Source organism: Haliotis asinina, chromosome 16 (genome assembly GCF_037392515.1).
Source record: "Haliotis asinina isolate JCU_RB_2024 chromosome 16, JCU_Hal_asi_v2, whole genome shotgun sequence".
Taxonomy (NCBI): Eukaryota; Metazoa; Mollusca; class Gastropoda; order Lepetellida; family Haliotidae; genus Haliotis; species Haliotis asinina.
Genome location: NC_090295.1, coordinates 29,124,032 through 29,196,120, shown reverse-complemented (window position 1 = coordinate 29,196,120; position 72,089 = coordinate 29,124,032).

Below are 72,089 nucleotides of genomic sequence, written 5' to 3'. Positions count from 1 at the left end.
ACCAATGCATGGTGCACCGCCACCGGCATACATGAGTACACCACAACATCCACCAATGCATGGTGCACCGCCACCGGCATACATGAGTACACCACAACATCCACCAATTCATGAGTCACCGCCAACGGCATACATGAGTACACGACAACATCCACCATTGCATGGCGCACCGTCAGCTTTATACAAGAGACACAAGCATTACATCCAACAATGCATAGGACACCGGCAATGACATACATGAGTACACCACAACATCCACAATGCATGGGGCACCGCCACCGGCATACATGAGTACACGACAACATCAACCAATGCTTATGCCAACGCCAGCCTCATACAAGAGACATAACCATCACATCCACCAGTGAATGGGACACCGGCACTGACATACATGAGTACAACACAACATCCACCAATGCATGGGGCACCGCCACCGGCATACATGAGTACACGAACACATCAACCAATGCTTGTGCCAACGACAGCCTCATACAAGAGACATAACCATCACATCCACCAGTGAATGGGACACCGGCACTGACATCCATGAGTACACCGCAACATCCACCAATGCATGGGGCACCGCCACTGGTACACATGAGTACACCACAACATACACCAATGCATGGGGCAACGCCAGCCTCATACAAGAGACATAACCATCACATCCACCAGTGCATGGGACACCGGCACTGACATACATGAGTACAGCATAACATCCACCAATGCATGGTGCACCACCACCGGCATACATGAGTACACCACAACATCCACCAATGCTTGGTGCACCGACACCGGCATACATGAGTACACCACAACATCAACCAATGCTTGTGCCAACGCCAGGGTCATACAAGAGACATTAACCATCACAAGCACTAATGAATGGTACCTAACAACTGATATACATGATTACACTACAACATCAACCAATGCATGGTGCACCGCCACCGGCATACATGAGTACACTAAAACATCCACCAATTCATGAGGCACCGCCACCGGCATACATGAGTACACCACAACATCCACCAATGCATGGTGCACCGCCACCGGCATACATGAGTACACCACAACATACACCAATGCATGAGGCAACGGCAGCGTCATACAAGAGACATAACCATCACATCCACCAGTGCATGGGACACCGGCACTGACATACATGAGTACAGCATAACATCCACCAATGCATGGTGCACCACCACCGGCATACATGAGTACACCACAACATCCACCAATGCTTGGTGCACCGACACCGGCATACATGAGTACACCGCAACATCCACCAATGCATGGGGCACCGCCACTGGTATACATGAGTACACCACAACATACACCAATGCATGAGGCAACGCCAGCCTCATACAAGAGACATAACCATCACATCCACCAGTGCATGGGACACCGGCACTGACATACATGAGTACAACACAACATCCACCAATGCATGGGGCACCGCCACCGGCATACATGAGTACACGAACACATCAACCAATGCTTGTGCCAACGCCAGCCTCATACAAGAGACATAACCATCACATCCACCAGTGAATGGGACACCGGCACTGACATCCATGAGTACACCGCAACATCCACCAATCCATGGGGCACCGCCACTGGTATACATGAGTACACCACAACATACACCAATGCATGGGGCAACGCCAGCCTCATACAAGAGACATAACCATCACATCCACCAGTGCATGGGACACCGGCACTGACATACATGAGTACAGCATAACATCCACCAATGCATGGTGCACCACCACCGGCATACATGAGTACACCACAACATCCACCAATGCTTGGTGCACCGACACCGGCATACATGAGTACACCGCAACATTCACCAATGCATGGTGCACTGCCACCGGCATACATGAGTACACCACAACATCCACCAATTCATGAGGCACCGCCAACGGCATACATGAGTACACGACAACATCCACCATTGCATGGCGCACCGTCAGCTTTATACAAGAGACACAAGCATTACATCCAACAATGCATGGGACACCGGCACTGACATACATGAGTACACCACAACATCCACCAATGCATGGGGCACCGTCACCGGCATACATGAGTACACGAACACATCAACCAATGCTTGTGCCAACGCCAGCCTCATACAAGAGACATAACCATCACATCCACCAGTGAATGGGACACCGGCACTGACATCCATGAGTACACCGCAACATCCACCAATGCATGGGGCACCGCCACTGGTACACATGAGTACACCACAACATACACCAATGCATGGGGCAACGCCAGCCTCATACAAGAGACATAACCATCACATCCACCAGTGCATGGGACACCGGCACTGACATACATGAGTACAACACAACATCCACCAATGCACGGGGCACCGCCACCGGCATACATGAGTACACGAACACATCAACCAATGCTTGTGCCAACGCCAGCCTCATACAAGAGACATAACCATCACATCCACCAGTGCATGGGACACCGGCACTGACATACATGAGTACAGCATAACATCCACCAATGCATGGTGCACCACCACCGGCATACATGAGTACACCACAACATCCACCAATGCTTGGTGCACCGACACCGGCATACATGAGTACACCGCAACATCCACCAATGCATGGGGCACCGCCACTGGTATACATGAGTACACCACAACATACACCAATGCATGAGGCAACGCCAGCCTCATACAAGAGACATAACCATCACATCCACCAGTGCATGGGACACCGGCACTGACATACATGAGTACAACACAACATCCACCAATGCATGGGGCACCGCCACCGGCATACATGAGTACACGAACACATCAACCAATGCTTGTGCCAACGCCAGCCTCATACAAGAGACATAACCATCACATCCACCAGTGAATGGGACACCGGCACTGACATCCATGAGTACACCGCAACATCCACCAATCCATGGGGCACCGCCACTGGTATACATGAGTACACCACAACATACACCAATGCATGGGGCAACGCCAGCCTCATACAAGAGACATAACCATCACATCCACCAGTGCATGGGACACCGGCACTGACATACATGAGTACAGCATAACATCCACCAATGCATGGTGCACCACCACCGGCATACATGAGTACACCACAACATCCACCAATGCTTGGTGCACCGACACCGGCATACATGAGTACACCGCAACATTCACCAATGCATGGTGCACTGCCACCGGCATACATGAGTACACCACAACATCCACCAATTCATGAGGCACCGCCAACGGCATACATGAGTACACGACAACATCCACCATTGCATGGCGCACCGTCAGCTTTATACAAGAGACACAAGCATTACATCCAACAATGCATGGGACACCGGCACTGACATACATGAGTACACCACAACATCCACCAATGCATGGGGCACCGCCACCGGCATACATGAGTACACGAACACATCAACCAATGCTTGTGCCAACGCCAGCCTCATACAAGAGACATAACCATCACATCCACCAGTGAATGGGACACCGGCACTGACATCCATGAGTACACCGCAACATCCACCAATGCATGGGGCACCGCCACTGGTACACATGAGTACACCACAACATACACCAATGCATGGGGCAACGCCAGCCTCATACAAGAGACATAACCATCACATCCACCAGTGCATGGGACACCGGCACTGACATACATGAGTACAACACAACATCCACCAATGCATGGGGCACCACCACCGGCATACATGAGTACACGAACACATCAACCAATGCTTGTGCCAACGCCAGCCTCATACAAGAGACATAACCATCACATCCACCAGTGAATGGGACACCGGCACTGACATCCATGAGTACACCGCAACATCCACCAATGCATGGGGCACCGCCACTGGTATACATGAGTACACCACAACATACACCAATGCATGGGGCAACGCCAGCCTCATACAAGACACATAACCATCACATCCACCAGTGCATGGGACACCGGCACTGACATACATGAGTACAACACAACATCCACCAATGCATGGGGCACCGCCACCGGCATACATGAGTACACGAACACATCAACCAATGCTTATGCCAACGCCAGCCTCATACAAGAGACATAACCATCACATCCACCAGTGCATGGGACACCGGCACTGACATACATGAGTACAACACAACATCCACCAATGCATGGGGCACCGCCACCGGCATACATGAGTACACGAACACATCAACCAATGCTTGTGCCAACGCCAGCCTCATACAAGAGACATAACCATCACATCCACCAGTGAATGGGACACCGGCACTGACATCCATGAGTACACCGCAACATCCACCAATGCATGGGGCACCGCCACTGGTACACATGAGTACACCACAACATACACCAATGCATGGGGCAACGCCAGCCTCATACAAGAGACATAACCATCACATCCACCAGTGCATGGGACACCGGCACTGACATACATGAGTACAACACAACATCCACCAATGCATGGGGCACCGCCACCGGCATACATGAGTACACGAACACATCAACCAATGCTTGTGCCAACGCCAGCCTCATACAAGAGACATAACCATCACATCCACCAGTGAATGGGACACCGGCACTGACATCCATGAGTACACCGCAACATCCACCAATGCATGGGGCACCGCCACTGGTATACATGAGTACACCACAACATACACCAATGCATGGGGCAACGCCAGCCTCATACAAGACACATAACCATCACATCCACCAGTGCATGGGACACCGGCACTGACATACATGAGTACAGCATAACATCCACCAATGCATGGTGCACCACCACCGGCATACATGAGTACACCACAACATCCACCAATGCTTGGTGCACCGACACCGGCATACATGAGTACACCGCAACATCCACCAATGCATGGGGCACCGCCACCGGCATACATGAGTACACCACAACATCAACCAATGCTTGTGCCAACGCCAGGGTCATACAAGAGACATTAACCATCACAAGCACTAATGAATGGTACCTAACAACTGATATACATGATTACACTACAACATCAACCAATGCATGGTGCACCGCCACCGGCATACATGAGTACACCACAACATCCACCAATGCATGGCACACTGCCACCGGCATACATGAGTACACCACAACATCCACCAATGCATGGTGCACCACCACCGGCATACATGAGTACACCATAACATCCACCAATGCATTTTGCACCGCCACCGGCTTACAAGAGTACACTGCAACATCCACCAATGGATGGCGCACCGTCAGGCTCATACAAGAGACATAACCATTACATCCAACAATGCATAGGACACCGGCACTGACATACATGAGTACACCACAACATCCACCAATGCATGGTGCACCGCCACCGGCATACATGAGTACACTAAAACATCCACCAATTCATGAGGCACCGCCACCGGCATACATGAGTACACGAACACATCAACCAATGCTTGTGCCAACGCCAGCCTCATACAAGAGACATAACCATCACATCCACCAGTGAATGGGACACCGGCACTGACATCCATGAGTACACCGCAACATCCACCAATGCATGGGGCACCGCCACCGGCATACATGAGTACACGAACACATCAACCAATGCTTGTGCCAACGCCAGCCTCATACAAGAGACATAACCATCACATCCACCAGTGAATGGGACACCGGCACTGACATCCATGAGTACACCGCAACATCCACCAATGCATGGGGCACCGCCACTGGTATACATGAGTACACCACAACATACACCAATGCATGGGGCAACGCCAGCCTCATACAAGAGACATAACCATCACATCCACCAGTGCATGGGACACCGGCACTGACATACATGAGTACAACACAACATCCACCAATGCATGGGGCACCGCCACCGGCATACATGAGTACACCACAACATCCACCAATTCATGAGGCACCGACACTGACATACATGAGTACACCACAACATCCACCAATGCATGGTGCACCGCCACCGGCATACATGAGTACACCACAACATCCACCAATGCATGGTGCACCGCCACCGGCATACATGAGTACACCACAACATCCACCAATTCATGAGTCACTGCCAACGGCATACATGAGTACACGACAACATCCACCATTGCATGGCGCACCGTCAGCTTTATACAAGAGACACAAGCATTACATCCAACAATGCATAGGACACCGGCAATGACATACATGAGTACACCACAACATCCACAATGCATGGGGCACCGCCACCGGCATACATGAGTACACGACAACATCAACCAATGCATTTGGCAACGCCAGCCTCATACAAGAGACATAACCATCACATCCACCAGTGCATGGGACACCGGCATTGACATACATGAGTACAGCATAACATCCACCAATGCATGGTGCACCACCACAGGCATAAATGAGTACACCACAACATCCACCAATGCTTGGTGCACCGACACCGGCATACATGAGTACACCGGAACATCCACCAATGCATGGGGCACCGCCACCGGCATACATGAGTACACCACAACATCAACCAATGCTTGTGCCAACGCCAGGGTCATACAAGAGACATAACCATCACAAGCACCAATGAATGGTACCTAACAACTGATATACATGATTACACTACAACATCAACCAATGCTTGGTGCACCGACACCGGCATACATGAGTACACCACAACATCCACCAATGCTTGGTGCACCGACACCGGCATATATGAGTACACCGGAACATCCACCAATGCATGGGGCACCGCCACCGGCATACATGAGTACACCACAACATCAACCAATGCTTGTGCCAACGCCAGGGTCATACAAGAGACATAACCATCACAAGCACCAATGAATGGTACCTAACAACTGATATACATGAGTACACCAGAACATCCACCAATGCTTGGTGCACCGACACCGGCATACATGAGTACACCACAACATCCACCAATGCTTGGTGCACCGACACCGGCATACATGAGTACACCGCAACATTCACCAATGCATGGTGCACTGCCACCGGCATACATGAGTACACCACAACATCCACCAATTCATGAGGCACCGCCAACGGCATACATGAGTACACGACAACATCCACCATTGCATGGCGCACCGTCAGCTTTATACAAGAGACACAAGCATTACATCCAACAATGCATGGGACACCGGCACTGACATACATGAGTACACCACAACATCCACCAATGCATGGGGCACCGCCACCGGCATACATGAGTACACGAACACATCAACCAATGCTTGTGCCAACGCCAGCCTCATACAAGAGACATAACCATCACATCCACCAGTGAATGGGACACCGGCACTGACATCCATGAGTACACCGCAACATCCACCAATGCATGGGGCACCGTCACTGGTACACATGAGTACACCACAACATACACCAATGCATGGGGCAACGCCAGCCACATACAAGAGACATAACCATCACATCCACCAGTGCATGGGACACCGGCACTGACATACATGAGTACAACACAACATCCACCAATGCATGGGGCACCGCCACCGGCATACATGAGTACACGAACACATCAACCAATGCTTGTGCCAACGCCAGCCTCATACAAGAGACATAACCATCACATCCACCAGTGAATGGGACACCGGCACTGACATCCATGAGTACACCGCAACATCCACCAATGCATGGGGCACCGCCACTGGTATACATGAGTACACCACAACATACACCAATGCATGGGGCAACGCCAGCCTCATACAAGACACATAACCATCACATCCACCAGTGCATGGGACACCGGCACTGACATACATGAGTACAACACAACATCCACCAATGCATGGGGCACCGCCACCGGCATACATGAGTACACGAACACATCAACCAATGCTTATGCCAACGCCAGCCTCATACAAGAGACATAACCATCACATCCACCAGTGCATGGGACACCGGCACTGACATACATGAGTACAACACAACATCCACCAATGCATGGGGCACCGCCACCGGCATACATGAGTACACGAACACATCAACCAATGCTTGTGCCAACGCCAGCCTCATACAAGAGACATAACCATCACATCCACCAGTGAATGGGACACCGGCACTGACATCCATGAGTACACCGCAACATCCACCAATGCATGGGGCACCGCCACTGGTACACATGAGTACACCACAACATACACCAATGCATGGGGCAACGCCAGCCTCATACAAGAGACATAACCATCACATCCACCAGTGCATGGGACACCGGCACTGACATACATGAGTACAACACAACATCCACCAATGCATGGGGCACCGCCACCGGCATACATGAGTACACGAACACATCAACCAATGCTTGTGCCAACGCCAGCCTCATACAAGAGACATAACCATCACATCCACCAGTGAATGGGACACCGGCACTGACATCCATGAGTACACCGCAACATCCACCAATGCATGGGGCACCGCCACTGGTATACATGAGTACACCACAACATACACCAATGCATGGGGCAACGCCAGCCTCATACAAGACACATAACCATCACATCCACCAGTGCATGGGACACCGGCACTGACATACATGAGTACAGCATAACATCCACCAATCCATGGTGCACCACCACCGGCATACATGAGTACACCACAACATCCACCAATGCTTGGTGCACCGACACCGGCATACATGAGTACACCGCAACATCCACCAATGCATGGGGCACCGCCACCGGCATACATGAGTACACCACAACATCAACCAATGCTTGTGCCAACGCCAGGGTCATACAAGAGACATTAACCATCACAAGCACTAATGAATGGTACCTAACAACTGATATACATGATTACACTACAACATCAACCAATGCATGGTGCACCGCCACCGGCATACATGAGTACACCACAACATCCACCAATGCATGGCACACTGCCACCGGCATACATGAGTACACCACAACATCCACCAATGCATGGTGCACCACCACCGGCATACATGAGTACACCATAACATCCACCAATGCATTTTGCACCGCCACCGGCTTACAAGAGTACACTGCAACATCCACCAATGGATGGCGCACCGTCAGGCTCATACAAGAGACATAACCATTACATCCAACAATGCATAGGACACCGGCACTGACATACATGAGTACACCACAACATCCACCAATGCATGGTGCACCGCCACCGGCATACATGAGTACACTAAAACATCCACCAATTCATGAGGCACCGCCACCGGCATACATGAGTACACCACAACATCCACCAATGCATGGTGCACCGCCACCGGCATACATGAGTACACCACAACATCCACCAATTCATGAGGCACCGCCAACGCCATACATGAGTACACCACAACATCCACCATTGCATGGCGCACCATCAGCTTTATACAAGAGACACAAGCATTACATCCAACAATGCATAGGACACCGGCACTGACATCCATGAGTACACCACAACATCCACCAATGCATGGGGCACCGCCACCGGCATACATGAGTACACGACAACATCAACCAATGCTTATGTCAACGCCAGCCTCATACAAGAGACGTAACCATCACATCCACCAGTGCATGGGACACCGGCACTGACATACATGAGTACACCACAACATCCACCAATGCTTGGTGCACCGACACCGGCATACATGAGTACACCACAACATCCACCAATTCATGAGGCACCGGCACTGACATACATGAGTACACCACAACATCCACCAATGCATGGTGCACCGCCACCGGCATATATGAGTACACCACAACATCCACCAATGCATGGTGCACCGCCACCGGCATACATGAGTACACCACAACATCCACCAATTCATGAGTCACTGCCAACGGCATACATGAGTACACGACAACATCCACCATTGCATGGCGCACCGTCAGCTTTATACAAGAGACACAAGCATCACATCCAACAATGCATAGGACACCGGCAATGACATACATGAGTACACCACAACATCCACAATGCATGGGGCACCGCCACCGGCATACATGAGTACACGACAACATCAACCAATGCTTATGCCAACGCCAGCCTCATACAAGAGACATAATCATCACATCCATCAGTGCATGGGACACCGGCACTGACATACATGAGTACAACACAACATCCACCAATGCATGGGGCACCGCCACCGGCATACATGAGTACACGAACACATCAACCAATGCTTGTGCCAACGCCAGCCTCATACAAGAGACATAACCATCACATCCACCAGTGAATGGGACACCGGCACTGACATCCATGAGTACACCGCAACATCCACCAATGCATGGGGCACCGCCACTGGTACACATGAGTACACCACAACATACACCAATGCATGGGGCAACGCCAGCCTCATACAAGAGACATAACCATCACATCCACCAGTGCATGGGACACCGGCACTGACATACATGAGTACAGCATAACATCCACCAATGCATGGTGCACCACCACCGGCATACATGAGTACACCACAACATCCACCAATGCTTGGTGCACCGACACCGGCATACATGAGTACACGACAACATACACCAATGCTTATGCCAACGCCAGCCTCATACAAGAGACATAACCATCACATCCACCAGTGCATGGGACACCGGCACTGACATACATGAGTACAACACAACATCCACCAATGCATGGGGCACCGCCACCGGCATACATGAGTACACGAACACATCAACCAATGCTTGTGCCAACGCCAGCCTCATACAAGAGACATAACCATCACATCCACCAGTGAATGGGACACCGGCACTGACATCCATGAGTACACCGCAACATCCACCAATGCATGGGGCACCGCCACTGGTACACATGAGTACACCACAACATACACCAATGCATGGGGCAACGCCAGCCTCATACAAGAGACATAACCATCACATCCACCAGTGCATGGGACACCGGCACTGACATACATGAGTACACTAAAACATCCACCAATTCATAGGGCACCGCCACCGGCATACATGAGTACACCACAACATCCACCAATGCATGGTGCACCGCCACCGGCATACATGAGTACACCACAACATACACCAATGCATGAGGCAACGCCAGCGTCATACAAGAGACATAACCATCACATCCACCAGTGCATGGGACACCGGCACTGACATACATGAGTACAGCATAACATCCACCAATGCATGGTGCACCACCACCGGCATACATGAGTACACCACAACATCCACCAATGCTTGGTGCACCGACACCGGCATACATGAGTACACCGCAACATCCACCAATGCATGGGGCACCGCCACTGGTATACATGAGTACACCACAACATACACCAATGCATGAGGCAACGCCAGCCTCATACAAGAGACATAACCATCACATCCACCAGTGCATGGGACACCGGCACTGACATACATGAGTACACCGCAACATCCACCAATGCATGGGGCACCGCCACCGGCATACATGAGTACACGAACACATCAACCAATGCTTGTGCCAACGCCAGCCTCATACAAGAGACATAACCATCACATCGACCAGTAAATGGGACACCGGCACTGACATCCATGAGTACACCGCAACATCCACCAATGCATGGGGCACCGCCACTGGTACACATGAGTACACCACAACATACACCAATGCATGGGGCAACGCCAGCCTCATACAAGAGACATAACCATCACATCCACCAGTGCATGGGACACCGGCACTGACATACATGAGTACAACACAACATCCACCAATGCATGGGGCACCGCCACCGGCATACATGAGTACACGAACACATCAACCAATGCTTGTGCCAACGCCAGCCTCATACAAGAGACATAACCATCACATCCACCAGTGAATGGGACACCGGCACTGACATCCATGAGTACACCGCAACATCCACCAATGCATGGGGCACCGCCACTGGTATACATGAGTACACCACAACATACACCAATGCATGGGGCAACGCCAGCCTCATACAAGACACATAACCATCACATCCACCAGTGCATGGGACACCGGCACTGACATACATGAGTACAACACAACATCCACCAATGCATGGGGCACCGCCACCGGCATACATGAGTACACGAACACATCAACCAATGCTTATGCCAACGCCAGCCTCATACAAGAGACATAACCATCACATCCACCAGTGCATGGGACACCGGCACTGACATACATGAGTACAACACAACATCCACCAATGCATGGGGCACCGCCACCGGCATACATGAGTACACGAACACATCAACCAATGCTTGTGCCAACGCCAGCCTCATACAAGAGACATAACCATCACATCCACCAGTGAATGGGACACCGGCACTGACATCCATGAGTACACCGCAACATCCACCAATGCATGGGGCACCGCCACTGGTACACATGAGTACACCACAACATACACCAATGCATGGGGCAACGCCAGCCTCATACAAGAGACATAACCATCACATCCACCAGTGCATGGGACACCGGCACTGACATACATGAGTACAACACAACATCCACCAATGCATGGGGCACCGCCACCGGCATACATGAGTACACGAACACATCAACCAATGCTTGTGCCAACGCCAGCCTCATACAAGAGACATAACCATCACATCCACCAGTGAATGGGACACCGGCACTGACATCCATGAGTACACCGCAACATCCACCAATGCATGGGGCACCGCCACTGGTATACATGAGTACACCACAACATACACCAATGCATGGGGCAACGCCAGCCTCATACAAGACACATAACCATCACATCCACCAGTGCATGGGACACCGGCACTGACATACATGAGTACACCACAACATCCACCAATGCATGGTGCACCGCCACCGGCATACATGAGTACACCACAACATCCACCAATGCATGGTGCACCGCCACCGGCATACATGAGTACACCACAACATCCACCAATTCATGAGTCACTGCCAACGGCATACATGAGTACACGACAACATCCACCATTGCATGGCGCACCGTCAGCTTTATACAAGAGACACAAGCATCACATCCAACAATGCATAGGACACCGGCAATGACATACATGAGTACACCACAACATCCACAATGCATGGGGCACCGCCACCGGCATACATGAGTACACGACAACATCAACCAATGCTTATGCCAACGCCAGCCTCATACAAGAGACATAATCATCACATCCATCAGTGCATGGGACACCGGCACTGACATACATGAGTACAACACAACATCCACCAATGCATGGGGCACCGCCACCGGCATACATGAGTACACGAACACATCAACCAATGCTTGTGCCAACGCCAGCCTCATACAAGAGACATAACCATCACATCCACCAGTGAATGGGACACCGGCACTGACATCCATGAGTACACCGCAACATCCACCAATGCATGGGGCACCGCCACTGGTACACATGAGTACACCACAACATACACCAATGCATGGGGCAACGCCAGCCTCATACAAGAGACATAACCATCACATCCACCAGTGCATGGGACACCGGCACTGACATACATGAGTACAGCATAACATCCACCAATGCATGGTGCACCACCACCGGCATACATGAGTACACCACAACATCCACCAATGCTTGGTGCACCGACACCGGCATACATGAGTACACGACAACATACACCAATGCTTATGCCAACGCCAGCCTCATACAAGAGACATAACCATCACATCCACCAGTGCATGGGACACCGGCACTGACATACATGAGTACAACACAACATCCACCAATGCATGGGGCACCGCCACCGGCATACATGAGTACACGAACACATCAACCAATGCTTGTGCCAACGCCAGCCTCATACAAGAGACATAACCATCACATCCACCAGTGAATGGGACACCGGCACTGACATCCATGAGTACACCGCAACATCCACCAATGCATGGGGCACCGCCACTGGTACACATGAGTACACCACAACATACACCAATGCATGGGGCAACGCCAGCCTCATACAAGAGACATAACCATCACATCCACCAGTGCATGGGACACCGGCACTGACATACATGAGTACACTAAAACATCCACCAATTCATAGGGCACCGCCACCGGCATACATGAGTACACCACAACATCCACCAATGCATGGTGCACCGCCACCGGCATACATGAGTACACCACAACATACACCAATGCATGAGGCAACGCCAGCGTCATACAAGAGACATAACCATCACATCCACCAGTGCATGGGACACCGGCACTGACATACATGAGTACAGCATAACATCCACCAATGCATGGGGCACCACCACCGGCATACATGAGTACACCACAACATCCACCAATGCTTGGTGCACCGACACCGGCATACATGAGTACACCGCAACATCCACCAATGCATGGGGCACCGCCACTGGTATACATGAGTACACCACAACATACACCAATGCATGGGGCAACGCCAGCATAATACAAGACACATAACCATCACATCCACCAGTGCATGGGACACCGGCACTGACATACATGAGTACAACACAACATCCACCAATGCATGGGGCACCGCCACCGGCATACATGAGTACACGAACACATCAACCAATGCTTATGCCAACGCCAGCCTCATACAAGAGACATAACCATCACATCCACCAGTGCATGGGACACCGGCACTGACATACATGAGTACAACACAACATCCACCAATGCATGGGGCACCGCCACCGGCATACATGAGTACACGAACACATCAACCAATGCTTGTGCCAACGCCAGCCTCATACAAGAGACATAACCATCACATCCACCAGTGAATGGGACACCGGCACTGACATCCATGAGTACACCGCAACATCCACCAATGCATGGGGCACCGCCACTGGTATACATGAGTACACCACAACATACACCAATGCATGGGGCAACGCCAGCCTCATACAAGACACATAACCATCACATCCACCAGTGCATGGGACACCGGCACTGACATACATGAGTACAACACAACATCCACCAATGCATGGGGCACCGCCACCGGCATACATGAGTACACGAACACATCAACCAATGCTTATGCCAACGCCAGCCTCATACAAGAGACATAACCATCACATCCACCAGTGCATGGGACACCGGCACTGACATACATGAGTACAACACAACATCCACCAATGCATGGGGCACCGCCACCGGCATACATGAGTACACGAACACATCAACCAATGCTTGTGCCAACGCCAGCCTCATACAAGAGACATAACCATCACATCCACCAGTGAATGGGACACCGGCACTGACATCCATGAGTACACCGCAACATCCACCAATGCATGGGGCACCGCCACTGGTACACATGAGTACACCACAACATACACCAATGCATGGGGCAACGCCAGCCTCATACAAGAGACATAACCATCACATCCACCAGTGCATGGGACACCGGCACTGACATACATGAGTACAACACAACATCCACCAATGCATGGGGCACCGCCACCGGCATACATGAGTACACGAACACATCAACCAATGCTTGTGCCAACGCCAGCCTCATACAAGAGACATAACCATCACATCCACCAGTGAATGGGACACCGGCACTGACATCCATGAGTACACCGCAACATCCACCAATGCATGGGGCACCGCCACTGGTATACATGAGTACACCACAACATACACCAATGCATGGGGCAACGCCAGCCTCATACAAGACACATAACCATCACATCCACCAGTGCATGGGACACCGGCACTGACATACATGAGTACAGCATAACATCCACCAATGCATGGTGCACCACCACCGGCATACATGAGTACACCACAACATCCACCAATGCTTGGTGCACCGACACCGGCATACATGAGTACACGACAACATACACCAATGCTTATGCCAACGCCAGCCTCATACAAGAGACATAACCATCACATCCATCAGTGCATGGGACACCGGCACTGACATACATGAGTACAACACAACATCCACCAATGCATGGGGCACCGCCACCGGCATACATGAGTACACGAACACATCAACCAATGCTTGTGCCAACGCCAGCCTCATACAAGAGACATAACCATCACATCCACCAGTGAATGGGACACCGGCACTGACATCCATGAGTACACCGCAACATCCACCAATGCATGGGGCACCGCCACTGGTACACATGAGTACACCACAACATACACCAATGCATGGGGCAACGCCAGCCTCATACAAGAGACACAACCATCACATCCACCAGTGCATGGGACACCGGCACTGACATACATGAGTACACTAAAACATCCACCAATTCATAGGGCACCGCCACCGGCATACATGAGAACACCACAACATCCACCAATGCATGGTGCACCGCCACCGGCATACATGAGTACACCACAACATACACCAATGCATGAGGCAACGCCAGCGTCATACAAGAGACATAACCATCACATCCACCAGTGCATGGGACACCGGCACTGACATACATGAGTACAGCATAACATCCACCAATGCATGGTGCACCACCACCGGCATACATGAGTACACCACAACATCCACCAATGCTTGGTGCACCGACACCGGCATACATGAGTACACCGCAACATCCACCAATGCATGGGGCACCGCCACTGGTATACATGAGTACACCACAACATACACCAATGCATGAGGCAACGCCAGCCTCATACAAGAGACATAACCATCACATCCACCAGTGCATGGGACACCGGCACTGACATACATGAGTACACCGCACCATCCACCAATGCATGGGGCACCGCCACCGGCATACATGAGTACACGAACACATCAACCAATGCTTGTGCCAACGCCAGCCTCATACAAGAGACATAACCATCACATCGACCAGTGAATGGGACACCGGCACTGACATCCATGAGTACACCGCAACATCCACCAATGCATGGGGCACCGCCACTGGTATACATGAGTACACCACAACATACACCAATGCATGGGGCAACGCCAGCCTCATTCAAGAGACATAACCATCACATCCACCAGTGCATGGGACACCGGCACTGACATACATGAGTACAACACAACATCCACCAATGCATGGGGCACCGCCACCGGCATACATCAGTACACGAACACATCAACCAATGCTTGTGCCAACGCCAGCCTCATACAAGAGACATAACCATCACATCCACCAGTGAATGGGACACCGGCACTGACATCCATGAGTACACCGCAACATTCACCAATGCATGGGGCACCGCCACTGGTATACATGAGTACACCACAACATACACCAATGCATGGGGCAACGCCAGCCTCATACAAGACACATAACCATCACATCCACCAGTGCATGGGACACCGGCACTGACATACATGAGTACAACACAACATCCACCAATGCATGGGGCACCGCCACCGGCATACATGAGTACACGAACACATCAACCAATGCTTATGCCAACGCCAGCCTCATACAAGAGACATAACCATCACATCCACCAGTGCATGGGACACCGGCACTGACATACATGAGTACAACACAACATCCACCAATGCATGGGGCACCGCCACCGGCATACATGAGTACACGAACACATCAACCAATGCTTGTGCCAACGCCAGCCTCATACAAGAGACATAACCATCACATCCACCAGTGAATGGGACACCGGCACTGACATCCATGAGTACACCGCAACATCCACCAATGCATGGGGCACCGCCACTGGTACACATGAGTACACCACAACATACACCAATGCATGGGGCAACGCCAGCCTCATACAAGAGACATAACCATCACATCCACCAGTGCATGGGACACCGGCACTGACATACATGAGTACAACACAACATCCACCAATGCATGGGGCACCGCCACCGGCATACATGAGTACACGAACACATCAACCAATGCTTGTGCCAACGCCAGCCTCATACAAGAGACATAACCATCACATCCACCAGTGAATGGGACACCGGCACTGACATCCATGAGTACACCGCAACATCCACCAATGCATGGGGCACCGCCACTGGTATACATGAGTACACCACAACATACACCAATGCATGGGGCAACGCCAGCCTCATACAAGACACATAACCAACACATCCACCAGTGCATGGGACACCGGCACTGACATACATGAGTACACCACAACATCCACCAATGCATGGTGCACCGCCACCGGCATACATGAGTACACCACAACATCCACCAATGCATGGTGCACCGCCACCGGCATACATGAGTACACCACAACATCCACCAATTCATGAGTCACTGCCAACGGCATACATGAGTACACGACAACATCCACCATTGCATGGCGCACCGTCAGCTTTATACAAGAGACACAAGCATCACATCCAACAATGCATAGGACACCGGCAATGACATACATGAGTACACCACAACATCCACAATGCATGGGGCACCGCCACCGGCATACATGAGTACACGACAACATCAACCAATGCTTATGCCAACGCCAGCCTCATACAAGAGACATAATCATCACATCCATCAGTGCATGGGACACCGGCACTGACATACATGAGTACAACACAACATCCACCAATGCATGGGGCACCGCCACCGGCATACATGAGTACACGAACACATCAACCAATGCTTGTGCCAACGCCAGCCTCATACAAGAGACATAACCATCACATCCACCAGTGAATGGGACACCGGCACTGACATCCATGAGTACACCGCAACATCCACCAATGCATGGGGCACCGCCACTGGTACACATGAGTACACCACAACATACACCAATGCATGGGGCAACGCCAGCCTCATACAAGAGACATAACCATCACATCCACCAGTGCATGGGACACCGGCACTGACATACATGAGTACAGCATAACATCCACCAATGCATGGTGCACCACCACCGGCATACATGAGTACACCACAACATCCACCAATGCTTGGTGCACCGACACCGGCATACATGAGTACACGACAACATACACCAATGCTTATGCCAACGCCAGCCTCATACAAGAGACATAACCATCACATCCACCAGTGCATGGGACACCGGCACTGACATACATGAGTACAACACAACATCCACCAATGCATGGGGCACCGCCACCGGCATACATGAGTACACGAACACATCAACCAATGCTTGTGCCAACGCCAGCCTCATACAAGAGACATAACCATCACATCCACCAGTGAATGGGACACCGGCACTGACATCCATGAGTACACCGCAACATCCACCAATGCATGGGGCACCGCCACTGGTACACATGAGTACACCACAACATACACCAATGCATGGGGCAACGCCAGCCTCATACAAGAGACATAACCATCACATCCACCAGTGCATGGGACACCGGCACTGACATACATGAGTACACTAAAACATCCACCAATTCATAGGGCACCGCCACCGGCATACATGAGTACACCACAACATCCACCAATGCATGGTGCACCGCCACCGGCATACATGAGTACACCACAACATACACCAATGCATGAGGCAACGCCACCGGCATACATGAGTACACCACAACATCCACCAATGCATGGGGCACCGCCACTGGTACACATGAGTACACCACAACATACACCAATGCATGGGGCAACGCCAGCCTCATACAAGAGACATAACCATCACATCCACCAGTGCATGGGACACCGGCACTGACATACATGAGTACAACACAACATCCACCAATGCATGGGGCACCGCCACCGGCATACATGAGTACACGAACACATCAACCAATGCTTGTGCCAACGCCAGCCTCATACAAGAGACATAACCATCACATCCACCAGTGAATGGGACACCGGCACTGACATCCATGAGTACACCGCAACATCCACCAATGCATGGGGCACCGCCACTGGTATACATGAGTACACCACAACATACACCAATGCATGGGGCAACGCCAGCCTCATACAAGACACATAACCATCACATCCACCAGTGCATGGGACACCGGCACTGACATACATGAGTACACCACAACATCCACCAATGCATGGTGCACCGCCACCGGCATACATGAGTACACCACAACATCCACCAATGCATGGTGCACCGCCACCGGCATACATGAGTACACCACAACATCCACCAATTCATGAGTCACTGCCAACGGCATACATGAGTACACGACAACATCCACCATTGCATGGCGCACCGTCAGCTTTATACAAGAGACACAAGCATCACATCCAACAATGCATAGGACACCGGCAATGACATACATGAGTACACCACAACATCCACAATGCATGGGGCACCGCCACCGGCATACATGAGTACACGACAACATCAACCAATGCTTATGCCAACGCCAGCCTCATACAAGAGACATAATCATCACATCCATCAGTGCATGGGACACCGGCACTGACATACATGAGTACAACACAACATCCACCAATGCATGGGGCACCGCCACCGGCATACATGAGTACACGAACACATCAACCAATGCTTGTGCCAACGCCAGCCTCATACAAGAGACATAACCATCACATCCACCAGTGAATGGGACACCGGCACTGACATCCATGAGTACACCGCAACATCCACCAATGCATGGGGCACCGCCACTGGTACACATGAGTACACCACAACATACACCAATGCATGGGGCAACGCCAGCCTCATACAAGAGACATAACCATCACATCCACCAGTGCATGGGACACCGGCACTGACATACATGAGTACAGCATAACATCCACCAATGCATGGTGCACCACCACCGGCATACATGAGTACACCACAACATCCACCAATGCTTGGTGCACCGACACCGGCATACATGAGTACACGACAACATACACCAATGCTTATGCCAACGCCAGCCTCATACAAGAGACATAACCATCACATCCACCAGTGCATGGGACACCGGCACTGACATACATGAGTACAACACAACATCCACCAATGCATGGGGCACCGCCACCGGCATACATGAGTACACGAACACATCAACCAATGCTTGTGCCAACGCCAGCCTCATACAAGAGACATAACCATCACATCCACCAGTGAATGGGACACCGGCACTGACATCCATGAGTACACCGCAACATCCACCAATGCATGGGGCACCGCCACTGGTACACATGAGTACACCACAACATACACCAATGCATGGGGCAACGCCAGCCTCATACAAGAGACATAACCATCACATCCACCAGTGCATGGGACACCGGCACTGACATACATGAGTACACTAAAACATCCACCAATTCATAGGGCACCGCCACCGGCATACATGAGTACACCACAACATCCACCAATGCATGGTGCACCGCCACCGGCATACATGAGTACACCACAACATACACCAATGCATGAGGCAACGCCACCGGCATACATGAGTACACCACAACATCCACCAATTCATGAGTCACTGCCAACGGCATACATGAGTACACGACAACATCCACCATTGCATGGCGCACCGTCAGCTTTATACAAGAGACACAAGCATCACATCCAACAATGCATAGGACACCGGCAATGACATACATGAGTACACCACAACATCCACAATGCATGGGGCACCGCCACCGGCATACATGAGTACACGACAACATCAACCAATGCTTATGCCAACGCCAGCCTCATACAAGACACATAACCATCACATCCACCAGTGCATGGGACACCGGCACTGACATACATGAGTACACCACAACATCCACCAATGCATGGTGCACCGCCACCGGCATACATGAGTACACCACAACATCCACCAATGCATGGTGCACCGCCACCGGCATACATGAGTACACCACAACATCCACCAATTCATGAGTCACTGCCAACGGCATACATGAGTACACGACAACATCCACCATTGCATGGCGCACCGTCAGCTTTATACAAGAGACACAAGCATCACATCCAACAATGCATAGGACACCGGCAATGACATACATGAGTACACCACAACATCCACAATGCATGGGGCACCGCCACCGGCATACATGAGTACACGACAACATCAACCAATGCTTATGCCAACGCCAGCCTCATACAAGAGACATAATCATCACATCCATCAGTGCATGGGACACCGGCACTGACATACATGAGTACAACACAACATCCACCAATGCATGGGGCACCGCCACCGGCATACATGAGTACACGAACACATCAACCAATGCTTGTGCCAACGCCAGCCTCATACAAGAGACATAACCATCACATCCACCAGTGAATGGGACACCGGCACTGACATCCATGAGTACACCGCAACATCCACCAATGCATGGGGCACCGCCACTGGTACACATGAGTACACCACAACATACACCAATGCATGGGGCAACGCCAGCCTCATACAAGAGACATAACCATCACATCCACCAGTGCATGGGACACCGGCACTGACATACATGAGTACAGCATAACATCCACCAATGCATGGTGCACCACCACCGGCATACATGAGTACACCACAACATCCACCAATGCTTGGTGCACCGACACCGGCATACATGAGTACACGACAACATACACCAATGCTTATGCCAACGCCAGCCTCATACAAGAGACATAACCATCACATCCACCAGTGCATGGGACACCGGCACTGACATACATGAGTACAACACAACATCCACCAATGCATGGGGCACCGCCACCGGCATACATGAGTACACGAACACATCAACCAATGCTTGTGCCAACGCCAGCCTCATACAAGAGACATAACCATCACATCCACCAGTGAATGGGACACCGGCACTGACATCCATGAGTACACCGCAACATCCACCAATGCATGGGGCACCGCCACTGGTACACATGAGTACACCACAACATACACCAATGCATGGGGCAACGCCAGCCTCATACAAGAGACATAATCATCACATCCATCAGTGCATGGGACACCGGCACTGACATACATGAGTACACTAAAACATCCACCAATTCATAGGGCACCGCCACCGGCATACATGAGTACACCACAACATCCACCAATGCATGGTGCACCGCCACCGGCATACATGAGTACACCACAACATACACCAATGCATGAGGCAACGCCAGCGTCATACAAGAGACATAACCATCACATCCACCAGTGCATGGGACACCGGCACTGACATACATGAGTACAGCATAATATCCACCAATGCATGGTGCACCACCACCGGCATACATGAGTACACCACAACATCCACCAATGCTTGGTGCACCGACACCGGCATACATGAGTACACCGCAACATCCACCAATGCATGGGGCACCGCCACTGGTATACATGAGTACACCACAACATACACCAATGCATGAGGCAACGCCAGCCTCATACAAGAGACATAACCATCACATCCACCAGTGCATGGGACACCGGCACTGACATACATGAGTACACCGCAACATCCACCAATGCATGGGGCACCGCCACCGGCATACATGAGTACACGAACACATCAACCAATGCTTGTGCCAACGCCAGCCTCATACAAGAGACATAACCATCACATCGACCAGTGAATGGGACACCGACACTGACATCCATGAGTACACCGCAACATCCACCAATGCATGGGGCACCGCCACTGGTACACATGAGTACACCACAACATACACCAATGCATGGGGCAACGCCAGCCTCATACAAGAGACATAACCATCACATCCACCAGTGCATGGGACACCGGCACTGACATACATGAGTACAACACAACATCCACCAATGCATGGGGCACCGCCACCGGCATACATGAGTACACGAACACATCAACCAATGCTTGTGCCAACGCCAGCCTCATACAAGAGACATAACCATCACATCCACCAGTGAATGGGACACCGGCACTGACATCCATGAGTACACCGCAACATCCACCAATGCATGGGGCACCGCCACTGGTATACATGAGTACACCACAACATACACCAATGCATGGGGCAACGCCAGCCTCATACAAGACACATAACCATCACATCCACCAGTGCATGGGACACCGGCACTGACATACATGAGTACAACACAACATCCACCAATGCATGGGGCACCGCCACCGGCATACATGAGTACACGAACACATCAACCAATGCTTATGCCAACGCCAGCCTCATACAAGAGACATAACCATCACATCCACCAGTGCATGGGACACCGGCACTGACATACATGAGTACAACACAACATCCACCAATGCATGGGGCACCGCCACCGGCATACATGAGTACACGAACACATCAACCAATGCTTGTGCCAACGCCAGCCTCATACAAGAGACATAACCATCACATCCACCAGTGAATGGGACACCGGCACTGACATCCATGAGTACACCGCAACATCCACCAATGCATGGGGCACCGCCACTGGTACACATGAGTACACCACAACATACACCAATGCATGGGGCAACGCCAGCCTCATACAAGAGACATAACCATCACATCCACCAGTGCATGGGACACCGGCACTGACATACATGAGTACAACACAACATCCACCAATGCATGGGGCACCGCCACCGGCATACATGAGTACACGAACACATCAACCAATGCTTGTGCCAACGCCAGCCTCATACAAGAGACATAACCATCACATCCACCAGTGAATGGGACACCGGCACTGACATCCATGAGTACACCGCAACATCCACCAATGCATGGGGCACCGCCACTGGTACACATGAGTACACCACAACATACACCAATGCATGGGGCAACGCCAGCCTCATACAAGAGACATAACCATCACATCCACCAGTGCATGGGACACCGGCACTGACATACATGAGTACAACACAACATCCACCAATGCATGGTGCACCGCCACCGGCATACATGAGTACACCACAACATCCACCAATGCATGGTGCACCGCCACCGGCATACATGAGTACACCACAACATCCACCAATTCATGAGTCACTGCCAACGGCATACATGAGTACACGACAACATCCACCATTGCATGGCGCACCGTCAGCTTTATACAAGAGACACAAGCATCACATCCAACAATGCATAGGACACCGGCAATGACATACATGAGTACACCACAACATCCACAATGCATGGGGCACCGCCACCGGCATACATGAGTACACGACAACATCAACCAATGCTTATGCCAACGCCAGCCTCATACAAGAGACATAATCATCACATCCATCAGTGCATGGGACACCGGCACTGACATACATGAGTACAACACAACATCCACCAATGCATGGGGCACCGCCACCGGCATACATGAGTACACGAACACATCAACCAATGCTTGTGCCAACGCCAGCCTCATACAAGAGACATAACCATCACATCCACCAGTGAATGGGACACCGGCACTGACATCCATGAGTACACCGCAACATCCACCAATGCATGGGGCACCGCCACTGGTACACATGAGTACACCACAACATACACCAATGCATGGGGCAACGCCAGCCTCATACAAGAGACATAACCATCACATCCACCAGTGCATGGGACACCGGCACTGACATACATGAGTACAGCATAACATCCACCAATGCATGGTGCACCACCACCGGCATACATGAGTACACCACAACATCCACCAATGCTTGGTGCACCGACACCGGCATACATGAGTACACGACAACATACACCAATGCTTATGCCAACGCCAGCCTCATACAAGAGACATAACCATCACATCCACCAGTGCATGGGACACCGGCACTGACATACATGAGTACAACACAACATCCACCAATGCATGGGGCACCGCCACCGGCATACATGAGTACACGAACACATCAACCAATGCTTGTGCCAACGCCAGCCTCATACAAGAGACATAACCATCACATCCACCAGTGAATGGGACACCGGCACTGACATCCATGAGTACACCGCAACATCCACCAATGCATGGGGCACCGCCACTGGTACACATGAGTACACCACAACATACACCAATGCATGGGGCAACGCCAGCCTCATACAAGAGACATAACCATCACATCCACCAGTGCATGGGACACCGGCACTGACATACATGAGTACACTAAAACATCCACCAATTCATAGGGCACCGCCACCGGCATACATGAGTACACCACAACATCCACCAATGCATGGTGCACCGCCACCGGCATACATGAGTACACCACAACATACACCAATGCATGAGGCAACGCCACCGGCATACATGAGTACACCACAACATCCACCAATTCATGAGTCACTGCCAACGGCATACATGAGTACACGACAACATCCACCATTGCATGGCGCACCGTCAGCTTTATACAAGAGACACAAGCATCACATCCAACAATGCATAGGACACCGGCAATGACATACATGAGTACACCACAACATCCACAATGCATGGGGCACCGCCACCGGCATACATGAGTACACGACAACATCAACCAATGCTTGTGCCAACGCCAGCCTCATACAAGACACATAACCATCACATCCACCAGTGCATGGGACACCGGCACTGACATACATGAGTACACCACAACATCCACCAATGCATGGTGCACCGCCACCGGCATACATGAGTACACCACAACATCCACCAATGCATGGTGCACCGCCACCGGCATACATGAGTACACCACAACATCCACCAATTCATGAGTCACTGCCGACGGCATACATGAGTACACGACAACATCCACCATTGCATGGCGCACCGTCAGCTTTATACAAGAGACACAAGCATCACATCCAACAATGCATAGGACACCGGCAATGACATACATGAGTACACCACAACATCCACAATGCATGGGGCACCGCCACCGGCATACATGAGTACACGACAACATCAACCAATGCTTATGCCAACGCCAGCCTCATGCAAGAGACATAATCATCACATCCATCAGTGCATGGGACACCGGCACTGACATACATGAGTACAACACAACATCCACCAATGCATGGGGCACCGCCACCGGCATACATGAGTACACGAACACATCAACCAATGCTTGTGCCAACGCCAGCCTCATACAAGAGACATAACCATCACATCCACCAGTGAATGGGACACCGGCACTGACATCCATGAGTACACCGCAACATCCACCAATGCATGGGGCACCGCCACTGGTACACATGAGTACACCACAACATACACCAATGCATGGGGCAACGCCAGCCTCATACAAGAGACATAACCATCACATCCACCAGTGCATGGGACACCGGCACTGACATACATGAGTACACTAAAACATCCACCAATTCATAGGGCACCGCCACCGGCATACATGAGTACACCACAACATCCACCAATGCATGGTGCACCGCCACCGGCATACATGAGTACACCACAACATACACCAATGCATGAGGCAACGCCACCGGCATACATGAGTACACCACAACATCCACCAATTCATGAGTCACTGCCAACGGCATACATGAGTACACGACAACATCCACCATTGCATGGCGCACCGTCAGCTTTATACAAGAGACACAAGCATCACATCCAACAATGCATAGGACACCGGCAATGACATACATGAGTACACCACAACATCCACAATGCATGGGGCACCGCCACCGGCATACATGAGTACACGACAACATCAACCAATGCTTGTGCCAACGCCAGCCTCATACAAGACACATAACCATCACATCCACCAGTGCATGGGACACCGGCACTGACATACATGAGTACACCACAACATCCACCAATGCATGGTGCACCGCCACCGGCATACATGAGTACACCACAACATCCACCAATGCATGGTGCACCGCCACCGGCATACATGAGTACACCACAACATCCACCAATTCATGAGTCACTGCCGACGGCATACATGAGTACACGACAACATCCACCATTGCATGGCGCACCGTCAGCTTTATACAAGAGACACAAGCATCACATCCAACAATGCATAGGACACCGGCAATGACATACATGAGTACACCACAACATCCACAATGCATGGGGCACCGCCACCGGCATACATGAGTACACGACAACATCAACCAATGCTTATGCCAACGCCAGCCTCATGCAAGAGACATAATCATCACATCCATCAGTGCATGGGACACCGGCACTGACATACATGAGTACAACACAACATCCACCAATGCATGGGGCACCGCCACCGGCATACATGAGTACACGAACACATCAACCAATGCTTGTGCCAACGACAGCCTCATACAAGAGACATAACCATCACATCCACCAGTGAATGGGACACCGGCACTGACATCCATGAGTACACCGCAACATCCACCAATGCATGGGGCACCGCCACTGGTACACATGAGTACACCACAACATACACCAATGCATGGGGCAACGCCAGCCTCACACAAGAGACATAACCATCACATCCACCAGTGCATGGGACACCGGCACTGACATACATGAGTACACTAAAACATCCACCAATTCATAGGGCACCGCCACCGGCATACATGAGTACACCACAACATCCACCAATGCATGGTGCACCGCCACCGGCATACATGAGTACACCACAACATACACCAATGCATGAGGCAACGCCAGCGTCATACAAGAGACATAACCATCACATCCACCAGTGCATGGGACACCGGCACTGACATACATGAGTACAGCATAACATCCACCAATGCATGGTGCACCACCACCGGCATACATGAGTACACCACAACATCCACCAATGCTTGGTGCACCGACACCGGCATACATGAGTACACCGCAACATCCACCAATGCATGGGGCACCGCCACTGGTATACATGAGTACACCACAACATACACCAATGCATGAGGCAACGCCAGCCTCATACAAGAGACATAACCATCACATCCACCAGTGCATGGGACACCAGCACTGACATACATGAGTACACCGCAACATCCACCAATGCATGGGGCACCGCCACCGGCATACATGAGTACACGAACACATCAACCAATGCTTGTGCCAACGCCAGCCTCATACAAGAGACATAACCATCACATCGACCAGTGAATGGGACACCGGCACTGACATCCATGAGTACACCGCAACATCCACCAATGCATGGGGCACCGCCACTGGTACACATGAGTACACCACAACATACACCAATGCATGGGGCAACGCCAGCCTCATACAAGAGACATAACCATCACATCCACCAGTGCATGGGACACCGGCACTGACATACATGAGTACAACACAACATCCACCAATGCATGGGGCACCGCCACCGGCATACATGAGTACACGAACACATCAACCAATGCTTGTGCCAACGCCAGCCTCATACAAGAGACATAACCATCACATCCACCAGTGAATGGGACACCGGCACTGACATCCATGAGTACACCGCAACATCCACCAATGCATGGGGCACCGCCACTGGTACACATGAGTACACCACAGCATACACCAATGCATGGGGCAACGCCAGCCTCATACAAGAGACATAACCATCACATCCACCAGTGCATGGGACACCGGCACTGACATACATGAGTACAACACAACATCCACCAATGCATGGGGCACCGCCACCGGCATACATGAGTACACGAACACATCAACCAATGCTTGTGCCAACGCCAGCCTCATACAAGAGACATAACCATCACATCCACCAGTGAATGGGACACCGGCACTGACATCCATGAGTACACCGCAACATCCACCAATGCATGGGGCACCGCCACTGGTATACATGAGTACACCACAACATACACCAATGCATGGGGCAACGCCAGCCTCATACAAGACACATAACCATCACATCCACCAGTGCATGGGACACCGGCACTGACATACATGAGTACAGCATAACATCCACCAATGCATGGTGCACCACCACCGGCATACATGAGTACACCACAACATCCACCAATGCTTGGTGCACCGACACCGGCATACATGAGTACACCGCAACATCCACCAATGCATGGGGCACCGCCACCGGCATACATGAGTACACCACAACATCAACCAATGCTTGTGCCAACGCCAGGGTCATACAAGAGACATTAACCATCACAAGCACTAATGAATGGTACCTAACAACTGATATACATGATTACACTACAACATCAACCAATGCATGGTGCACCGCCACCGGCATACATGAGTACACCACAACATCCACCAATGCATGGCACACTGCCACCGGCATACATGAGTGCACCACAACATCCACCAATGCATGGTGCACCACCACCGGCATACATGAGTACACCATAACATCCACCAATGCATTTTGCACCGCCACCGGCTTACAAGAGTACACTGCAACATCCACCAATGGATGGCGCACCGTCAGGCTCATACAAGAGACATAACCATTACATCCAACAATGCATAGGACACCGGCACTGACATACATGAGTACACCACAACATCCACCAATGCATGGTGCACCGCCACCGGCATACATGAGTACACTACAACATCCACCAATTCATGAGGCACCGCCACCGGCATACATGAGTACACCACAACATCCACCAATGCATGGTGCACCGCCACCGGCATACATGAGTACACCACAACATCCACCAATTCATGAGGCACCGCCAACGGCATACATGAGTACACGACAACATCCACCATTGCATGGCGCACCGTCAGCTTTATACAAGAGACACAAGCATTACATCCAACAATGCATAGGACACCGGCAATGACATACATGAGTACACCACAACATCCACAATGCATGGGGCACCGCCACCGGCATACATGAGTACACGACAACATCAACCAATGCTTATGCCAACGCCAGCCTCATACAAGAGACATAACCATCACATCCACCAGTGCATGGGACACCGGCACTGACATACATGAGTACAACACAACATCCACCAATGCATGGGGCACCGCCACCGGCATACATGAGTACACGAACACATCAACCAATGCTTGTGCCAACGCCAGCCTCATACAAGAGACATAACCATCACATCGACCAGTGAATGGGACACCGGCACTGACATCCATGAGTACACCGCAACATCCACCAATGCATGGGGCACCGCCACTGGTACACATGAGTACACCACAACATACACCAATGCATGGGGCAACGCCAGCCTCATACAAGAGACATAACCATCACATCCACCAGTGCATGGGACACCGGCACTGACATACATGAGTACAACACAACATCCACCAATGCATGGGGCACCGCCACCGGCATACATGAGTACACGAACACATCAACCAATGCTTGTGCCAACGCCAGCCTCATACAAGAGACATAACCATCACATCCACCAGTGAATGGGACACCGGCACTGACATCCATGAGTACACCGCAACATCCACCAATGCATGGGGCACCGCCACTGGTATACATGAGTACACCACAACATACACCAATGCATGGGGCAACGCCAGCCTCATACAAGACACATAACCATCACATCCACCAGTGCATGGGACACCGGCACTGACATACATGAGTACAACACAACATCCACCAATGCATGGGGCACCGCCACCGGCATACATGAGTACACGAACACATCAACCAATGCTTATGCCAACGCCAGCCTCATACAAGAGACATAACCATCACATCCACCAGTGCATGGGACACCGGCACTGACATACATGAGTACAACACAACATCCACCAATGCATGGGGCACCGCCACCGGCATACATGAGTACACGAACACATCAACCAATGCTTGTGCCAACGCCAGCCTCATACAAGAGACATAACCATCACATCCACCAGTGAATGGGACACCGGCACTGACATCCATGAGTACACCGCAACATCCACCAATGCATGGGGCACCGCCACTGGTACACATGAGTACACCACAACATACACCAATGCATGGGGCAACGCCAGCCTCATACAAGAGACATAACCATCACATCCACCAGTGCATGGGACACCGGCACTGACATACATGAGTACAACACAACATCCACCAATGCATGGGGCACCGCCACCGGCATACATGAGTACACGAACACATCAACCAATGCTTGTGCCAACGCCAGCCTCATACAAGAGACATAACCATCACATCCACCAGTGAATGGGACACCGGCACTGACATCCATGAGTACACCGCAACATCCACCAATGCATGGGGCACCGCCACTGGTATACATGAGTACACCACAACATACACCAATGCATGGGGCAACGCCAGCCTCATACAAGACACATAACCATCACATCCACCAGTGCATGGGACACCGGCACTGACATACATGAGTACAGCATAACATCCACCAATGCATGGTGCACCACCACCGGCATACATGAGTACACCACAACATCCACCAATGCTTGGTGCACCGACACCGGCATACATGAGTACACCGCAACATCCACCAATGCATGGGGCACCGCCACCGGCATACATGAGTACACCACAACATCAACCAATGCTTGTGCCAACGCCAGGGTCATACAAGAGACATTAACCATCACAAGCACTAATGAATGGTACCTAACAACTGATATACATGATTGCACTACAACATCAACCAATGCATGGTGCACCGCCACCGGCATACATGAGTACACCACAACATCCACCAATGCATGGCACACTGCCACCGGCATACATGAGTGCACCACAACATCCACCAATGCATGGTGCACCACCACCGGCATACATGAGTACACCATAACATCCACCAATGCATTTTGCACCGCCACCGGCTTACAAGAGTACACTGCAACATCCACCAATGGATGGCGCACCGTCAGGCTCATACAAGAGACATAACCATTACATCCAACAATGCATAGGACACCGGCACTGACATACATGAGTACACCACAACATCCACCAATGCATGGTGCACCGCCACCGGCATACATGAGTACACTACAACATCCACCAATTCATGAGGCACCGCCACCGGCATACATGAGTACACCACAACATCCACCAATGCATGGTGCACCGCCACCGGCATACATGAGTACACCACAACATCCACCAATTCATGAGGCACCGCCAACGGCATACATGAGTACACGACAACATCCACCATTGCATGGCGCACCGTCAGCTTTATACAAGAGACACAAGCATTACATCCAACAATGCATAGGACACCGGCAATGACATACATGAGTACACCACAACATCCACAATGCATGGGGCACCGCCACCGGCATACATGAGTACACGACAACATCAACCAATGCTTATGCCAACGCCAGCCTCATACAAGAGACATAACCATCACATCCACCAGTGCATGGGACACCGGCACTGACATACATGAGTACAACACAACATCCACCAATGCATGGGGCACCGCCACCGGCATACATGAGTACACGACAACATCAACCAATGCTTATGCCAACGCCAGCCTCATACAAGAGACATAACCATCACATCCACCAGTGAATGGGACACCGGCACTGACATCCATGAGTACACCGCAACATCCACCAATGCATGGGGCACCGCCACTGGTACACATGAGTACACCACAACATACACCAATGCATGGGGCAACGCCAGCCTCATACAAGAGACATAACCATCACATCCACCAGTGCATGGGACACCGGCACTGACATACATGAGTACAACACAACATCCACCAATGCATGGGGCACCGCCACCGGCATACATGAGTAGACGAACACATCAACCAATGCTTGTGCCAACGCCAGCCTCATACAAGAGACATAACCATCACATCCACCAGTGAATGGGACACCGGCACTGACATACATGAGTACAGCATAACATCCACCAATGCATGGTGCACCACCACCGGCATACATGAGTACACCACAACATCCACCAATGCTTGGTGCACCGACACCGGCATACATGAGTACACCGCAACATCCACCAATGCATGGGGCACCGCCACCGGCATACATGAGTACACCACAACATCAACCAATGCTTGTGCCAACGCCAGGGTCATACAAGAGACATTAACCATCACAAGCACTAATGAATGGTACCTAACAACTGATATACATGATTACACTACAACATCAACCAATGCATGGTGCACCGCCACCGGCATACATGAGTACACCACAACATCCACCAATGCATGGCACACTGCCACCGGCATACATGAGTACACCACAACATCCACCAATGCATGGTGCACCACCACCGGCATACATGAGTACACCATAACATCCACCAATGCATTTTGCACCGCCACCGGCTTACAAGAGTACACTGCAACATCCACCAATGGATGGCGCACCGTCAGGCTCATACAAGAGACATAACCATTACATCCAACAATGCATAGGACACCGGCACTGACATACATGAGTACACCACAACATCCACCAATGCATGGTGCACCGCCACCGGCATACATGAGTACACTACAACATCCACCAATTCATGAGGCACCGCCACCGGCATACATGAGTACACCACAACATCCACCAATGCATGGTGCACCGCCACCGGCATACATGAGTACACCACAACATCCACCAATTCATGAGGCACCGCCAACGGCATACATGAGTACACGACAACATCCACCATTGCATGGCGCACCGTCAGCTTTATACAAGAGACACAAGCATTACATCCAACAATGCATAGGACACCGGCAATGACATACATGAGTACACCACAACATCCACAATGCATGGGGCACCGCCACCGGCATACATGAGTACACGACAACATCAACCAATGCTTATGCCAACGCCAGCCTCATACAAGAGACATAACCATCACATCCACCAGTGCATGGGACACCGGCACTGACATACATGAGTACAACACAACATCCACCAATGCATGGGGCACCGCCACCGGCATACATGAGTACACGAACACATCAACCAATGCTTGTGCCAACGCCAGCCTCATACAAGAGACATAACCATCACATCCACCAGTGAATGGGACACCGGCACTGACATCCATGAGTACACCGCAACATCCACCAATGCATGGGGCACCGCCACTGGTACACATGAGTACACCACAACATACACCAATGCATGGGGCAACGCCAGCCTCATACAAGAGACATAACCATCACATCCACCAGTGCATGGGACACCGGCACTGACATACATGAGTACAACACAACATCCACCAATGCATGGGGCACCGCCACCGGCATACATGAGTACACGAACACATCAACCAATGCTTGTGCCAACGCCAGCCTCATACAAGAGACATAACCATCACATCCACCAGTGAATGGGACACCGGCACTGACATACATGAGTACAGCATAACATCCACCAATGCATGGTGCACCACCACCGGCATACATGAGTACACCACAACATCCACCAATGCTTGGTGCACCGACACCGGCATACATGAGTACACCGCAACATCCACCAATGCATGGGGCACCGCCACCGGCATACATGAGTACACCACAACATCAACCAATGCTTGTGCCAACGCCAGGGTCATACAAGAGACATTAACCATCACAAGCACTAATGAATGGTACCTAACAACTGATATACATGATTACACTACAACATCAACCAATGCATGGTGCACCGCCACCGGCATACATGAGTACACCACAACATCCACCAATGCATGGCACACTGCCACCGGCATACATGAGTACACCACAACATCAACCAATGCATGGTGCACCACCACCGGCATACATGAGTACACCATAACATCCACCAATGCATTTTGCACCGCCACCGGCTTACAAGAGTACACTGCAACATCCACCAATGGATGGCGCACCGTCAGGCTCATACAAGAGATATAACCATTACATCCAACAATGCATAGGACACCGGCACTGACATACATGAGTACACCACAACATCCACCAATGCATGGTGCACCGCCACCGGCATACATGAGTACACTAAAACATCCACCAATTCATGAGGCACCGGCACCGGCATACATGAGTACACCACAACATCCACCAATGCATGGTGCACCGCCACCGGCATACATGAGTACACCACAACATCCACCAATTCATGAGGCACCGCCAACGGCATACATGAGTACACCACAACATCCACCATTGCATGGCGCACCATCAGCTTTATACAAGAGACACAAGCATTACATCCAACAATGCATAGGACACCGGCACTGACATACATGAGTACACCACAACATCCACCAATGCATGGGGCACCGCCACCGGCATACATGAGTACACGACAACATCAACCAATGCTAATGTCAACGCCAGCCTCATACAAGAGACATAACCATCACATCCACCAGTGCATGGGACACCGGCACTGACATACATGAGTACACCACAACATCCACCAATGCTTGGTGCACCGACACCGGCATACATGAGTACACCACAACATCCACCAATTCATGAGGCACCGGCACTGACATACATGAGTACACCACAACATCCACCAATGCATGGTGCACCGCCACCGGCATACATGAGTACACCACAACATCAACCAATGCTTATGCCAACGCCAGCCTCATACAAGAGACATAACCATCACATCCACCAGTGCATGGGACACCGGCACTGACATACATGAGTACAACACAACATCCACCAATGCATGGGGCACCGCCACCGGCATACATGAGTACACGAACACATCAACCAATGCTTGTGCCAACGCCAGCCTCATACAAGAGACATAACCATCACATCCACCAGTGAATGGGACACCGGCACTGACATCCATGAGTACACCGCAACATCCACCAATGCATGGGGCACCGCCACTGGTACACATGAGTACACCACAACATACACCAATGCATGGGGCAACGCCAGCCTCATACAAGAGACATAACCATCACATCCACCAGTGCATGGGACACCGGCACTGACATACATGAGTACAACACAACATCCACCAATGCATGGGGCACCGCCACCGGCATACATGAGTACACGAACACATCAACCAATGCTTGTGCCAACGCCAGCCTCATACAAGAGACATAACCATCACATCCACCAGTGAATGGGACACCGGCACTGACATCCATGAGTACACCGCAACATCCACCAATGCATGGGGCACCGCCACTGGTACACATGAGTACACCACAACATACACCAATGCATGGGGCAACGCCAGCCTCATACAAGAGACATAACCATCACATCCACCAGTGCATGGGACACCGGCACTGACATACATGAGTACAACACAACATCCACCAATGCATGGGGCACCGCCACCGGCATACATGAGTACACGAACACATCAACCAATGCTTGTGCCAACGCCAGCCTCATACAAGAGACATAACCATCACATCCACCAGTGAATGGGACACCGGCACTGACATACATGAGTACAGCATAACATCCACCAATGCATGGTGCACCACCACCGGCATACATGAGTACACCACAACATCCACCAATGCTTGGTGCACCGACACCGGCATACATGAGTACACCGCAACATCCACCAATGCATGGGGCACCGCCACCGGCATACATGAGTACACCACAACATCAACCAATGCTTGTGCCAACGCCAGGGTCATACAAGAGACATTAACCATCACAAGCACTAATGAATGGTACCTAACAACTGATATACATGATTACACTACAACATCAACCAATGCATGGTGCACCGCCACCGGCATACATGAGTACACCACAACATCCACCAATGCATGGCACACTGCCACCGGCATACATGAGTACACCACAACATCAACCAATGCATGGTGCACCACCACCGGCATACATGAGTACACCATAACATCCACCAATGCATTTTGCACCGCCACCGGCTTACAAGAGTACACTGCAACATCCACCAATGGATGGCGCACCGTCAGGCTCATACAAGAGATATAACCATTACATCCAACAATGCATAGGACACCGGCACTGACATACATGAGTACACCACAACATCCACCAATGCATGGTGCACCGCCACCGGCATACATGAGTACACTAAAACATCCACCAATTCATGAGGCACCGGCACCGGCATACATGAGTACACCACAACATCCACCAATGCATGGTGCACCGCCACCGGCATACATGAGTACACCACAACATCCACCAATTCATGAGGCACCGCCAACGGCATACATGAGTACACCACAACATCCACCATTGCATGGCGCACCATCAGCTTTATACAAGAGACACAAGCATTACATCCAACAATGCATAGGACACCGGCACTGACATACATGAGTACACCACAACATCCACCAATGCATGGGGCACCGCCACCGGCATACATGAGTACACGACAACATCAACCAATGCTAATGTCAACGCCAGCCTCATACAAGAGACATAACCATCACATCCACCAGTGCATGGGACACCGGCACTGACATACATGAGTACACCACAACATCCACCAATGCTTGGTGCACCGACACCGGCATACATGAGTACACCACAACATCCACCAATTCATGAGGCACCGGAACTGACATACATGAGTACACCACAACATCCACCAATGCATGGTGCACCGCCACCGGCATACATGAGTGCACCACAACATCAACCAATGCTTATGCCAACGCCAGCCTCATACAAGAGACATAACCATCACATCCACCAGTGCATGGGACACCGGCACTGACATACATGAGTACAACACAACATCCACCAATGCATGGGGCACCGCCACCGGCATACATGAGTACACGAACACATCAACCAATGCTTGTGCCAACGCCAGCCTCATACAAGAGACATAACCATCACATCCACCAGTGAATGGGACACCGGCACTGACATCCATGAGTACGCCGCAACATCCACCAATGCATGGGGCACCGCCACTGGTACACATGAGTACACCACAACATACACCAATGCATGGGGCAACGCCAGCCTCATACAAGAGACATAACCATCACATCCACCAGTGCATGGGACACCGGCACTGACATACATGAGTACAACACAACATCCACCAATGCATGGGGCACCGCCACCGGCATACATGAGTACACGAACACATCAACCAATGCTTGTGCCAACGCCAGCCTCATACAAGAGACATAACCATCACATCCACCAGTGAATGGGACACCGGCACTGACATACATGAGTACAGCATAACATCCACCAATGCATGGTGCACCACCACCGGCATACATGAGTACACCACAACATCCACCAATGCTTGGTGCACCGACACCGGCATACATGAGTACACCGCAACATCCACCAATGCATGGGGCACCGCCACCGGCATACATGAGTACACCACAACATCAACCAATGCTTGTGCCAACGCCAGGGTCATACAAGAGACATTAACCATCACAAGCACTAATGAATGGTACCTAACAACTGATATACATGAGTACACTAAAACATCCACCAATTCATGAGGCACCGGCACCGGCATACATGAGTACACCACAACATCCACCAATGCATGGTGCACCGCCACCGGCATACATGAGTACACCACAACATCCACCAATTCATGAGGCACCGCCAACGGCATACATGAGTACACCACAACATCCACCATTGCATGGCGCACCATCAGCTTTATACAAGAGACACAAGCATTACATCCAACAATGCATAGGACACCGGCACTGACATACATGAGTACACCACAACATCCACCAATGCATGGGGCACCGCCACCGGCATACATGAGTACACGACAACATCAACCAATGCTAATGTCAACGCCAGCCTCATACAAGAGACATAACCATCACATCCACCAGTGCATGGGACACCGGCACTGACATACATGAGTACACCACAACATCCACCAATGCTTGGTGCACCGACACCGGCATACATGAGTACACCACAACATCCACCAATTCATGAGGCACCGGCACTGACATACATGAGTACACCACAACATCCACCAATGCATGGTGCACCGCCACCGGCATACATGAGTACACCACAACATCAACCAATGCTTATGCCAACGCCAGCCTCATACAAGAGACATAACCATCACATCCACCAGTGCATGGGACACCGGCACTGACATACATGAGTACAACACAACATCCACCAATGCATGGGGCACCGCCACCGGCATACATGAGTACACGAACACATCAACCAATGCTTGTGCCAACGCCAGCCTCATACAAGAGACATAACCATCACATCCACCAGTGAATGGGACACCGGCACTGACATCCATGAGTACGCCGCAACATCCACCAATGCATGGGGCACCGCCACTGGTACACATGAGTACACCACAACATACACCAATGCATGGGGCAACGCCAGCCTCATACAAGAGACATAACCATCACATCCACCAGTGCATGGGACACCGGCACTGACATACATGAGTACAACACAACATCCACCAATGCATGGGGCACCGCCACCGGCATACATGAGTACACGAACACATCAACCAATGCTTGTGCCAACGCCAGCCTCATACAAGAGACATAACCATCACATCCACCAGTGAATGGGACACCGGCACTGACATACATGAGTACAGCATAACATCCACCAATGCATGGTGCACCACCACCGGCATACATGAGTACACCACAACATCCACCAATGCTTGGTGCACCGACACCGGCATACATGAGTACACCGCAACATCCACCAATGCATGGGGCACCGCCACCGGCATACATGAGTACACCACAACATCAACCAATGCTTGTGCCAACGCCAGGGTCATACAAGAGACATTAACCATCACAAGCACTAATGAATGGTACCTAACAACTGATATACATGAGTACACTAAAACATCCACCAATTCATGAGGCACCGGCACCGGCATACATGAGTACACCACAACATCCACCAATGCATGGTGCACCGCCACCGGCATACATGAGTACACCACAACATCCACCAATTCATGAGGCACCGCCAACGGCATACATGAGTACACCACAACATCCACCATTGCATGGCGCACCATCAGCTTTATACAAGAGACACAAGCATTACATCCAACAATGCATAGGACACCGGCACTGACATACATGAGCACACCACAACATCCACCAATGCATGGGGCACCGCCACCGGCATACATGAGTACACGACAACATCAACCAATGCTAATGTCAACGCCAGCCTCATACAAGAGACATAACCATCACATCCACCAGTGCATGGGACACCGGCACTGACATACATGAGTACACCACAACATCCACCAATGCTTGGTGCACCGACACCGGCATACATGAGTACACCACAACATCCACCAATTCATGAGGCACCGGCACTGACATACATGAGTACACCACAACATCCACCAATGCATGGTGCACCGCCACCGGCATACATGAGTACACCACAACATCAACCAATGCTTATGCCAACGCCAGCCTCATACAAGAGACATAACCATCACATCCACCAGTGCATGGGACACCGGCACTGACATACATGAGTACAACACAACATCCACCAATGCATGGGGCACCGCCACCGGCATACATGAGTACACGAACACATCAACCAATGCTTGTGCCAACGCCAGCCTCATACAAGAGACATAACCATCACATCCACCAGTGAATGGGACACCGGCACTGACATCCATGAGTACGCCGCAACATCCACCAATGCATGGGGCACCGCCACTGGTACACATGAGTACACCACAACATACACCAATGCATGGGGCAACGCCAGCCTCATACAAGAGACATAACCATCACATCCACCAGTGCATGGGACACCGGCACTGACATACATGAGTACAACACAACATCCACCAATGCATGGGGCACCGCCACCGGCATACATGAGTACACGAACACATCAACCAATGCTTGTGCCAACGCCAGCCTCATACAAGAGACATAACCATCACATCCACCAGTGAATGGGACACCGGCACTGACATACATGAGTACAGCATAACATCCACCAATGCATGGTGCACCACCACCGGCATACATGAGTACACCACAACATCCACCAATGCTTGGTGCACCGACACCGGCATACATGAGTACACCGCAACATCCACCAATGCATGGGGCACCGCCACCGGCATACATGAGTACACCACAACATCAACCAATGCTTGTGCCAACGCCAGGGTCATACAAGAGACATTAACCATCACAAGCACTAATGAATGGTACCTAACAACTGATATACATGAGTACACTAAAACATCCACCAATTCATGAGGCACCGGCACCGGCATACATGAGTACACCACAACATCCACCAATGCATGGTGCACCGCCACCGGCATACATGAGTACACCACAACATCCACCAATTCATGAGGCACCGCCAACGGCATACATGAGTACACCACAACATCCACCATTGCATGGCGCACCATCAGCTTTATACAAGAGACACAAGCATTACATCCAACAATGCATAGGACACCGGCACTGACATACATGAGTACACCACAACATCCACCAATGCATGGGGCACCGCCACCGGCATACATGAGTACACGACAACATCAACCAATGCTAATGTCAACGCCAGCCTCATACAAGAGACATAACCATCACATCCACCAGTGCATGGGACACCGGCACTGACATACATGAGTACACCACAACATCCACCAATGCTTGGTGCACCGACACCGGCATACATGAGTACACCACAACATCCACCAATTCATGAGGCACCGGCACTGACATACATGAGTTCACCACAACATCCACCAATGCATGGTGCACCGCCACCGGCATACATGAGTACACCACAACATCCACCAATGCATGGTGCACCGCCACCGGCATACATGAGTACACCACAACATCCACCAATTCATGAGTCACCGCCAACGGCATACATGAGTACACGACAACATCAACCATTGCATGGCGCACCGTCAGCTTTATACAAGAGACACAAGCATTACATCCAACAATGCATAGGACACCGGCAATGACATACATGAGTACACCACAACATCCACAATGCATGGGGCACCGCCACCGGCATACATGAGTACACGACAACATCAACCAATGCTTATGCCAACGCCAGCCTCATACAAGAGACATAACCATCACATCCACCAGTGAATGGGACACCGGCACTGACATACATGAGTACAACACAACATCCACCAATGCATGGGGCACCGCCACCGGCATACATAAGTACACGAACACATCAACCAATGCTTGTGCCAACGCCAGCCTCATACAAGAGACATAACCATCACATCCACCAGTGAATGGGACACCGGCACTGACATCCATGAGTACACCGCAACATCCACCAATGCATGGGGCACCGCCACTGGTACACATGAGTACACCACAACATACACCAATGCATGGGGCAACGCCAGCCTCATACAAGAGACATAACCATCACATCCACCAGTGCATGGGACACCGGCACTGACATACATGAGTACAGCATAACATCCACCAATGCATGGTGCACCACCACCGGCATACATGAGTACACCACAACATCCACCAATGCTTGGTGCACCGACACCGGCATACATGAGTACACCACAACATCAACCAATGCTTGTGCCAACGCCAGGGTCATACAAGAGACATTAACCATCACAAGCACTAATGAATGGTACCTAACAACTGATATACATGATTACACTACAACATCAACCAATGCATGGTGCACCGCCACCGGCATACATGAGTACACTAAAACATCCACAAATTCATGAGGCACCGCCACCGGCATACATGAGTACACCACAACATCCACCAATGCATGGTGCACCGCCACCGGCATACATGAGTACACCACAACATACACCAATGCATGAAGCAACGGCAGCGTCATACAAGAGACATAACCATCACATCCACCAGTGCATGGGACACCGGCACTGACATACATGAGTACAGCATAACATCCACCAATGCATGGTGCACCAGCACCGGCATACATGAGTACACCACAACATCCACCAATGCTTGGTGCACCGACACCGGCATACATGAGTACACCACAACATCCACCAATTCATGAGGCACCGCCAACGGCATACATGAGTACACGACAACATCCAGCATTGCATGGCGCACCGTCAGCTTTATACAAGACACACAAGCATTACATCCAACAATGCATGGGACACCGGCACTGACATACATGAGTACACCACAACATCCACCAATGCATGGGGCACCGTCACCGGCATACATGAGTACACGAACACATCAACCAATGCTTGTGCCAACGCCAGCCTCATACAAGAGACATAACCATCACATCCACCAGTGAATGGGACACCGGCACTGACATCCATGAGTACACCGCAACATCCACCAATGCATGGGGCACCGCCACTGGTACACATGAGTACACCACAACATACACCAATGCATGGGGCAACGCCAGCCTCATACAAGAGACATAACCATCACATCCACCAGTGCATGGGACACCGGCACTGACATACATGAGTACAACACAACATCCACCAATGCATGGGGCACCGCCACCGGCATACATGAGTACACCACAACATCCACCATTGCATGGCGCACCATCAGCTTTATACAAGAGACACAAGCATTACATCCAACAATGCATCGGACACCGGCACTGACATACATGAGTACACCACAACATCCACCAATGCATGGGGCACCGCCACCGGCATACATGAGTACACGACAACATCAACCAATGCTTATGTCAACGCCAGCCTCATACAAGAGACATAACCATCACATCCACCAGTGCATGGGACACCGGCACTGACATACATGAGTACACCACAACATCCACCAATGCTTGGTGCACCGACACCGGCATACATGAGTACACCACAACATCCACCAATTCATGAGGCACCGGCACTGACATACATGAGTACACCACAACATCCACCAATGCATGGTGCACCGCCACCGGCATACATGAGTACACCACAACATCCACCAATGCATGGTGCACCGCCACCGGCATACATGAGTACACCACAACATCCACCAATTCATGAGTCACTGCCAACGGCATACATGAGTACACGACAACATCCACCATTGCATGGCGCACCGTCAGCTTTATACAAGAGACACAAGCATTACATCCAACAATGCATAGGACACCGGCAATGACATACATGAGTACACCACAACATCCACAATGCATGGGGCACCGCCACCGGCATACATGAGTACACGACAACATCAACCAATGCATTTGGCAACGCCAGCCTCATACAAGAGACATAACCATCACATCCACCAGTGCATGGGACACCGGCATTGACATACATGAGTACAGCATAACATCCACCAATGCATGGTGCACCACCACCGGCATACATGAGTACACCACAACATCCACAAATGCTTGGTGCACCGACACCGGCATATATGAGTACACCGGAACATCCACCAATGCATGGGGCACCGCCACCGGCATACATGAGTACACCACAACATCAACCAATGCTTGTGCCAACGCCAGGGTCATACAAGAGACATAACCATCACAAGCACCAATGAATGGTACCTAACAACTGATATACATGATTACACTACAACATCAACCAATGCTTGGTGCACCGACACCGGCATACATGAGTACACCACAACATCCACCAATGCTTGGTGCACCGACACCGGCATATATGAGTACACCGGAACATCCACCAATGCATGGGGCACCGCCACCGGCATACATGAGTACACCACAACATCAACCAATGCTTGTGCCAACGCCAGGGTCATACAAGAGACATAACCATCACAAGCACCAATGAATGGTACCTAACAACTGATATACATGAGTACACCAGAACATCCACCAATGCTTGGTGCACCGACACCGGCATACATGAGTACACCACAACATCCACCAATGCTTGGTGCACCGACACCGGCATACATGAGTACACCGCAACATTCACCAATGCATGGTGCACTGCCACCGGCATACATGAGTACACCACAACATCCACCAATTCATGAGGCACCGCCAACGGCATACATGAGTACACGACAACATCCACCATTGCATGGCGCACCGTCAGCTTTATACAAGAGACACAAGCATTACATCCAACAATGCATGGGACACCGGCACTGACATACATGAGTACACCACAACATCCACCAATGCATGGGGCACCGCCACCGGCATACATGAGTACACGAACACATCAACCAATGCTTGTGCCAACGCCAGCCTCATACAAGAGACATAACCATCACATCCACCAGTGAATGGGACACCGGCACTGACATCCATGAGTACGCCGCAACATCCACCAATGCATGGGGCACCGCCACTGGTACACATGAGTACACCACAACATACACCAATGCATGGGGCAACGCCAGCCTCATACAAGAGACATAACCATCACATCCACCAGTGCATGGGACACCGGCACTGACATACATGAGTACAACACAACATCCACCAATGCATGGGGCACCGCCACCGGCATACATGAGTACACGAACACATCAACCAATGCTTGTGCCAACGCCAGCCTCATACAAGAGACATAACCATCACATCCACCAGTGAATGGGACACCGGCACTGACATACATGAGTACAGCATAACATCCACCAATGCATGGTGCACCACCACCGGCATACATGAGTACACCACAACATCCACCAATGCTTGGTGCACCGACACCGGCATACATGAGTACACCGCAACATCCACCAATGCATGGGGCACCGCCACCGGCATACATGAGTACACCACAACATCAACCAATGCTTGTGCCAACGCCAGGGTCATACAAGAGACATTAACCATCACAAGCACTAATGAATGGTACCTAACAACTGATATACATGAGTACACTAAAACATCCACCAAATCATGAGGCACCGGCACCGGCATACATGAGTACACCACAACATCCACCAATGCATGGTGCACCGCCACCGGCATACATGAGTACACCACAACATCCACCAATTCATGAGGCACCGCCAACGGCATACATGAGTACACCACAACATCCACCATTGCATGGCGCACCATCAGCTTTATACAAGAGACACAAGCATTACATCCAACAATGCATAGGACACCGGCACTGACATACATGAGTACACCACAACATCCACCAATGCATGGGGCACCGCCACCGGCATACATGAGTACACGACAACATCAACCAATGCTAATGTCAACGCCAGCCTCATACAAGAGACATAACCATCACATCCACCAGTGCATGGTGCACCGCCACCGGCATACATGAGTACACCACAACATCCACCAATGCATGGTGCACCGCCACCGGCATACATGAGTACACCACAACATCCACCAATTCATGAGTCACCGCCAACGGCATACATGAGTACACGACAACATCAACCATTGCATGGCGCACCGTCAGCTTTATACAAGAGACACAAGCATTACATCCAACAATGCATAGGACACCGGCAATGACATACATGAGTACACCACAACATCCACAATGCATGGGGCACCGCCACCGGCATACATGAGTACACGACAACATCAACCAATGCTTATGCCAACGCCAGCCTCATACAAGAGACATAACCATCACATCCACCAGTGAATGGGACACCGGCACTGACATACATGAGTACAACACAACATCCACCAATGCATGGGGCACCGCCACCGGCATACATGAGTACACGAACACATCAACCAATGCTTGTGCCAACGCCAGCCTCATACAAGAGACATAACCATCACATCCACCAGTGAATGGGACACCGGCACTGACATCCATGAGTACACCGCAACATCCACCAATGCATGGGGCACCGCCACTGGTACACATGAGTACACCACAACATACACCAATGCATGGGGCAACGCCAGCCTCATACAAGAGACATAACCATCACATCCACCAGTGCATGGGACACCGGCACTGACATACATGAGTACAGCATAACATCCACCAATGCATGGTGCACCACCACCGGCATACATGAGTACACCACAACATCCACCAATGCTTGGTGCACCGACACCGGCATACATGAGTACACCACAACATCAACCAATGCTTGTGCCAACGCCAGGGTCATACAAGAGACATTAACCATCACAAGCACTAATGAATGGTACCTAACAACTGATATACATGATTACACTACAACATCAACCAATGCATGGTGCACCGCCACCGGCATACATGAGTACACTAAAACATCCACCAATTCATGAGGCACCGCCACCGGCATACATGAGTACACCACAACATCCACCAATGCATGGTGCACCGCCACCGGCATACATGAGTACACCACAACATACACCAATGCATGAGGCAACGGCAGCGTCATACAAGAGACATAACCATCACATCCACCAGTGCATGGGACACCGGCACTGACATACATGAGTACAGCATAACATCCACCAATGCATGGTGCACCAGCACCGGCATACATGAGTACACCACAACATCCACCAATGCTTGGTGCACCGACACCGGCATACATGAGTACACCACAACATCCACCAATTCATGAGGCACCGCCAACGGCATACATGAGTACACGACAACATCCAGCATTGCATGGCGCACCGTCAGCTTTATACAAGACACACAAGCATTACATCCAACAATGCATGGGACACCGGCACTGACATACATGAGTACACCACAACATCCACCAATGCATGGGGCACCGTCACCGGCATACATGAGTACACGAACACATCAACCAATGCTTGTGCCAACGCCAGCCTCATACAAGAGACATAACCATCACATCCACCAGTGAATGGGACACCGGCACTGACATCCATGAGTACACCGCAACATCCACCAATGCATGGGGCACCGCCACTGGTACACATGAGTACACCACAACATACACCAATGCATGGGGCAACGCCAGCCTCATACAAGAGACATAACCATCACATCCACCAGTGCATGGGACACCGGCACTGACATACATGAGTACAACACAACATCCACCAATGCATGGGGCACCGCCACCGGCATACATGAGTACACCACAACATCCACCATTGCATGGCGCACCATCAGCTTTATACAAGAGACACAAGCATTACATCCAACAATGCATCGGACACCGGCACTGACATACATGAGTACACCACAACATCCACCAATGCATGGGGCACCGCCACCGGCATACATGAGTACACGACAACATCAACCAATGCTTATGTCAACGCCAGCCTCATACAAGAGACATAACCATCACATCCACCAGTGCATGGGACACCGGCACTGACATACATGAGTACACCACAACATCCACCAATGCTTGGTGCACCGACACCGGCATACATGAGTACACCACAACATCCACCAATTCATGAGGCACCGGCACTGACATACATGAGTACACCACAACATCCACCAATGCATGGTGCACCGCCACCGGCATACATGAGTACACCACAACATCCACCAATGCATGGTGCACCGCCACCGGCATACATGAGTACACCACAACATCCACCAATTCATGAGTCACTGCCAACGGCATACATGAGTACACGACAACATCCACCATTGCATGGCGCACCGTCAGCTTTATACAAGAGACACAAGCATTACATCCAACAATGCATAGGACACCGGCAATGACATACATGAGTACACCACAACATCCACAATGCATGGGGCACCGCCACCGGCATACATGAGTACACGACAACATCAACCAATGCATTTGGCAACGCCAGCCTCATACAAGAGACATAACCATCACATCCACCAGTGCATGGGACACCGGCATTGACATACATGAGTACAGCATAACATCCACCAATGCATGGTGCACCACCACCGGCATACATGAGTACACCACAACATCCACAAATGCTTGGTGCACCGACACCGGCATATATGAGTACACCGGAACATCCACCAATGCATGGGGCACCGCCACCGGCATACATGAGTACACCACAACATCAACCAATGCTTGTGCCAACGCCAGGGTCATACAAGAGACATAACCATCACAAGCACCAATGAATGGTACCTAACAACTGATATACATGATTACACTACAACATCAACCAATGCTTGGTGCACCGACACCGGCATACATGAGTACACCACAACATCCACCAATGCTTGGTGCACCGACACCGGCATATATGAGTACACCGGAACATCCACCAATGCATGGGGCACCGCCACCGGCATACATGAGTACACCACAACATCAACCAATGCTTGTGCCAACGCCAGGGTCATACAAGAGACATAACCATCACAAGCACCAATGAATGGTACCTAACAACTGATATACATGAGTACACCAGAACATCCACCAATGCTTGGTGCACCGACACCGGCATACATGAGTACACCACAACATCCACCAATGCTTGGTGCACCGACACCGGCATACATGAGTACACCGCAACATTCACCAATGCATGGTGCACTGCCACCGGCATACATGAGTACACCACAACATCCACCAATTCATGAGGCACCGCCAACGGCATACATGAGTACACGACAACATCCACCATTGCATGGCGCACCGTCAGCTTTATACAAGAGACACAAGCATTACATCCAACAATGCATGGGACACCGGCACTGACATACATGAGTACACCACAACATCCACCAATGCATGGGGCACCGCCACCGGCATACATGAGTACACGAACACATCAACCAATGCTTGTGCCAACGCCAGCCTCATACAAGAGACATAACCATCACATCCACCAGTGAATGGGACACCGGCACTGACATCCATGAGTACGCCGCAACATCCACCAATGCATGGGGCACCGCCACTGGTACACATGAGTACACCACAACATACACCAATGCATGGGGCAACGCCAGCCTCATACAAGAGACATAACCATCACATCCACCAGTGCATGGGACACCGGCACTGACATACATGAGTACAACACAACATCCACCAATGCATGGGGCACCGCCACCGGCATACATGAGTACACGAACACATCAACCAATGCTTGTGCCAACGCCAGCCTCATACAAGAGACATAACCATCACATCCACCAGTGAATGGGACACCGGCACTGACATACATGAGTACAGCATAACATCCACCAATGCATGGTGCACCACCACCGGCATACATGAGTACACCACAACATCCACCAATGCTTGGTGCACCGACACCGGCATACATGAGTACACCGCAACATCCACCAATGCATGGGGCACCGCCACCGGCATACATGAGTACACCACAACATCAACCAATGCTTGTGCCAACGCCAGGGTCATACAAGAGACATTAACCATCACAAGCACTAATGAATGGTACCTAACAACTGATATACATGAGTACACTAAAACATCCACCAATTCATGAGGCACCGGCACCGGCATACATGAGTACACCACAACATCCACCAATGCATGGTGCACCGCCACCGGCATACATGAGTACACCACAACATCCACCAATTCATGAGGCACCGCCAACGGCATACATGAGTACACCACAACATCCACCATTGCATGGCGCACCATCAGCTTTATACAAGAGACACAAGCATTACATCCAACAATGCATAGGACACCGGCACTGACATACATGAGTACACCACAACATCCACCAATGCATGGGGCACCGCCACCGGCATACATGAGTACACGACAACATCAACCAATGCTAATGTCAACGCCAGCCTCATACAAGACACATAACCATCACATCCACCAGTGCATGGGACACCGGCACTGACATACATGAGTACACCACAACATCCACCAATGCTTGGTGCACCGACACCGGCATACATGAGTACACCACAACATCCACCAATTCATGAGGCACCGGCACTGACATACATGAGTACACCACAACATCCACCAATGCATGGTGCACCGCCACCGGCATACATGAGTACACCACAACATCCACCAATGCATGGTGCACCGCCACCGGCATACATGAGTACACCACAACATCCACCAATTCATGAGTCACCGCCAACGGCATACATGAGTACACGACAACATCAACCATTGCATGGCGCACCGTCAGCTTTATACAAGAGACACAAGCATTACATCCAACAATGCATAGGACACCGGCAATGACATACATGAGTACACCACAACATCCACAATGCATGGGGCACCGCCACCGGCATACATGAGTACACGACAACATCAACCAATGCTTATGCCAACGCCAGCCTCATACAAGAGACATAACCATCACATCCACCAGTGAATGGGACACCGGCACTGACATACATGAGTACAACACAACATCCACCAATGCATGGGGCACCGCCACCGGCATACATGAGTACACGAACACATCAACCAATGCTTGTGCCAACGCCAGCCTCATACAAGAGACATAACCATCACATCCACCAGTGAATGGGACACCGGCACTGACATCCATGAGTACACCGCAACATCCACCAATGCATGGGGCACCGCCACTGGTACACATGAGTACACCACAACATACACCAATGCATGGGGCAACGCCAGCCTCATACAAGAGACATAACCATCACATCCACCAGTGCATGGGACACCGGCACTGACATACATGAGTACAGCATAACATCCACCAATGCATGGTGCACCACCACCGGCATACATGAGTACACCACAACATCCACCAATGCTTGGTGCACCGACACCGGCATACATGAGTACACCACAACATCAACCAATGCTTGTGCCAACGCCAGGGTCATACAAGAGACATTAACCATCACAAGCACTAATGAATGGTACCTAACAACTGATATACATGATTACACTACAACATCAACCAATGCATGGTGCACCGCCACCGGCATACATGAGTACACTAAAACATCCACCAATTCATGAGGCACCGCCACCGGCATACATGAGTACACCACAACATCCACCAATGCATGGTGCACCGCCACCGGCATACATGAGTACACCACAACATACACCAATGCATGAGGCAACGGCAGCGTCATACAAGAGACATAACCATCACATCCACCAGTGCATGGGACACCGGCACTGACATACATGAGTACACCGCAACATCCACCAATGCATGGGGCACCGCCACTGGTACACATGAGTACACCACAACATACACCAATGCATGGGGCAACGCCAGCCTCATACAAGAGACATAACCATCACATCCACCAGTGCATGGGACACCGGCACTGACATACATGAGTACAACACAACATCCACCAATGCATGGGGCACCGCCACCGGCATACATGAGTACACCACAACATCCACCATTGCATGGCGCACCATCAGCTTTATACAAGAGACACAAGCATTACATCCAACAATGCATCGGACACCGGCACTGACATACATGAGTACACCACAACATCCACCAATGCATGGGGCACCGCCACCGGCATACATGAGTACACGACAACATCAACCAATGCTTATGTCAACGCCAGCCTCATACAAGAGACATAACCATCACATCCACCAGTGCATGGGACACCGGCACTGACATACATGAGTACACCACAACATCCACCAATGCTTGGTGCACCGACACCGGCATACATGAGTACACCACAACATCCACCAATTCATGAGGCACCGGCACTGACATACATGAGTACACCACAACATCCACCAATGCATGGTGCACCGCCACCGGCATACATGAGTACACCACAACATCCACCAATGCATGGTGCACCGCCACCGGCATACATGAGTACACCACAACATCCACCAATTCATGAGTCACTGCCAACGGCATACATGAGTACACGACAACATCCACCATTGCATGGCGCACCGTCAGCTTTATACAAGAGACACAAGCATTACATCCAACAATGCATAGGACACCGGCAATGACATACATGAGTACACCACAACATCCACAATGCATGGGGCACCGCCACCGGCATACATGAGTACACGACAACATCAACCAATGCATTTGGCAACGCCAGCCTCATACAAGAGACATAACCATCACATCCACCAGTGCATGGGACACCGGCATTGACATACATGAGTACAGCATAACATCCACCAATGCATGGTGCACCACCACCGGCATACATGAGTACACCACAACATCCACAAATGCTTGGTGCACCGACACCGGCATATATGAGTACACCGGAACATCCACCAATGCATGGGGCACCGCCACCGGCATACATGAGTACACCACAACATCAACCAATGCTTGTGCCAACGCCAGGGTCATACAAGAGACATAACCATCACAAGCACCAATGAATGGTACCTAACAACTGATATACATGATTACACTACAACATCAACCAATGCTTGGTGCACCGACACCGGCATACATGAGTACACCACAACATCCACCAATGCTTGGTGCACCGACACCGGCATATATGAGTACACCGGAACATCCACCAATGCATGGGGCACCGCCACCGGCATACATGAGTACACCACAACATCAACCAATGCTTGTGCCAACGCCAGGGTCATACAAGAGACATAACCATCACAAGCACCAATGAATGGTACCTAACAACTGATATACATGAGTACACCAGAACATCCACCAATGCTTGGTGCACCGACACCGGCATACATGAGTACACCACAACATCCACCAATGCTTGGTGCACCGACACCGGCATACATGAGTACACCGCAACATTCACCAATGCATGGTGCACTGCCACCGGCATACATGAGTACACCACAACATCCACCAATTCATGAGGCACCGCCAACGGCATACATGAGTACACGACAACATCCACCATTGCATGGCGCACCGTCAGCTTTATACAAGAGACACAAGCATTACATCCAACAATGCATGGGACACCGGCACTGACATACATGAGTACACCACAACATCCACCAATGCATGGGGCACCGCCACCGGCATACATGAGTACACGAACACATCAACCAATGCTTGTGCCAACGCCAGCCTCATACAAGAGACATAACCATCACATCCACCAGTGAATGGGACACCGGCACTGACATCCATGAGTACGCCGCAACATCCACCAATGCATGGGGCACCGCCACTGGTACACATGAGTACACCACAACATACACCAATGCATGGGGCAACGCCAGCCTCATACAAGAGACATAACCATCACATCCACCAGTGCATGGGACACCGGCACTGACATACATGAGTACAACACAACATCCACCAATGCATGGGGCACCGCCACCGGCATACATGAGTACACGAACACATCAACCAATGCTTGTGCCAACGCCAGCCTCATACAAGAGACATAACCATCACATCCACCAGTGAATGGGACACCGGCACTGACATACATGAGTACAGCATAACATCCACCAATGCATGGTGCACCACCACCGGCATACATGAGTACACCACAACATCCACCAATGCTTGGTGCACCGACACCGGCATACATGAGTACACCGCAACATCCACCAATGCATGGGGCACCGCCACCGGCATACATGAGTACACCACAACATCAACCAATGCTTGTGCCAACGCCAGGGTCATACAAGAGACATTAACCATCACAAGCACTAATGAATGGTACCTAACAACTGATATACATGAGTACACTAAAACATCCACCAATTCATGAGGCACCGGCACCGGCATACATGAGTACACCACAACATCCACCAATGCATGGTGCACCGCCACCGGCATACATGAGTACACCACAACATCCACCAATTCATGAGGCACCGCCAACGGCATACATGAGTACACCACAACATCCACCATTGCATGGCGCACCATCAGCTTTATACAAGAGACACAAGCATTACATCCAACAATGCATAGGACACCGGCACTGACATACATGAGTACACCACAACATCCACCAATGCATGGGGCACCGCCACCGGCATACATGAGTACACGACAACATCAACCAATGCTAATGTCAACGCCAGCCTCATACAAGAGACATAACCATCACATCCACCAGTGCATGGGACACCGGCACTGACATACATGAGTACACCACAACATCCACCAATGCTTGGTGCACCGACACCGGCATACATGAGTACACCACAACATCCACCAATTCATGAGGCACCGGCACTGACATACATGAGTACACCACAACATCCACCAATGCATGGTGCACCGCCACCGGCATACATGAGTACACCACAACATCCACCAATGCATGGTGCACCGCCACCGGCATACATGAGTACACCACAACATCCACCAATTCATGAGTCACCGCCAACGGCATACATGAGTACACGACAACATCAACCATTGCATGGCGCACCGTCAGCTTTATACAAGAGACACAAGCATTACATCCAACAATGCATAGGACACCGGCAATGACATACATGAGTACACCACAACATCCACAATGCATGGGGCACCGCCACCGGCATACATGAGTACACGACAACATCAACCAATGCTTATGCCAACGCCAGCCTCATACAAGAGACATAACCATCACATCCACCAGTGAATGGGACACCGGCACTGACATACATGAGTACAACACAACATCCACCAATGCATGGGGCACCGCCACCGGCATACATGAGTACACGAACACATCAACCAATGCTTGTGCCAACGCCAGCCTCATACAAGAGACATAACCATCACATCCACCAGTGAATGGGACACCGGCACTGACATCCATGAGTACACCGCAACATCCACCAATGCATGGGGCACCGCCACTGGTACACATGAGTACACCACAACATACACCAATGCATGGGGCAACGCCAGCCTCATACAAGAGACATAACCATCACATCCACCAGTGCATGGGACACCGGCACTGACATACATGAGTACAGCATAACATCCACCAATGCATGGTGCACCACCACCGGCATACATGAGTACACCACAACATCCACCAATGCTTGGTGCACCGACACCGGCATACATGAGTACACCACAACATCAACCAATGCTTGTGCCAACGCCAGGGTCATACAAGAGACATTAACCATCACAAGCACTAATGAATGGTACCTAACAACTGATATACATGATTACACTACAACATCAACCAATGCATGGTGCACCGCCACCGGCATACATGAGTACACTAAAACATCCACCAATTCATGAGGCACCGCCACCGGCATACATGAGTACACCACAACATCCACCAATGCATGGTGCACCGCCACCGGCATACATGAGTACACCACAACATACACCAATGCATGAGGCAACGGCAGCGTCATACAAGAGACATAACCATCACATCCACCAGTGCATGGGACACCGGCACTGACATACATGAGTACAGCATAACATCCACCAATGCATGGTGCACCAGCACCGGCATACATGAGTACACCACAACATCCACCAATGCTTGGTGCACCGACACCGGCATACATGAGTACACCACAACATCCACCAATTCATGAGGCACCGCCAACGGCATACATGAGTACACGACAACATCCAGCATTGCATGGCGCACCGTCAGCTTTATACAAGAGACACAAGCATTACATCCAACAATGCATGGGACACCGGCACTGACATACATGAGTACACCACAACATCCACCAATGCATGGGGCACCGTCACCGGCATACATGAGTACACGAACACATCAACCAATGCTTGTGCCAACGCCAGCCTCATACAAGAGACATAACCATCACATCCACCAGTGAATGGGACACCGGCACTGACATCCATGAGTACACCGCAACATCCACCAATGCATGGGGCACCGCCACTGGTACACATGAGTACACCACAACATACACCAATGCATGGGGCAACGCCAGCCTCATACAAGAGACATAACCATCACATCCACCAGTGCATGGGACACCGGCACTGACATACATGACTACAACACAACATCCACCAATGCATGGTGCACCGCCACCGGCATACATGAGTACACCACAACATCCACCAATGCATGGTGCACCGCCACCGGCATACATGAGTACACCACAACATCCACCAATTCATGAGTCACTGCCAACGGCATACATGAGTACACGACAACATCCACCATTGCATGGCACACCGTCAGCTTTATACAAGAGACACAAGCATTACATCCAACAATGCATAGGACACCGGCAATGACATACATGAGTACACCACAACATCCACAATGCATGGGGCACCGCCACCGGCATACATGAGTACACGACAACATCAACCAATGCATTTGGCAACGCCAGCCTCATACAAGAGACATAACCATCACATCCACCAGTGCATGGGACACCGGCATTGACATACATGAGTACAGCATAACATCCACCAATGCATGGTGCACCACCACCGGCATACATGAGTACACCACAACATCCACCAATGCTTGGTGCACCGACACCGGCATATATGAGTACACCGGAACATCCACCAATGCATGGGGCACCGCCACCGGCATACATGAGTACACCACAACATCAACCAATGCTTGTGCCAACGCCAGGGTCATACAAGAGACATAACCATCACAAGCACCAATGAATGGTACCTAACAACTGATATACATGATTACACTACAACATCAACCAATGCTTGGTGCACCGACACCGGCATACATGAGTACACCACAACATCCACCAATGCTTGGTGCACCGACACCGGCATATATGAGTACACCGGAACATCCACCAATGCATGGGGCACCGCCACCGGCATACATGAGTACACCACAACATCAACCAATGCTTGTGCCAACGCCAGGGTCATACAAGAGACATAACCATCACAAGCACCAATGAATGGTACCTAACAACTGATATACATGAGTACACCAGAACATCCACCAATGCTTGGTGCACCGACACCGGCATACATGAGTACACCACAACATCCACCAATGCTTGGTGCACCGACACCGGCATACATGAGTACACCGCAACATTCACCAATGCATGGTGCACTGCCACCGGCATACATGAGTACACCACAACATCCACCAATTCATGAGGCACCGCCAACGGCATACATGAGTACACGACAACATCCACCATTGCATGGCGCACCGTCAGATTTATACAAGAGACACAAGCATTACATCCAACAATGCATGGGACACCGGCACTGACATACATGAGTACACCACAACATCCACCAATGCATGGGGCACCGCCACCGGCATACATGAGTACACGAACACATCAACCAATGCTTGTGCCAACGCCAGCCTCATACAAGAGACATAACCATCACATCCACCAGTGAATGGGACACCGGCACTGACATCCATGAGTACACCGCAACATCCACCAATGCATGGGGCACCGCCACTGGTACACATGAGTACACCACAACATACACCAATGCATGGGGCAACGCCAGCCACATACAAGAGACATAACCATCACATCCACCAGTGCATGGGACACCGGCACTGACATACATGAGTACAACACAACATCCACCAATGCATGGGGCACCGCCACCGGCATACATGAGTACACGAACACATGAACCAATGCTTGTGCCAACGCCAGCCTCATACAAGAGACATAACCATCACATCCACCAGTGAATGGGACACCGGCACTGACATCCATGAGTACACCGCAACATCCACCAATGCATGGGGCACCGCCACTGGTATACATGAGTACACCACAACATACACCAATGCATGGGGCAACGCCAGGATCATACAAGACACATAGCCATCACATCCACCAGTGCATGGGACACCGGCACTGACATACATGAGTACAACACAACATCCACCAATGCATGGGGCACCGCCACCGGCATACATGAGTACACGAACACATAAACCAATGCTTATGCCAATGCCAGCCTCATACAAGAGACATAACCATCACATCCACCAGTGAATGGGACACCGGCACTGACATCCATGAGTACACCGCAACATCCACCAATGCATGGGGCACCGCCACTGGTACACATGAGTACACCACAACATACACCAATGCATGGGGCAACGCCAGCCTCATACAAGAGACATAACCATCACATCCACCAGTGCATGGGACACCGGCACTGACATACATGAGTACAACACAACATCCACCAATGCATGGGGCACCGCCACCGGCATACATGAGTACACCACAACATCCACCATTGCATGGCGCACCATCAGCTTTATACAAGAGACACAAGCATTACATCCAACAATGCATCGGACACCGGCACTGACATACATGAGTACACCACAACATCCACCAATGCATGGGGCACCGCCACCGGCATACATGAGTACACGACAACATCAACCAATGCTTATGTCAACGCCAGCCTCATACAAGAGACATAACCATCACATCCACCAGTGCATGGGACACCGGCACTGACATACATGAGTACACCACAACATCCACCAATGCTTGGTGCACCGACACCGGCATACATGAGTACACCACAACATCCACCAATTCATGAGGCACCGGCACTGACATACATGAGTACACCACAACATCCACCAATGCATGGTGCACCGCCACCGGCATACATGAGTACACCACAACATCCACCAATGCATGGTGCACCGCCACCGGCATACATGAGTACACCACAACATCCACCAATTCATGAGTCACTGCCAACGGCATACATGAGTACACGACAACATCCACCATTGCATGGCGCACCGTCAGCTTTATACAAGAGACACAAGCATTACATCCAACAATGCATAGGACACCGGCAATGACATACATGAGTACACCACAACATCCACAATGCATGGGGCACCGCCACCGGCATACATGAGTACACGACAACATCAACCAATGCATTTGGCAACGCCAGCCTCATACAAGAGACATAACCATCACATCCACCAGTGCATGGGACACCGGCATTGACATACATGAGTACAGCATAACATCCACCAATGCATGGTGCACCACCACCGGCATACATGAGTACACCACAACATCCACAAATGCTTGGTGCACCGACACCGGCATATATGAGTACACCGGAACATCCACCAATGCATGGGGCACCGCCACCGGCATACATGAGTACACCACAACATCAACCAATGCTTGTGCCAACGCCAGGGTCATACAAGAGACATAACCATCACAAGCACCAATGAATGGTACCTAACAACTGATATACATGATTACACTACAACATCAACCAATGCTTGGTGCAACGACACCGGCATACATGAGTACACCACAACATCCACCAATGCTTGGTGCACCGACACCGGCATATATGAGTACACCGGAACATCCACCAATGCATGGGGCACCGCCACCGGCATACATGAGTACACCACAACATCAACCAATGCTTGTGCCAACGCCAGGGTCATACAAGAGACATAACCATCACAAGCACCAATGAATGGTACCTAACAACTGATATACATGAGTACACCAGAACATCCACCAATGCTTGGTGCACCGACACCGGCATACATGAGTACACCACAACATCCACCAATGCTTGGTGCACCGACACCGGCATACATGAGTACACCGCAACATTCACCAATGCATGGTGCACTGCCACCGGCATACATGAGTACACCACAACATCCACCAATTCATGAGGCACCGCCAACGGCATACATGAGTACACGACAACATCCACCATTGCATGGCGCACCGTCAGCTTTATACAAGAGACACAAGCATTACATCCAACAATGCATGGGACACCGGCACTGACATACATGAGTACACCACAACATCCACCAATGCATGGGGCACCGCCACCGGCATACATGAGTACACGAACACATCAACCAATGCTTGTGCCAACGCCAGCCTCATACAAGAGACATAACCATCACATCCACCAGTGAATGGGACACCGGCACTGACATCCATGAGTACGCCGCAACATCCACCAATGCATGGGGCACCGCCACTGGTACACATGAGTACACCACAACATACACCAATGCATGGGGCAACGCCAGCCTCATACAAGAGACATAACCATCACATCCACCAGTGCATGGGACACCGGCACTGACATACATGAGTACAACACAACATCCACCAATGCATGGGGCACCGCCACCGGCATACATGAGTACACGAACACATCAACCAATGCTTGTGCCAACGCCAGCCTCATACAAGAGACATAACCATCACATCCACCAGTGAATGGGACACCGGCACTGACATACATGAGTACAGCATAACATCCACCAATGCATGGTGCACCACCACCGGCATACATGAGTACACCACAACATCCACCAATGCTTGGTGCACCGACACCGGCATACATGAGTACACCGCAACATCCACCAATGCATGGGGCACCGCCACCGGCATACATGAGTACACCACAACATCAACCAATGCTTGTGCCAACGCCAGGGTCATACAAGAGACATTAACCATCACAAGCACTAATGAATGGTACCTAACAACTGATATACATGAGTACACTAAAACATCCACCAATTCATGAGGCACCGGCACCGGCATACATGAGTACACCACAACATCCACCAATGCATGGTGCACCGCCACCGGCATACATGAGTACACCACAACATCCACCAATTCATGAGGCACCGCCAACGGCATACATGAGTACACCACAACATCCACCATTGCATGGCGCACCATCAGCTTTATACAAGAGACACAAGCATTACATCCAACAATGCATAGGACACCGGCACTGACATACATGAGTACACCACAACATCCACCAATGCATGGGGCACCGCCACCGGCATACATGAGTACACGACAACATCAACCAATGCTAATGTCAACGCCAGCCTCATACAAGAGACATAACCATCACATCCACCAGTGCATGGTGCACCGCCACCGGCATACATGAGTACACCACAACATCCACCAATGCATGGTGCACCGCCACCGGCATACATGAGTACACCACAACATCCACCAATTCATGAGTCACCGCCAACGGCATACATGAGTACACGACAACATCAACCATTGCATGGCGCACCGTCAGCTTTATACAAGAGACACAAGCATTACATCCAACAATGCATAGGACACCGGCAATGACATACATGAGTACACCACAACATCCACAATGCATGGGGCACCGCCACCGGCATACATGAGTACACGACAACATCAACCAATGCTTATGCCAACGCCAGCCTCATACAAGAGACATAACCATCACATCCACCAGTGAATGGGACACCGGCACTGACATACATGAGTACAACACAACATCCACCAATGCATGGGGCACCGCCACCGGCATACATGAGTACACGAACACATCAACCAATGCTTGTGCCAACGCCAGCCTCATACAAGAGACATAACCATCACATCCACCAGTGAATGGGACACCGGCACTGACATCCATGAGTACACCGCAACATCCACCAATGCATGGGGCACCGCCACTGGTACACATGAGTACACCACAACATACACCAATGCATGGGGCAACGCCAGCCTCATACAAGAGACATAACCATCACATCCACCAGTGCATGGGACACCGGCACTGACATACATGAGTACAGCATAACATCCACCAATGCATGGTGCACCACCACCGGCATACATGAGTACACCACAACATCCACCAATGCTTGGTGCACCGACACCGGCATACATGAGTACACCACAACATCAACCAATGCTTGTGCCAACGCCAGGGTCATACAAGAGACATTAACCATCACAAGCACTAATGAATGGTACCTAACAACTGATATACATGATTACACTACAACATCAACCAATGCATGGTGCACCGCCACCGGCATACATGAGTACACTAAAACATCCACCAATTCATGAGGCACCGCCACCGGCATACATGAGTACACCACAACATCCACCAATGCATGGTGCACCGCCACCGGCATACATGAGTACACCACAACATACACCAATGCATGAGGCAACGGCAGCGTCATACAAGAGACATAACCATCACATCCACCAGTGCATGGGACACCGGCACTGACATACATGAGTACAGCATAACATCCACCAATGCATGGTGCACCAGCACCGGCATACATGAGTACACCACAACATCCACCAATGCTTGGTGCACCGACACCGGCATACATGAGTACACCACAACATCCACCAATTCATGAGGCACCGCCAACGGCATACATGAGTACACGACAACATCCAGCATTGCATGGCGCACCGTCAGCTTTATACAAGACACACAAGCATTACATCCAACAATGCATGGGACACCGGCACTGACATACATGAGTACACCACAACATCCACCAATGCATGGGGCACCGTCACCGGCATACATGAGTACACGAACACATCAACCAATGCTTGTGCCAACGCCAGCCTCATACAAGAGACATAACCATCACATCCACCAGTGAATGGGACACCGGCACTGACATCCATGAGTACACCGCAACATCCACCAATGCATGGGGCACCGCCACTGGTACACATGAGTACACCACAACATACACCAATGCATGGGGCAACGCCAGCCTCATACAAGAGACATAACCATCACATCCACCAGTGCATGGGACACCGGCACTGACATACATGAGTACAACACAACATCCACCAATGCATGGGGCACCGCCACCGGCATACATGAGTACACCACAACATCCACCATTGCATGGCGCACCATCAGCTTTATACAAGAGACACAAGCATTACATCCAACAATGCATCGGACACCGGCACTGACATACATGAGTACACCACAACATCCACCAATGCATGGGGCACCGCCACCGGCATACATGAGTACACGACAACATCAACCAATGCTTATGTCAACGCCAGCCTCATACAAGAGACATAACCATCACATCCACCAGTGCATGGGACACCGGCACTGACATACATGAGTACACCACAACATCCACCAATGCTTGGTGCACCGACACCGGCATACATGAGTACACCACAACATCCACCAATTCATGAGGCACCGGCACTGACATACATGAGTACACCACAACATCCACCAATGCATGGTGCACCGCCACCGGCATACATGAGTACACCACAACATCCACCAATGCATGGTGCACCGCCACCGGCATACATGAGTACACCACAACATCCACCAATTCATGAGTCACTGCCAACGGCATACATGAGTACACGACAACATCCACCATTGCATGGCGCACCGTCAGCTTTATACAAGAGACACAAGCATTACATCCAACAATGCATAGGACACCGGCAATGACATACATGAGTACACCACAACATCCACAATGCATGGGGCACCGCCACCGGCATACATGAGTACACGACAACATCAACCAATGCATTTGGCAACGCCAGCCTCATACAAGAGACATAACCATCACATCCACCAGTGCATGGGACACCGGCATTGACATACATGAGTACAGCATAACATCCACCAATGCATGGTGCACCACCACCGGCATACATGAGTACACCACAACATCCACAAATGCTTGGTGCACCGACACCGGCATATATGAGTACACCGGAACATCCACCAATGCATGGGGCACCGCCACCGGCATACATGAGTACACCACAACATCAACCAATGCTTGTGCCAACGCCAGGGTCATACAAGAGACATAACCATCACAAGCACCAATGAATGGTACCTAACAACTGATATACATGATTACACTACAACATCAACCAATGCTTGGTGCACCGACACCGGCATACATGAGTACACCACAACATCCACCAATGCTTGGTGCACCGACACCGGCATATATGAGTACACCGGAACATCCACCAATGCATGGGGCACCGCCACCGGCATACATGAGTACACCACAACATCAACCAATGCTTGTGCCAACGCCAGGGTCATACAAGAGACATAACCATCACAAGCACCAATGAATGGTACCTAACAACTGATATACATGAGTACACCAGAACATCCACCAATGCTTGGTGCACCGACACCGGCATACATGAGTACACCACAACATCCACCAATGCTTGGTGCACCGACACCGGCATACATGAGTACACCGCAACATTCACCAATGCATGGTGCACTGCCACCGGCATACATGAGTACACCACAACATCCACCAATTCATGAGGCACCGCCAACGGCATACATGAGTACACGACAACATCCACCATTGCATGGCGCACCGTCAGCTTTATACAAGAGACACAAGCATTACATCCAACAATGCATGGGACACCGGCACTGACATACATGAGTACACCACAACATCCACCAATGCATGGGGCACCGCCACCGGCATACATGAGTACACGAACACATCAACCAATGCTTGTGCCAACGCCAGCCTCATACAAGAGACATAACCATCACATCCACCAGTGAATGGGACACCGGCACTGACATCCATGAGTACGCCGCAACATCCACCAATGCATGGGGCACCGCCACTGGTACACATGAGTACACCACAACATACACCAATGCATGGGGCAACGCCAGCCTCATACAAGAGACATAACCATCACATCCACCAGTGCATGGGACACCGGCACTGACATACATGAGTACAACACAACATCCACCAATGCATGGGGCACCGCCACCGGCATACATGAGTACACGAACACATCAACCAATGCTTGTGCCAACGCCAGCCTCATACAAGAGACATAACCATCACATCCACCAGTGAATGGGACACCGGCACTGACATACATGAGTACAGCATAACATCCACCAATGCATGGTGCACCACCACCGGCATACATGAGTACACCACAACATCCACCAATGCTTGGTGCACCGACACCGGCATACATGAGTACACCGCAACATCCACCAATGCATGGGGCACCGCCACCGGCATACATGAGTACACCACAACATCAACCAATGCTTGTGCCAACGCCAGGGTCATACAAGAGACATTAACCATCACAAGCACTAATGAATGGTACCTAACAACTGATATACATGAGTACACTAAAACATCCACCAATTCATGAGGCACCGGCACCGGCATACATGAGTACACCACAACATCCACCAATGCATGGTGCACCGCCACCGGCATACATGAGTACACCACAACATCCACCAATTCATGAGGCACCGCCAACGGCATACATGAGTACACCACAACATCCACCATTGCATGGCGCACCATCAGCTTTATACAAGAGACACAAGCATTACATCCAACAATGCATAGGACACCGGCACTGACATACATGAGTACACCACAACATCCACCAATGCATGGGGCACCGCCACCGGCATACATGAGTACACGACAACATCAACCAATGCTAATGTCAACGCCAGCCTCATACAAGAGACATAACCATCACATCCACCAGTGCATGGGACACCGGCACTGACATACATGAGTACACCACAACATCCACCAATGCTTGGTGCACCGACACCGGCATACATGAGTACACCACAACATCCACCAATTCATGAGGCACCGGCACTGACATACATGAGTACACCACAACATCCACCAATGCATGGTGCACCGCCACCGGCATACATGAGTACACCACAACATCCACCAATGCATGGTGCACCGCCACCGGCATACATGAGTACACCACAACATCCACCAATTCATGAGTCACCGCCAACGGCATACATGAGTACACTACAACATCAACCATTGCATGGCGCACCGTCAGCTTTATACAAGAGACACAAGCATTACATCCAACAATGCATAGGACACCGGCAATGACATACATGAGTACACCACAACATCCACAATGCATGGGGCACCGCCACCGGCATACATGAGTACACGACAACATCAACCAATGCTTATGCCAACGCCAGCCTCATACAAGAGACATAACCATCACATCCACCAGTGAATGGGACACCGGCACTGACATACATGAGTACAACACAACATCCACCAATGCATGGGGCACCGCCACCGGCATACATGAGTACACGAACACATCAACCAATGCTTGTGCCAACGCCAGCCTCATACAAGAGACATAACCATCACATCCACCAGTGAATGGGACACCGGCACTGACATCCATGAGTACACCGCAACATCCACCAATGCATGGGGCACCGCCACTGGTACACATGAGTACACCACAACATACACCAATGCATGGGGCAACGCCAGCCTCATACAAGAGACATAACCATCACATCCACCAGTGCATGGGACACCGGCACTGACATACATGAGTACAGCATAACATCCACCAATGCATGGTGCACCACCACCGGCATACATGAGTACACCACAACATCCACCAATGCTTGGTGCACCGACACCGGCATACATGAGTACACTAAAACATCCACCAATTCATGAGGCACCGCCACCGGCATACATGAGTACACCACAACATCCACCAATGCATGGTGCACCGCCACCGGCATACATGAGTACACCACAACATACACCAATGCATGAGGCAACGGCAGCGTCATACAAGAGACATAACCATCACATCCACCAGTGCATGGGACACCGGCACTGACATACATGAGTACAGCATAACATCCACCAATGCATGGTGCACCAGCACCGGCATACATGAGTACACCACAACATCCACCAATGCTTGGTGCACCGACACCGGCATACATGAGTACACCACAACATCCACCAATTCATGAGGCACCGCCAACGGCATACATGAGTACACGACAACATCCAGCATTGCATGGCGCACCGTCAGCTTTATACAAGACACACAAGCATTACATCCAACAATGCATGGGACACCGGCACTGACATACATGAGTACACCACAACATCCACCAATGCATGGGGCACCGTCACCGGCATACATGAGTACACGAACACATCAACCAATGCTTGTGCCAACGCCAGCCTCATACAAGAGACATAACCATCACATCCACCAGTGAATGGGACACCGGCACTAACATCCATGAGTACACCGCAACATCCACCAATGCATGGGGCACCGCCACTGGTACACATGAGTACACCACAACATACACCAATGCATGGGGCAACGCCAGCCTCATACAAGAGACATAACCATCACATCCACCAGTGCATGGGACACCGGCACTGACATACATGAGTACAACACAACATCCACCAATGCATGGGGCACCGCCACCGGCATACATGAGTACACCACAACATCCACCATTGCATGGCGCACCATAAGCTTTATACAAGAGACACAAGCATTACATCCAACAATGCATCGGACACCGGCACTGACATACATGAGTACACCACAACATCCACCAATGCATGGGGCACCGCCACCGGCATACATGAGTACACGACAACATCAACCAATGCTTATGTCAACGCCAGCCTCATACAAGAGACATAACCATCACATCCACCAGTGCATGGGACACCGGCACTGACATACATGAGTACACCACAACATCCACCAATGCTTGGTGCACCGACACCGGCATACATGAGTACACCACAACATCCACCAATTCATGAGGCACCGGCACTGACATACATGAGTACACCACAACATCCACCAATGCATGGTGCACCGCCACCGGCATACATGAGTACACCACAACATCCACCAATGCATGGTGCACCGCCACCGGCATACATGAGTACACCACAACATCCACCAATTCATGAGTCACTGCCAACGGCATACATGAGTACACGACAACATCCACCATTGCATGGCGCACCGTCAGCTTTATACAAGAGACACAAGCATTACATCCAACAATGCATAGGACACCGGCAATGACATACATGAGTACACCACAACATCCACAATGCATGGGGCACCGCCACCGGCATACATGAGTACACGACAACATCAACCAATGCATTTGGCAACGCCAGCCTCATACAAGAGACATAACCATCACATCCACCAGTGCATGGGACACCGGCATTGACATACATGAGTACAGCATAACATCCACCAATGCATGGTGCACCACCACCGGCATACATGAGTACACCACAACATCCACAAATGCTTGGTGCACCGACACCGGCATATATGAGTACACCGGAACATCCACCAATGCATGGGGCACCGCCACCGGCATACATGAGTACACCACAACATCAACCAATGCTTGTGCCAACGCCAGGGTCATACAAGAGACATAACCATCACAAGCACCAATGAATGGTACCTAACAACTGATATACATGATTACACTACAACATCAACCAATGCTTGGTGCACCGACACCGGCATACATGAGTACACCACAACATCCACCAATGCTTGGTGCACCGACACCGGCATATATGAGTACACCGGAACATCCACCAATGCATGGGGCACCGCCACCGGCATACATGAGTACACCACAACATCAACCAATGCTTGTGCCAACGCCAGGGTCATACAAGAGACATAACCATCACAAGCACCAATGAATGGTACCTAACAACTGATATACATGAGTACACCAGAACATCCACCAATGCTTGGTGCACCGACACCGGCATACATGAGTACACCACAACATCCACCAATGCTTGGTGCACCGACACCGGCATACATGAGTACACCGCAACATTCACCAATGCATGGTGCACTGCCACCGGCATACATGAGTACACCACAACATCCACCAATTCATGAGGCACCGCCAACGGCATACATGAGTACACGACAACATCCACCATTGCATGGCGCACCGTCAGCTTTATACAAGAGACACAAGCATTACATCCAACAATGCATGGGACACCGGCACTGACATACATGAGTACACCACAACATCCACCAATGCATGGGGCACCGCCACCGGCATACATGAGTACACGAACACATCAACCAATGCTTGTGCCAACGCCAGCCTCATACAAGAGACATAACCATCACATCCACCAGTGAATGGGACACCGGCACTGACATCCATGAGTACGCCGCAACATCCACCAATGCATGGGGCACCGCCACTGGTACACATGAGTACACCACAACATACACCAATGCATGGGGCAACGCCAGCCTCATACAAGAGACATAACCATCACATCCACCAGTGCATGGGACACCGGCACTGACATACATGAGTACAACACAACATCCACCAATGCATGGGGCACCGCCACCGGCATACATGAGTACACGAACACATCAACCAATGCTTGTGCCAACGCCAGCCTCATACAAGAGACATAACCATCACATCCACCAGTGAATGGGACACCGGCACTGACATACATGAGTACAGCATAACATCCACCAATGCATGGTGCACCACCACCGGCATACATGAGTACACCACAACATCCACCAATGCTTGGTGCACCGACACCGGCATACATGAGTACACCGCAACATCCACCAATGCATGGGGCACCGCCACCGGCATACATGAGTACACCACAACATCAACCAATGCTTGTGCCAACGCCAGGGTCATACAAGAGACATTAACCATCACAAGCACTAATGAATGGTACCTAACAACTGATATACATGAGTACACTAAAACATCCACCAATTCATGAGGCACCGGCACCGGCATACATGAGTACACCACAACATCCACCAATGCATGGTGCACCGCCACCGGCATACATGAGTACACCACAACATCCACCAATTCATGAGGCACCGCCAACGGCATACATGAGTACACCACAACATCCACCATTGCATGGCGCACCATCAGCTTTATACAAGAGACACAAGCATTACATCCAACAATGCATAGGACACCGGCACTGACATACATGAGTACACCACAACATCCACCAATGCATGGGGCACCGCCACCGGCATACATGAGTACACGACAACATCAACCAATGCTAATGTCAACGCCAGCCTCATACAAGAGACATAACCATCACATCCACCAGTGCATGGGACACCGGCACTGACATACATGAGTACACCACAACATCCACCAATGCTTGGTGCACCGACACCGGCATACATGAGTACACCACAACATCCACCAATTCATGAGGCACCGGCACTGACATACATGAGTACACCACAACATCCACCAATGCATGGTGCACCGCCACCGGCATACATGAGTACACCACAACATCCACCAATGCATGGTGCACCGCCACCGGCATACATGAGTACACCACAACATCCACCAATTCATGAGTCACCGCCAACGGCATACATGAGTACACGACAACATCAACCATTGCATGGCGCACCGTCAGCTTTATACAAGAGACACAAGCATTACATCCAACAATGCATAGGACACCGGCAATGACATACATGAGTACACCACAACATCCACAATGCATGGGGCACCGCCACCGGCATACATGAGTACACGACAACATCAACCAATGCTTATGCCAACGCCAGCCTCATACAAGAGACATAACCATCACATCCACCAGTGAATGGGACACCGGCACTGACATACATGAGTACAACACAACATCCACCAATGCATGGTGCA